Source organism: Emiliania huxleyi, assembly GCF_000372725.1.
Source record: "Emiliania huxleyi CCMP1516 unplaced genomic scaffold EMIHUscaffold_55, whole genome shotgun sequence".
Taxonomy (NCBI): domain Eukaryota; phylum Haptophyta; order Isochrysidales; family Noelaerhabdaceae; genus Emiliania; species Emiliania huxleyi.
In genome coordinates, this window is record NW_005197877.1 from 438,826 (window position 1) to 490,894 (window position 52,069).

The following is a 52,069-nucleotide window of genomic DNA, read 5'->3' on the forward strand; positions in this document are numbered from 1 at the left end:
CCGCCGACCGCAGACAGCGGACAGAGTCACTGGGCACCAGCAGAGAGCCCCCGTCCACTCGGCGGGGTCACAGCTGCCTCTGGAAGGCACCTCCGGTTCCTCGCGGAGGAGTACTCGAGTACGACGAAGGCGACGTCGACGCGCTCGACGCGCTGTTCGACGGGGGCTCGGGGTACGGGTGGGATTCCTCCTCGGGGGGCGGCGCCTTCTTCTAGGCGCCCGCCTTGACCCAACATAGAGGGCGTTGTGGGCCTAGCTTTTGGGTAATATAAAAATCAAGATTGTGTAAGCGGGCTGTCCTACTGTGAAATGGAACTAGCCAAAACAAGAAAAAGAAGAACAAACAATAATTTAACCAGATGCTCGCTCTAGTGTGTGACGTGTGAGTGAGTGAGTATTCTTTATACGAAACCATGTTTAATACAACCGCCATAAAAACGGTATGGCGGTGGAGTACTGTCGGTCGGTGCGAATAATATGCGCCCGGCGGCCGCGCGAGATCCACCGGATGCAGCTGCGCTACTCGCAGCTGCAGCGGCGGCAAGAGATGATGGTGGCCGACATGGAGCGCAATGTGTACATGATGCTGCTGGCGGAGGTTGAGCGGCTAAGTGCAGCAAGGGCCAAGGGCAAGAAGGGCAAGAAGAAGAAGAAATGTGGGCGTGGGCGATACGGGCGCCGCTAGGCTCAACGAGGAGATGCTGTGCACCAGTTAGAGAGCTCGTAGCGAGCTCGATTTTGATGAGAATTTGATGAGAAATATCTCAATTTTGAGCAAAAAACGCCAAAAAAATCGGCGCCTGCGGCGGGCCAGCCTCCGGCGGCGCCTGCGGCGGGCCGCTGGGGCCTCCGCCCCAGACCCTGTTTACCCCGACTATGCCCCACGACCTGAGCCGGAGCCTCTCACTTGAAACACCTCGGAGCTGCTCGCCTACTGCCACGCGGGCTGCTGCGTCGGCCTGACCGGCGACGACGGCAACGAGGCTGTCTGCTGCGACCCCGGCAGACGAGGAGCACGACGACCCGAACGCTCACTTCGCCGGTGAGGGCGAGTGGACCACGAGGGTTCGCGTCCCAGACCGGGCCGCCCTCTTCTGCCTGTCGTACCAGGTCAAAGTACTCCGCCCTCGTCTTGGCGTCCCACTCCTTCCACGTCGCCGTGATCTCGCCGTGCTCCTTCTTGAGCCTGTCATGCGCCGCCCGCAGCTCGTCGAAATCGGAGCCCGGCGCCTTGCTCACGTCAAGGTCGCGGAAAGGAGCATGCAGCTGGCGCATGGGCCCAGCGACGAGCGCCCACGTGCCAATCCACGCCGGCTCGCGAATGTCCACGGCGCTGGTGAGGCCCATGCCGCCCATCTTGACGGGTAGGCGCGCCTGTCTGCGCGCCCGCTGCCAGCGCTTGCCGGCGGCGCCGACCCGCGCCCCGCCGACGAGCTTGTACAGCGCTGTGTACAGTGGGTTGCGGGCATTAAGAAAACAGGATGCCGCGGCACGCCGCCGTTTCTAAGCCTTTCCACAGCCGTCATCCACCCCGCGCCGTGGTTTCTTAGCTCCGGCCGGCACTCAAGCCAGCAGAGCCGGCGGGCCCGAAGGATTTTTAGGTAAGTAAGAGGTAAGCTGTAAGCTGCCGGTCCGCGAGGGCGATCGGATGCCAGAGTCTGCCGCTGAGTCGGCTCTCTGGATGACGGGGGAAGACGCACACACGCCTCCATCCACTCCACTCAGAACACCGCAGACTTGGAAAGTGACAAGTGCGCGCGCCGCAGGCGAAGAGAAATTTTTGAGCTGGGGCTCCCGTTCACACACAGTGAATCACACACTCGTTTCTGGCCTTTTCTCGGGGCCGCGTCTGCGGCGCGCCGTGGTTTCTTAGATTTTTGCGGAAATCGCTCGGCGTGGTTTCTTAATACTACGTTTTCTTAATGCCCGCAACCCACTGTACAGAGATGGGGGAGGTAGAGTACTCGGGCGGCATCGTGGTGAGACCCTGGGCAGTCAGAGAGGCTGGCAGTAAGTGGCGGGCTGAGAATTCGTCGTAAGAATTTTGTTTGAGTGTGAACACGAGATGTTCCCCATGTTCCCCATGTTCCCCATGTTCCCCCTTCACTGACAACCACACAAGGTCCAACCCTCGCCTTTCCCGTTCCGCTCGCGCTGGCCCCGCCGTATCGACGCACATATGGCCGCGGCGAGCTGCACGCCCGAGCGGCGCGACGCCTCTTGCTCACTCTCGTCGCTCTCTCCCTTGTCACTTCCTCCTCTGTCGCGTCGTTCTCTTCTGTCTCGTTCTGCGCCGCCGCCGCCGCCTGCCGTTCCCTTGTTCTCGCGGCTTCTTGCGCCTTTCGGCGCAGCTCCGCCCTCCTCGCTGCATATCCTGGCCCCTCGAGTCTATCAAGCTCTCCTCGCGCAAGGACGACTCTTCTGACTCCCACTGCGATCATTTGCCACCCAGTCATGTCGTTGCTCAGGTCCACTCTCTCTTCGAACACTTGTGCCTTCACGGATGATGCTGGCGCTGGGGTCCCCTTCGGGTGCATCGTGACAGCTGACGACGGGATTTCCACTGGTTCGTCCTCCTCGGAGTCATCTTCCCCGTCCTCCTTCCGCTCGGCTCTTCGCTCGGTACGTTCGGTGTGGCTCACCCTCCATGCCGTGAACAGGCGCTTTTTTATCCACCCTATATTCTTCTCTCGTTCCTCTGCCCGTGCCTTGGTCTTGTCGTTGTTTCGCATCCATGTCTGTATGGCAATCGAGGCTGCCTTCCCCACTACCTGTAGTTCACTCGTCACCTCTCCCGCGAGCTCCCTTCTCTTTCTTTCGGGTATGGAGTCCGTGGAGTGCGGGTAGCGTGCAGGCAATCACGGGCGCTATTTTGTCGTACTCCTCTTCGGCGAGCGCCCCAAATCTAGACCCTTTCGCCTTTAAGGAGGCTGCCCTCGCTCGTCTCAGGAATGTGGCGGTGTCTTTTGAGTCCGGCGCCCCCCCATTCAACTCTTGCTGTCGCCCTCGCTGTGTGTTTATCGAGCTTCCGCATGAAGTGACGCGCCTCTTCCTTATTTCCAGCGCAGCTGCCGCTCAGTATGTGCGCCAACGACGCCTGTGGTGGCTCACTGTCTTCTTGTTTCCAGTCGTGAGAGGGGTGTGATGCGCTAGTGAACCCGCGATTTCTTTATTCATGACGGCCGGCGCAAGTGAGCTAGCTGCCGCCACCGCCTCCGCCGCCACCGCCGGCTCCGCCGCTGCCGCCACCGCCGCACCGGCCGTGGACCTCGCCAAGAAGTGCGCCTCTCACGCCGATTGCTTCGCCCTGGGCCTCACCGGCGATTGCTGCCCGACCATCACCGGCGTTTTCATCTCTTGCTGCGGGAAGCCGCCGCCTGTGCCTCCTCCGCTACCGCCTCCGCTGCCGCCTCCGCTGCTGTCAGCCTCGCCTCCGCCGCAGCTGTCCGCTCTTCCGGTGATCACCGACCTCACCGCGCTGTTGAGCTGTCCGCCTCCGTCGGCTCCCTGTCCGGAGAGCCCACCTCCGCATCCCTCCTGCCCAGGAGCGGAGGCGGGAGGGTGGCCCTTGCTGCTCCTCTTCGCCACCGTGGCGGCGCTCGCGGCAGCCTCCTGGCTCCTCTTCCCTCGGGCGCAGCTGTTCTTGCGCGGCAGCTTTGGGCCCGCGACACCGGTAGATGCGGAGTCCACCGGTAGAGATGCGGAATCCACGGCCCGGAGAAAGGCAGCGCTGCTAGGACTCGGTGTACTCACGAGGTGACGCCAGGGAGCCGCGGGAGGCCCACATCGACCCCATCGGCACACCGCACGACACACCGTCTCCGCACCCCTCACCCTCGCCACTCTCACAGCTTGGTCATCGGACTCTGCGTCTCCGCCTCTGCATCTCCTCTGCGTCTCCGCCTCTGCATCTCCTCTGCGTCTCCGCCTCTGCGTCTCCGACTCCGCGTCTCCTCTCGTCTCCGACTCTGGACCCCGGACTCTAGGCCCGCCACGTACGACAGCGCGATCGCCCCGCCCCTCGAGCTGGTAGCGCTGCTCGCCTCACGCGTGTCCGGCGCGGCGTGGAGCAGCGCAACCCTCGCCTCCAAGATCATACGCAGGCGGCTGTCTCTCGGCTGCCTCTCGGCCGCCTCTCGGCTGTCTCTCGGCCACCTCTCGGCCATCTCTCGGCTGTCTCTCGGCTGTCTCTCGGCCACCTCTCGGCCACCTCTCGGCCATTCTCTCGGCCATCTCTCGGCTCTCTCCAAGAGCATCCGCCGCCCAAGCGAGCCCTGCAGCTATGAACGGCGCCTCTTCACACCTGCAGCTGTGAGCAGGTGGCGAGAGCCGCCCAAGCGGGCCCTCGCCCGCGATGAGGCCGAGGCAGAGCTGCAGGCCGTCAAGGAGGGGACGGCGGGCGGCGGCGAGGCCGCGTCCGCAGGCGGCGAGATGCTAGCCGAGAGGCAGCCGAGAGATGGCCGAGAGGCAGCCGAGAGGAGCCGAGAGGAGCCGAGAGGAGCCGAGAGGCAGCCGAGAGGCAGCCGAGGAGGCAGCCGAGAGGCAGCCGAGAGGCAGCCGAGAGGCAGCCGAGAGGCAGCCGAGAGGCAGCCGAGAGGCAGCCGAGAGGCAGCCGAGAGATGGCCGAGAGGCAGCCGAGAGATGGCCGAGAGGCAGCCGAGAGATGGCCGAGAGGCAGCCGAGAGGCAGCCGAGAGGCAGCCGAGAGGCAGCCGAGAGGCAGCCGAGACAGAGGCAGCCGAGATAGCGAGAGCGCCTCCAACGTGAGTGCGCTGGGCCTTGCAACTTTGAAATGGCGGTTAGGATCATCCCCCTCTCCTTCGCCGGTCTGGGTGTGCAGTCGTCCGCGTGTGGTGGAGACGGGTGTCTCGCCGCTCCCGGCCGCAGGCGCGCATTCGCCTAGCGGCGCGGCCGCGGCGGCGGCGGCGGAGGAGGAGGAGGAGGTGCACTTGGACGAGGCGGAGGTGGAGGTGTGAACAGCGTCTCTTCACACTGACTGCTGTGAACAGGTGCACTTGGACGAGGCGGAGGTGGAGGTGTGAACAGCGTCTCTTCACACTGACTGCTGTGAACAGGTGCACTTGGACGAGGCGGAGGTGGAGGTGTGAACAGCGTCTCTTCACACCGACTGCTGTGAACAGGTGCACTTGGACGAGGCGGAGGTGGAGGTGTGAACAGCGTCTCTTCACACCGACTGCTGTGAACAGGTGCACTTGGACGAGGCGGAGGTGGAGGTGTGAACAGCGTCTCTTCACACCGACTGCTGTGAACAGGTGCACTTGGACGAGGCGGAGGTGGAGGTGTGAACAGCGTCTCTTCACACCGACTGCTGTGAACAGGTGCACTTGGACGAGGCGGAGGTGGAGGTGTGAACAGCGTCTCTTCACACCGACTGCTGTGAACAGGTGCACTTGGACGAGGCGGAGGTGGAGGTGTGAACAGCGTCTCTTCACACCGACTGCTGTGAACAGGTGCACTTGGACGAGGCGGAGGTGGAGGCGGCGGTGCAGGCGGCGCTCCTCTCGGGGAATCTCGGGGAATCTCGGGGAATCTCGGGGAATCTCGGGTGATGTCGGGTGATCTCGGGCGGCGGTGCAGGCGGAGCTCCTCGCGATGCGGGCGGCGGAGGCGGAGGCGGAGGAGGGGAGGCGCGCTGAGCGGGTGCGCCGGAGCGAGGAGCACGCATCCAAATCTCGGCTGTATCTCGGCCATCTCTCGGCGGTCTCTCGGCTGTCTCCCGGCTGTCTCTCGGCCATCTCTCGGCTGTCTCTCGGCTCTCTCCAAGAGCATCCGCCGCCCAAGCGAGCCCTCCAGCTGTAGCTCCGCTGCAGTCGCCCCCCGTGCGTTCGTGCGATGCTGCGAAGACACGACACCGCGCCCCCCGCCCTCAGACGTTGCCCTGACCTGGGTGGTGGTGAGTCGTGGCGTAGGTGCGCCAGTCAGCAGAGGCGGATGCCGAGTTTCGGCGCAAGCGCGCGGCGGCGGAGGAGGAGAAGAGGAGGCGGAAGGAGGCGGCGGACGACGAGGAGCGGCGAAGGGCGGCGGTGGCGCGCCGGAACGCGCCCTCCCTCGGCCAGCTCAAGGCGCAGAAGAGCAACGAGTGGGTTTCCTTCAAGTAGCCTCCAGCCGCGCGTCGCGTGTGCGTGTCCCGCGCGCCACGGGGCGAGAATTTTTATGAGTGGCACGCCCGCCGGGACGCAAGACGCTCGTGGCCTTATTTCTCAACGTCATGTACAATATCACAAACAAGCGGTGCCAGAACGCGTTCCCGATGCCGTGGACGATGTCGATGACGGTGGTCTCGCTCTCTCTTGACACGGCTTTAGGTGATAGGTCCAGCCCAGGGTGAGGCAGATCTGACGTTCTGTGACATCGCGTCAGATCCGTGTTTTTCTCGTTGTTTTGTCGCTCGCTCCGCTCGCCACCTCACGCTCCGCGTAGTCCGGCCATGGCCAGTACCCCGCGTCTCAGTGAGACGCGTGTTACCATCCAACTCCGGTCGACGGGCTCGAATGCGCTCAGCCTCAGGAGGTACCAAACCGCGCGAATTCTGCACGCCTCGCTGCACCGCTGGCTTGACTGAATCAGGCAGCAGCAGGCTGCTGCTGCTGTCACAGCAGCAGTCTGCCGCGGCCCCAATACGCAAGTTAATGACTAGCAGCACTGCCGGGGGCATACGAGCGGCCACAGCCGGAGCGGTGTGCGGCCGTGCACTGCCACCTGCCCGCGGCGTACGCACAATGTGCGCTCGCATTGGATGCCCTGCTGATGGACTTGCGTCGCCGAGCTGCGCAAAGAGCAATGCCGCAGGCGGAGGCCGCGGCGTAGATTGCGAGCACACGCGTTGGAGCTGTGAGGACTATACAGCGAAACGTGCGCTCCTCCGCTTGCCACTCTCGCGGCTTGCAGCGCGTCACTCGCGCATGCTCTCCAGGAGCTATGGCGGGCGCGTGTGTGGGGCTGTAGCCTGTGTTTGGCCGGTTCTCACCCGTTTACTATCAGTATCATGCCCGGGCCACAAAAATCGCACACGGGTAGCGGCTCAGGGGCCCAGTAAGTCGCGGAATCGCCAAATGTCACAACCCGCCTCACCCAGGGCTGGACCTAGTCTCTTCGTCGGCATCCCGTGGGTCCTCTTCCTCTGGGGCACCGGCATCCGCAAGCCTCCCAAGATCGGTGAGGATGGGAGGGAAGACCGGGGCTGCCGCCGTGCCACGTCCATGACCCGGCCCGTGCCTCACAGGCATGGATGGCTGGAAGACGCTCCTCCCCATCGGCGCGGCGCACGCGCCCTCGGCCACGCCGGCGCGGTGATCGCGCTCGGCGCCGGCACCGTCTCCTTCGCCCAGACCGTCAAGGCCGCCGAGCCGCTCTTCACCTGCGTGCTGTCTCCCTCCCCTTCGCCGTCTACTACGAGGGAGCCTCCTTCGCCTCCCAGTGGGCCGCCTCCACGGCAAAGGTCGGCTCCTTCTGGCTCACCCGCCAGATGGCCCTCGACGGACTCTACTACTACGTACTACCTCTAGCCGGGACACAGGAGAGGAGCCGAGGGGAGCCGAGGGGAGCCGAGGGGAGCCGAGGGAAGCCGAGGGAAGCCGAGGGGAGCCGGGACGAGCTTCTACCACAACAGGGCCCTCCCCTCATGCCCCTCCTCAACCTCCCCTCCTCAACCCCCCCCCCCCCCGCCGGCAGGTTGCCTTCATCGCGCTGGACCAGCACCAGGTCTCGCTGATCACGCACTCGATCGCAAGCACGATCAAGCGCGTCTGCATCATCCTCGCCACCGTCCTCGTCTTCGGCAACAAGCTCACCCCCATCGGCGCCGCCGGGTCCGCCATCGCCGTCGCCGGCACCTTCCTCTACTGTATTCGGTCGCAAAGTCGAAGTACAAGTGAGCTCACCTGCGACCGGCGGAGGCGACGCCGGCGAGCTCTCCCTCGCTCTCGCTCTCGTCTCGCCTCCCCTTCCTCCCCTCCTTCCCCCCTCTGTCGCCGCCCTCTTCCCGGTAAGGGCGTAGACGCCCTTACTGCCGGCCCTCCGCTCTCGTCTCAGCGCAGCAGCCACTCTGCTGCGTTGTGACGCTCGGCTCCCGCCGTTGCCCTCCCCCCTCAGCTCCCCTTGCGCCCTCCTCTTGTGCCCGGGCGCTCAGCCGCGGCATGCATGGTCTGTACCCGATGACCAGTACGGCTCTACAGCATGTGTAGGAGAGCAGTTGTGAAAGTGTGCGGTGTGTGTGTGCGCGACTGTGAGGGACACGTGCAAACGTTGCATTCGTAGACGGCGGGTACGGATTCATTGATATCGTCGTAGGGAGCAAGGGGCCGAAGAGGGGGACACGAAGCATCAAACATGATGACATCTGTTCAGCCCTTCCCTCGCACGCACACCCCGGTCCCGGTTCCCCGCTTCTCACTCCCGCGACCACACCTCGATCTTCTTGGGCAGCAGCTGGTTCGACCGGTCCTCTCCGTGGCCCAAGCAGCCGTATTCGCCCAGGCCCCAAGCATAAACAGCGCCGTCGGCCGTGGTGGCGAGGCTGTGGAGTGCTCCAGCCGACACAGCGACCACGCGCCGCCCAGCAAAGGCCTCAACCTTCTTGGGCAGCAGCTGGAGCAGCTGGTGCTCCTCGTCGCCGTGGCCCAGCTTGCCATCCTCGTCATCGCCCCAGCTCCAGACGGCGCCGTCGGCGGTGATGGCGAGGCTGTGGCCATCTCCAGCCGACACAGCGATGACGCGCTGCCCAGTAAAGGCCTCGATCTTCTTCGGCAGCAGCTGCCACTGGGTCTGCCCGTCGCCGTGGCCCAGCTTGCCATCATCGCCATCGCCCCAGCTCCAGACAGCGCCGTCGGCGGTGATGGCGAAGCTGTGATGGGCTCCAGCCGAGACAGCGACGACGCGCCGCCCAGCGAAGGCCTCGATCTTCTTCGGCTGCCACTGGGCCTGCTGGTCGCCGTGGCTCAGCTGGCCCCAGTCTCCATCGCCCCAGCTCCAGACGGCGCCGTCGGCAGTGATTGCCATGTTGTGATACTGCCCTGCTGACACAGCGACGACGCGCCGCCCTGCGAAGGCCTCGATCTTCTTGGGCAGCAGCTGGTCCTGCTGGTCGCCGTGGCCCAGCTTGCCAAAGAGTCCAAAGCCCCAGCTCCAGAGGGCGCCGTCGGCGGTGACGGCGAGGCTGTGGAAGTATCCCGCCGAGACAGCGACGACGCGCCGGCCTGCAAAGGCCTCGACCTTCTTGGGCAGCAGCTGGTGCTGCGCGTCGCCGTGGCCCAAGCAGCCAAAGTTTCCCTCACCCCAGCTCCAGACAGCGCTGTCGGCGGTGATGGCGACGCTGTGGCCAACTCCAGCCGCCACGCTCACGGCGCGCTCTTCACCCAGCGTTGACGGGAGGCGGGTCGGAGTGTAGAGCCGCAGCACGCCCTCACCGTGGCCGAGAAGGCCTGGAAACTCCTCCTCGTCCTCCTCGTCGTCGTCCTCCTCCTCCTCCTCCTCCTCCTCCTCCTCCTCCTCCGTTGCCGCTGACCCGCACGACGAGAGCCGCCCCTCGCCGTCGATGAAGAGGCTGTGCCGAGCGCCTGCACCCGCCCTCGCCGGCCGGTTGGACTCGTGCAGCAACGCAGCGAAGCACAGCCACCGCACGGCGCAGTCCTCGTCCTCGGGCTGCGCCGGCAGCTCGAAGCCGCGCTCTTGCGCCCACAAGCGGATGCCCTGCTCCGCGAGCGAGCGAAAGAGGAGCGAGACGGCCGCGACGCGAGCGATGTCGGCGGGGCTGTCGAAGCGGGAGAGGACGCGCTCGAGGAGCTCCCTGGGAAGGTCGAGCAGGCGGGCGGGCGGCGGCGCGTCTGGCGAGGGAGCGGCGGTGGAGGCGGAGGCGAGGCGGCGCGAGCGGCGGCGCGGCGGGGTGGTCATCGCGAGAAAAGAATGTGAAAAAATAATGTCACGCACGTTTAGGTTAGGTAGAAAGGTGAAGAACAGTCAGGCTCGGACTGGACACCAGCGCGTTATGGGGGACACAAAAAAAGAAACACCGCAGCAAAATCACTTCACGCTTGAGCGATGAGCCTGCACACTGCAGCCGCTGCCTTTGCCTTTGGCTCGTATCACATCACCGCCGAGCCGTCCACGCACTGGGTCTGCGCGGCCCTGTGTGGGCCAAACGCGGCTCTCGCATGCGTGCAAAGCTCGGAGGAAATCGAGCATGCGGGCGCGACAGCGTTCTGGATCGGCAACTTCCAGCCGCCCGCCGGAGCGGAGCCCGGCAAAGGCTGGGACGTGTGTCAAACTCTGGCGACCGCGGCCGGCACCGTCATCACGGGCGGGACGTGGATGGTGATCATCAATTTCAGCTTTGTCGCGTCTACATTTGCCCTCATGATGCTCTCGGGCCGCTTCTGCAAGCTCATTGCGACGGAGCCCCAGTGCCTGTCGCTGGGCAGTGATGGCAGGCCACGCGTAAAGTCAACAGCTCCCTTGCCTGAGCAGCCGACTACGCTGCGCGCGCACGCCACCGCCACTCCCGTGTCGGTCGACCCCGACGCGAGCATCAGCCTCGCACCCGCGCCCGCGCCGTCGGAGAAGCCCGCCGTCACGCGGGTGAAGCCGCCCAAGTCGCCGCCGCAACTCTGGCGGCTGGACTCGCAGTTCTACGACCTGACGGCGTTCATCAAGGCTCACCCGGGCGGCCCGCTGCCGCTGTCGCAGAGCATGGGGACCGACATCTCCGCGCTCTTCCACTCGCACCACATGCGCGGCGTGCCCGAGACGCTCCTGGCAAAGTACCGTGTGGCCGAGCCGAAACCGGATGACGTGGCCGCCATTGAGGCGTGCGACTACACGTTTGAGGAGAACGGCTTCTTCCAGGAGTGCAAGCGGCGCGTGCAGGCGATGGGGATGACCACGGGCGTTGCGGCGGTCACGTGGCCCTATGTCTTCAAGGTGTCTGCCGTGTTTGGCGCCTTCCTCGGCTCCTGGTACGCTGTATGCTTCCTCCCCCTTGGTCCGACCGTCATTGCCCTCGCGTTCATCAACATGTGGACGCGGATGTGCCTCACGGGCATCGGCCACGAGGCCATCCACGGGCGCATGCAGAACTGGCTCACGTGGGAGTTCTTTGACATGACGATGCTCTTCCCATCGGACTCTTGGCATCTCGAGCACGTCATCCAGCACCACCCCCACAGCAAGGCGTGTACACAACCCCCACATCTCCTCACACATCTCCCCACTCCTCCCCTTATCTCCCCACATCTTCCCGCATCTCCCCCATCTCCCCGGATGCCCACCTACACTAACCTTGTCGTCTCCTCCGCCCCCACTGCCAGCGCCACGAGTACGACCCAGATGAGATCTTGGACCCGTTCCGGCTGTGCGAGGACGTTTCGTGGACGCCTTTGCACATCTTCCAGGCCCCCCTCCAGATCGTCCTCGTCTTCGCGTCGGTCGTCTCGTGCATCGACAAGCACATCGTCTGCCGCACGAGCATGCTCAAGGGCACCTTCTACCTCTTTGCCCTCCACCTCCTCCCCTTCTTCACGCGGGATACATACGGCGAGGCATGGCTCCTTTCGGGGCTGTCGGTGGGCATGGCCAACCTCACCATCGTCCTGTGCTTCCACCTCTCCCACGTCAACGAGTCGAACGCGTTGCACGCGCGCTTCCAGGAGGGGGGCGACTGGGGCGCCCACCAGCTGCTCACCTCGTCCAATTTCAACGGTACCCTCGGCGCGCTCTGCTACATCACTGGCATGCTCGAGATGCAGATCGAGCATCACCTCTTCCCTTCGCTCTCGTACGAGAACCAGCTCAAGATCAAGCCCGTCGTCCAGCAGTGCGCGAAGGACTTTGGGCTGCCGTACTACGAGTACTCGAGCGCCATTCACGGCATCGCGGGCCACCTGTACCACATGCATCAACTCGCATGGGCGGACACCCCAGCCCTGCTGGCGGTACCCGCTAAGCAGGGCGTCAACGTGCCATTGAGTGGACCACCCGCGCCGGCGCGTCGGCGGCCGCGCCCTCGCCCGCCGAGGACAAGAAGGCGCAGTGAGGTGCGCAGCGGGGAAGGGTTGGTGTGGGGGCGCGTGGGACAGGGGTCAAAGGGCGAGTCACGTGGGCCCGGAATGGCCACAGGTCACGTAGTGGCCAGCCGCGCCGCAGGAGTCAGACGCGTCTGTGGCCTCGGCGCACCAGCTCCTGATCACACCTCGAGCAACTTCATCGGCACGCTCACCTCGCTCGAAAAGAGAGTTTGGCCCGCCCCCGACGGCGTTGCTGAGCGTGTGTTTGTGTGTGGATTTGGTAACAACTAACATAATTGGTCGTAATTTTTCATCTCAGGGCCATGAATGAGTGGAGTGGCGCGAGTTCGTTCGTTCAGGCTGCGGCTCTTGGCTGAACTGCACGCCGAACGAACGTACTTTTCACGCCGATTTTCTTTTTCCTAAGATTCTTTTTCCCCTAAGTTCGACCGGATTTCACGAACGTTCGTTCGTTTTCGTGCGCTCCCTGATCAGCCGTTCGAAAAAGCATAAAAAGCAAGCGCGCGCATCGGGCCCGTGCCGAAAGCTGACGCAGCGCGCGACGGTCGGGCCAACTACAAGGTCTAAAAATCCGCCCCCACTAGTCCAGATGGTAGTTCGCATGGCGGCTCCCCACAACAACCAAGGGAAGTTCGGCACGTGCTGTGGACACGCGTTCTCGACGGTCGTCGTCAACGGATTGTAGCAAGTATGGCATCGTCATTGTACATTGAGCAAGCGCATCTTTTCGCAAAGGTCGAGACGCTGTGCGACTGCTGGGAGGGCCATGATCCGCTTGCGATGTGTGAGGAATGGAACGGCGTGTCGGGGAAAAAGGAAGCATGGGTCCCGACGCTTGAGAAGAAGGAGGCTTATCAGATCAAAGTCGAGCATGGAGGCAAGATTACCAGCTTCGACAAAGCACACGACACAATGAAAAAGTGGGCCAACGGCTTGTGCATGATTGGCGTGATCACCAAGAGCGTGGGTGGACACGGGTTGCACGCGGTCTGCATCCAGTACGCTGATGACAGTGCTGTGGTGAGAGCATGCAAGCCTCCAACTCATGGGGTGAGACGGATGCTTTGTACAACATCGACTCCCGCAACTTCAAGTGGGCGCTCCTGGTCGACGGTGCAGGGGAAAGGCAAGAATGGCACGAATGTCTGTGTGCAGACCCCATACAAGGACGCCCAGAAGCGGCCGATGGGCGGCTCGCTACGAGAAGGCTGCCAACGATCTCAGTGAGCGGCTCAAGAATCAGGCTATCGAGAACGGTGTGACGACGACTACGACGACGGGGAGCTGGGTGAGTCGTCGAGCAAGTCCTGGCCAGCGATTACTCAAGCAGGGACCCAGTGCAAACGATGCCTGAACTTAGGGCGAGGCAACTTCTGTTATCAGCACGATTGTTGATGACTTCTGGACCAAACTTATCTTCGCCGGTGTCCAGTCCGATTCTCCCCTTGCTTGCGTACTTACTTGTCGCCGACGCCGACCGAGGGGAGTAGCCGTTCCCAGCTCCCCACGTGCGTGCGTGTGATATTCGAGGGCTCGATCGGATCGTGAGCTTTGTGAGGTAAGGTAAGGTTAGGTAAGGTAGATTTCTCCACACACCCAGGAATTTCCGTGCGATTGGTTTTGGGCGATACATTTCGCGCGGCGCAGATGCACGTGGTGCTGAAGTAGCTCGATCCGCCGTGCATCGAGCAGCAGCCATGATCGGAAGGCTGTAGCTGCAAATGAGGTGTGGCGTCGCCGACGGTGGGCGCGCAGATGGCTCCGTGGGCGGCTAAGGGCGGGGCGGGTGCGTCGTCGCGGACACGCATTCGAAGGAGCCGGGTCGCGTCGGCCTCAACTTGAAGAGCGCGCACTTGCACGGGCACTCTAGGCCGAGCGCGGGGCGGGTGCTTGGGCGGCTAAACGGCTCGACATTGAGCGAAATCGGCCAAGACCGGGCGGGTTTCAAGCGAAGCCGTTTCGATAAACTTTTTAAATTACCAAAAGGAGGGCTACACGAGGCCCTCTACGCTGGGGCGCCGGCGCCCTACTGGGCGCCCCCCGCTCCCTTCCCGTTCGTTCGATAAACTTTTATCCGCCGAATGGCCGCGGGGGGGGGGGTGATAACTCGCCCGGGTCCGGCCCGAACAGGTCGAAGCCGGTCCCGCCATCGCCGCCGGCGCCGTCGCCCTCGTCCGCCTCGGAGGCGGAGGTCGTCGAGCGGGGCGTCTCGCCCGTCGCGAACCTGCCGCCGAACACGGCGTCGGCCGGCGCCGAGGCGCCGGCAGCCGTGATCAGGTCGGCGACCTTTCGGTCCCTGCAGGCCGCATCAATTTTGCCGCCCCGGGACGGCTCGTAGAGCTCGTTGGCGAGCCAGTCCCGGGCGACCTTGGTCGCCACGGAGCCCAGAGGGACCGTGGCGTACACCAGGTCGCCGAACCCGCTGCCCCCCTCGGGAGGCAGCGAGTAGGCGACCTGAATATTGGACCCCGCTGGGTTGCGCCTTGCGCGCCGCCTGCGTCGCAGCCTCCAGGCCGTCCATGACGAACTCGACGTTCTCGCGCAGCTGCGCGTGCGGGTAGTCCGCACGCTCAGCCTCGCTCGCAGCCGCCGCCGCAGCCTTCTCCGCCTTGTTCGCCTTCTGCCGGGCCTTTTTGGCCCTGCGAGCCGCGGCCCGAGCATCCTTCTGCTCCTCCGTCAGCTCCTCCTTCCGCGGCGCGGTGCGCTCGACGAACGAGCGCTCCGCCGCCTGCACCGGCTCGCGGTCGCCCGCGGCCTTCTCGTGCTTCAGGTCGAAGGTCGCCGTCCCGTAGCCAGGGACCTCATACCTGAGCTGCGACACACCTGCAAGCCTTGCGGCTTTGTGAGGCCGCAATCTCGTACTTAGCGATAGGCTATGGATAGGCAGGCATATCCATGAGGGTACTCAGGATCACTCCATGGATCACTCGTATGATAATGTCAGCACGTAGCTACGCTCGCGAGGGCGACCTAAGCACCTAAGCACCCTAAGCGCCCCCCCCCCCCCCCCCCGCTTAGGCCGCTTAGGTGCTTAGGCGGTCTCTGGGGTTGGGACCTGGGGCCCGCCGGGGCCTGGGACTGACGGCTCAGCGCCTCAGCCACTGGCTCAGTCTGTCTGGTGGCTCTCTACGGAGCGTTTTTACAACAGCTCGGCACCCTGACCCGCGTGGACTCAGCCAGCGGTGGGGGGCGGAGGCTACACAGTAGAAAGGTGCACCCGATGTGCCGCTTTTCGATTGACTCTTGACATCACCTCTACAGTGATTCGGCGACACAAGCCGCCGCAAGCGCAGCAGACGGCGGAACGACATCGGCGATCCTGCGGTCGACGGACGCCTTGAAGACCTCGAGGCCGATGGCGAGCACCTGTTCACAGCCAGCGTCGTGATCAGACTCGGTTCTCACCACAACACGAGACCGCAAGCTGTGAACAGCGCCTCTGCAGCGAGGCGGTGCGCGCCGTTCGCCTCGAGCTCGCTGGCGCGAGCGATGCCTGTTCACACCGACAAGCTGTGAAGAACGCCGCCCACGCGCAGGATGGCCATGCAGCGCCAGGGCGCGCGCAGTTCTCAACGACACAGCGCGCTCGGCCCGGGGGCCTCAGCTGCTCCTCCTAGCGAGGGGATGCAGGGTGCTCAGGGCGTGTGGGTAAAACAGAGCAGGGCATTCGGTGGACCGCGGGCGTGCAACATCCAGGGAATGCGGCTGCTCGTACCGGTCGATACGCTGCTCGTCCTCGATCCGAGTACGCGGGTCTGCAGCATCTAGGTTGCTCCTGCTGCTGCGAATGCTCCCTCCGCCAGGGCGGCAGCGATGCGGCCAAGCGAACGGCGACCGGCGCGGCAGGGGAGGAGGCGTCTGAGGCGGTCGCCGCCGCCTCCTGATCGCTCTCGGCGAAGCGGCGGCGGCTGAGGCTGCGGCTGCGTGGCGGCGCCGCGAGCTGGCTCGACTGCGGTGCTTGGGGTGTGGGCGGCAAGCGCAGCGGCGGCGGCGAGGGGCACGCGTCTGGCGGCGGCGAGAGAACCAGGTCGAGCGGCGGCGTTGGCGAGGGGCGGCCAGCGGGCGTGGAGGCGAGGCTGGATGCCGATGGCGGCGTCGGCGACGCTGCTGGCGGCGGCGATGACGAGACTGGCGGCGGCGGCGAGAGTGATAGCTGTGAGTGCGACGATGGCGAAAGCGGCGCGTTGAGCGAGAGACGTGGCGGGCGCAGGAGGTGCGACGAGGGCGAGGGGGGCGAGGGAGGCGAGGGAGGCAAGGGGGGCGAGGGCTGCTGCGACGGCGGCGACGGCGGCGGGGGTGGCGAGGGCGGCCGCGGCGATCCGATCCCGCTCGAAACAACTGCCGCCATCGAGAGAGCGGGAGAGAGGGCGGGAGAGAGGGCGGGGGAGAGGGCGGAAGAGAGGGCAAGCGGTGGCCCATAGCGCGACATAGCGCCGTCGACGGCGGCAGCGACGCGGCTGCTCAGAGGCGTGAGCGCTTGCTGGGCCGCGCCGAGCTTTCCCGAGCCCTCCTCGGAACCTTCCTGTAACCCTCCCGGAGGCTCCACGGAACCTTCCTGCAGCGGCGCCGTGGGCCGTGCTGCAGATGGCAGCGTGGACGGGGTGGTGGTTGCGGCGGCGGCGGCGGCGGCGGCAGCGGCGGTGGCGGCGGCGGCGGTGGCGGCGGGCGCGTTGCGGCCTAGCTGCGTGGAGGGAGCTTGAGGCAGGTCTCTGCTCCGACGCAGCGCGGACGTCGCATCCCAAAGCAGCGGCGAGGAGGGAGGCAGCGACAGTGGCGGCGACGGCGCGTGCAGTGGCACAGAGGGCGGCGGTGATGAGGGCAGTGGCACAAGCGGCGGCGACGAGGGCGGCGGCGAGGAGGGCTGCGGCGAGGAGGGAGGCAGCGACGAAGGCAGCGACGGCCACCGCCGGGGCAAGGGAAGCGACCGCGCGCTTCCGCAAGAAGAAGACACTTGTGGTGACGAGACTGGCAGCGAGAGCTGTGGCGACGTTGCGGTTGGCCGCGGCGGCGGCAGGGAGGAGGAGGTGGCAGGGGCGGTGGTGGCGCCGCATTGCCTTTGGTGGGAGAGGAGAGGCGACGAGAGGCGGAAGCCGGTGCCAAGCGCCCATCCGTCGCGCAGCAGGTGGGCGCCGTCTTGCTCCGGCGAGCTCACAACCTCCTGCATTGTCCCGCAACCCGCCGCGATCTCCTGCACGGGGTCGCCATCCGCCACTTGCGAGACGTCCGCCTCCGGCGGCTGCACATACACATGTCGGAGTCGGCGGGAGGAGTCGGGCGAGTCGCTCGTGAAGACCGCCTCGAGCGCCGCCTCGAAGGCGGCCGCGCCTTGCCGCCGGCAGGGACTGCCGGCAGAGTGGGGCGTGTGCAGGCTGCTGCTGCGCGTGGACGCCCGCCCGCCTCCCGCCTCGAAGGGCAGGTAGGGCGACGCCTCCTCGCTTGCGAGCCGGGCGGCGCACGCAAGCGCGCTCGCCCACTCATGCGCCTCATCCGCCGACGCCGCGCGCAGGGGCAGCGTCACGGACGCCTGGAGGGGCAGCAGGGGCAGCAGACTCGGCTCAGTGGCAGGCGGGCGGTCGGGGGGCAGGCGAGCGTGAGCAGGGCAGAGGCTGTCGCGGCCAATCGGCACGCGGGTCGCAGCGGCGGCGTGGCGGTGCGACGCTGCTCAAACCTGGCAGTCTGTGAGGCTAAAGAGGAGCGGATCGCCGTCGGAGCCGGACGGCCACAGCAGGAGCTCGACGGCAATCTCGCCGTCGAGCGTCGCGCGGAGCGAGGCGCACGGCGCGTGGACCGACGCCTGCGCCAGCGGGAGCGAGCCCTTTCCCTCCTGCCCAGGGCCGGTCCGCCAAATCAGCTGCGATGGCGTGAGGTCGAACCAGCGCCGCCGCCAGCCCGAGAGCGGGAGCGAGCGGCGGAGCGCGTCGGACGGCCGCTTCTCCAGCCATCCCGATTTGAGCGTTGGCTCGAGTGGCTCGTAGACCTGCGGCGAGTCCATATGCACAGCCTTCACCGGAAAGAGGAGGGGGCGGGCGCGTTTCCCGCGTCCCCAGCGTCAAAAAAGAATTTTACAAGGAAACCCCCTCGCACGACACTGGGCACAGGACTGGGCACGGGACTGGCTCGCACTGGCACTAACACAGGTACACCACGGGAGCCGCCTAAGCGACTCCTGCGAGGGTGGCGAGGCACTTAGCTCCGTGCACCCGCCCACCCCCGCCACAGGCAAGCTCATTCACGACCTGCTCTGCGATTGCCGTGTGAAGAACGACCGAGATACGCTGCTTCTGCAGCCCCAGCCAATTCTTAGTGGTCCAAGTCACCTCATCGAGGTACTGGGCGAAAGAAAACACCGAGCCCGGCACGAGCGCGGACGTCTTCGGCCTCGAGCAGCGCGGCGCTGTCGGGGACGGCGACTTCAGGCCGAGCGACGGCGGCGGCTATGTGGCGTACAAGAAGGCGGACTACGCGCACGCCCTCTCGCGCTCGGACACCGACGTGCAGATGTACCTGTTTGAAACCTTCGGCGGGTGGTGCAACGCGGTCAAACGGCTGTTCTACCAGATGAAGGACAAGGTGCGCAACAAGCTCTCGAAGCGGCAGCACGAGGACGAGGCGAGCTGGTCGACGCGGTCGTGGCTTTCGCTGCAGGCCCAGCGCATGTCAGTCGCGCTGCAGCTCGCGGCGGCGGAAGAGATTGCGACCGAGCTCAGGCTCGCCGCGGCGTCGGAGGACGCCGCCGTCGCCTAGACTCCCCTGCGTCACTACGTGCCTCCCCGTCTTTGTAGCCTGGCGTTTGTGCCCCGTTTGTGCCGCGTCCCGTGCCCCCGAGTTCATTTAAAAAAAAAACAAGTTGTTTCATAACACGAAGGCTAAGCTCAAAACAAGAGTGGTTGGCGGTGGCGCGAAGAGTCCCATATCTGGGGCCTCCGGCGCCAGTGCGAAGTCTAGTCGCCTACGGGCACGCCCTCCGGGCATACTCCGAACTCCCACACGACAACACACGCGCGGCCGGCGCCTCTCATGCCCTTCTCCACGCACACCGCGTGAAAACTGCGCGTACGTCCCCGCGCGCACGCAATCACGCGTAGCGCCCAGAAGCCTGTGTCTCATGTGCGTCTGCCCTGTGCTGGCGCCCCATGGCCGTCCCGCGCCGCCCGCACCAGCCACGCGCCCCTCGCACCACCAGAGCAAGCCGCATATCCACTCACGCCGCGACGCGCGCCGCAGCACACCTCACCAGCACACCTGCGCCTTTTTTGCGCCCTGTGCAGGCTCTGCAGACTGCTTCTGGCATCCCACAAGCGACTGTACTAGGACGCGCCGCGAGTCCGAGTGCGACGGCACCGCGCAGGCTCAGGCGCGCACGCACGCCCGCACGCGCGCTCGCTCATCCGCCCAGTCTGCTGTGCACAGCCTGTCAGCCTGCTTGCACACACAGCATACAGCACCATGTGCACGCATACGCTTAGACGCAGCCCGCACCCCACTACAATAGCCTGCCTCACGCCTCACCACGCCGTCTCGCGCACACCGCCAGCGGCCCGATCAGAGAAACTGCAGCGCGCGCCTCTGCACGCCTGCAGCTTCTCTGCATTCTGAGACCTTCTCAATCCACCCCGCCGCCGCGCCTCCCCGGGCACACACCGCAGCAGTGAAGATGTGAGTCGAAGTATGGGATATCGACCGAGCCCGCGCCTGCCGCACACGTTTCCGTTTCTTTTTACTGCCATAAGCATAAAAAGAAAAAACACCATGGCGAAATTCGTTTAACAAACAGCGACGACCAGCAGCAACGACCTTGAGCAGCGTCCTGCCGAGTGTGTGTAGCACCGACGCAGACGCACCCCAGGCACTACACTACGACGGCTAGGCAGACCTCACCAGTCCGATAAGGATCAACTGGAAGGTTGAACCTCGAGCTTAGACAGAACGGGCGCGACAGACTCCAGGGGAGATCGCGCTCTACTCGGGGCACCAAGGAGGAAAACCGAAACCGTTTGGGTGCCCCACAACAACCCAAACGCCACAACCTAAGCGCCACACCTCCCCCCCACGTCCCCCCCCCCTTGGGGACGTAGCGCACGCCCTTGCTCGGAGAGAGTGGGGGGGGAGGGGGGGTGGGGGAATAGGAGGAGCCAACGAGCTCGGAGTAAGGTCCACAGTAGAGAGGCCGGCATTTAAGGCGTAACTTCACCCTCGCTCACCTCGAGTATATCTAGGCGCCCTGGTGCAGTCGGTCTTCGGATCAGCGGCCAGCTTCCCATCTAGGGCAGGGAACCCCCAGCGACGCTAGTGTGGCCTACGGTAGCCATAGCTTGTACGCGATCCCGGGGCAGGGGGGTGTGGACTCTGGAGCTCCAAGAGAGGATAGAGAGAGGAAGGGAGATTGGTGTGCCGGTTTTTTGAGCTAGCAATTTTTTTTTTGAGTCCCATCGAGCACAAGCAGGCAATATCCTGCTCAGCGAGCAGAGCTCGCGCACCATGCGACTCACCAGAGCCGCCGTCGCAGCAACCTCGCTCGGTGCGGCCGCCGCACTCCCTCGCGTCCTGTGCTGCCACGGCGGCGGGACGAACGAGGCGATCATGCGCGTGCAGACCGCCAAGCTGAGGCGCACGCTAAAGTCGGAGGCCGAGTTTGTCTTTGTCGAGGGCAGAGGACGAGTTCTTCGACTCTGAAGGACAGGAAGGTACCGTCTGAAAGGTATTTTCATGCTCTATTGACTGGCGAAAAAATCCACCGCCAACTATTTTCACAGCGGGCGAGGGGCGTGATTCACACCGAAGCATGAGCAAAGCATGGGCTGGGTCCTGGGAAGAGGCTCTAAGCGCGAGGTATTTCTCTTGGTCGCTCTTCAGTGCCAAACGCCCAATGTGTTCCTCGGGCGGGCTGGCGGCGTGGCGCTGCGAGTCGCGCTCGAGCGCGCCTGGGGCAGCGGCGTGCTCCAGCCCGGCGGCGGCCGTATGGGCTCGCTTCGCACCTCGCCTCGCGTCGCGTAAGCGGTAAGGCGTATCAAGTATCATTCACATTCTGGACAGATCTTGTTGTGTACAGTACACACTCTAACGATGACTTATCCCCACAGCGCCAATCCAATGCCAAAAACCGGCGCCGCGCCCGCCGCCGGGTCGACTGATGGCATCTGCGGCGGCCTCTGCACCCCCTCCGCCCGGCCGCACCCCTTAGCCTTCCACGTCCCTCGCCGCCGGTGGAATGCCCAAGTGGATCCCCATGCCGCCCCATGGTTGCCTGCGGTGATTACGAACGCCCATCCCTTTGCGCCTGCGCCTCGGGGGGCGTGGAGGCTAAGGCACTTAGCGTCCAGGTGCCAGCGCTGCGCCTCCTCGATTATGAGGTCGACGGGCCGTCCGAGCTCTCCACGCGAGTTCGGGTTGACGACCCGCTGCACCGCCCGCAACGCCACAAACGCCGTCGCCACGTACAAGACGCCGAGATCGCCCAAAATCGAGCCTCCCCAGTACCCTTGCAGGTCGCGGTTACCGAGCATGACCCTATCACATGCAAATTAGATAAGAGAGGGGGCACGTGTGGGGATGCTCGTGCTCTCGGGCCGTTGTCTGCCTCCGCAACCCCTCCCCCCAAAGGCGCCCGTTGACCTCGCCGCCGCGGCGGAATGCCTCAAAGTGGTGAGCAGCAGCGAGCAGGTGCGCATAGCCAGACGTTACTTGCACTTCCCCCAGGTCGCAGCTCACCAAGTGCTCGGTAACGGAGGCCATCACAAAGGACCGCAACGGGGCGAAGGTCGGTTGCATCCAGTGAAGTTTGGGGGCATTGCGGGCGGGGAAGTCCGGCGGCAGCTGGGGCCCGTTGGCCGTCATCCCCGACGCGTCGGCGTGGTAGCCCACGATTGCTACCACACTCTCGCTTCCCATTCCCAGCGTCTTGAATATAGACGCGTAGGAGGTTGCGAATTCTCGCAGATCAAGCTTGTCACGGGTCGAAATTCCACCGTCTACTGCATCGCTTTGGACCCACAGGCCACCGTTCTTGCGAAATGAGCTCCATCGAGGCCCGAGCGTGACAGCCTCAGTTGGCACGACAATCATAACGACGTCGACTGGAACGCCGGGCGAGCCATCCGCGGCCCAAACGTTCATCGCCGGGAGGTTTTGCGCGATTCGCTTGATGGTCTTTTCCTCTTCCGTGCTGCTCGGAAGGTCGGCCGGCGACTTCAGGGTCCAAAACGGTGGAGGCGGCCGGAACTCGCGATTCGCGAGCTGCTCCATTGCACGCCCTTTCAAAAAAGAATTTTTCTGCCGGGTCAAAAGAATTTCCCAATGTCATGTCAATGGCATACCCCGCATGACAAACTCGACATGTGAAACGCCGCATAATTTACACGGTAGCTCTACTGCCACATGTCGATCTCTGAGGACTTCAAGTGGGCCGGGAAATCCCCGGTCGCCTGCTTGACGAACGATACCAGCGTTCGTCCGTACTGCGATTGCAGGGAGAAACGGTCGCCCACCCCCAACGGGTCTACCTTCTCCCACAGCTCCGCCGCCGTGAGCCCGCCGCCTCCCACCAAACGCTGGTGGATGTCGGGATCGCGGGGGACCAAGACCCCCAGGATTTCTTCTTGGGGGGGGGGGGGGGGGGCATGTACATGTGTGTGTGTGCATGAGTGTGTGCATGAGTGTGTGTGTGTGTGTGTGTGTGTGTGTGTGTGTGTGTGTGTGTGTGTGTGTGTGTGTGTGTGTGTGTGTGTGTGTGTGTGTGTGTGTGTGTGTGTGTGTGTGCATGTGTGTGTGAGTGTGAAAGGGGGGGGGGCACCCGCTCGCTGAAAGTTGGCGCCTTGCTCGTCATGGCAATGAAAAGTGGCGGTGGCTCTGCCCCCTCTGCTGTCTCGATGTCGAAGCCTGCGACCTGCACGCAGTGCTCAATGACCTCCACCCGCGAGAAGCCTTCTTCTGCCGGTGCTGCGATGATGCCGCCCAGCGCGGACCCCTCCAGCCTCGTCCTCATCCCGTTCTCCATCCCCGGCGGTGCGCGCAACAGGCGTTGCATCGGTGAGTTGTAGGTCTTCTGAGACGTGGGCAGCGCGGGCGGGCCTCCCGGCGCGCCCAAACTCCAGAGCGCGAGCGGCGGCTCCGCCAACGAAGCGCTGCTGCCGCTGTAGCCCGCCTATGGGTTCAACACATCTGCACGTCCCCCCCAAGTGCGTCCATCTTCTCCGGTGCCTGCGGCCGTGGAGGAGGGAGAGGGGTGGGAGTAGAGGGGCGGCACGCGGTAGTCGGCCGGCATGACGCACCTTCTCAACGAGACGCTGGGCCTGGTGCGGCCGCTCCTCTACGGCCGCTGGCTCCTGCCATACCAACTCGATCCGCCCCTCAAGCTCGCGCACCGCGTCGCCCGCGCGCGCGCACCGGTCGCGCTCTGCTGCGGGGACGTAGAAGATGTCGCCACGCTCCGCGAGGAAGGTGTTGTCCTTCCTTTTGATGACGCCCACGTTCTCCAGCACCTCGACGTGCGAATCGTCCAAGCCAAGCTGGAAGGGCGCGAACGATAGGCGCTCCGCTCGATCCATGCCGCCCAGCATCTGCTCGGCCACAAACTTCACGAAGTGCTCTGCGAGCTTGCGCGAGCCGTCGTCCTCGCGTTCGTACCTGACGAAATGCGATGCTGGAGCACTAGAGGAGCTGGCGGACGCGGCCGGTTGGGCCCGTTTTGACATCGCAGGGGCAGCTCGAACAAAACCCAAGAATTGAGCAGATGCGCATGGCACCTTCAGCACCGGCCGCCTCCTCCAAGATGTTTTCTTTTCACCTGCCGCTGCCGGTCAATTGACAACTTGCTGCGCCCGGTCGGTGACTGCGGGGGCGCTGGTGGGAGGTGTAGAGCAACTGGGTGCGCGCGCGCTTTTGGTTGTGCGGGCGCTCCGCTTCCTGACGCCTGCGCGCTACCCCAAGCTCGCGCGCGCCGCGCAAGGACACTGGGTGCCGACTGTCGAAGGCATCCATCCCGTGATCGAAGGCATCCATCCGCATCCTGTGGCCGTGGCCTCGCCGAAGGCCTCCATCCCATGGCATGGCATCACGATCACTGTGCCTGCGCACACTCCAGCACCCGCGAATCACAAAGGCTGGGCCGGCTGGAAAGATGCACGTAAGTAGCCGAACGTTGGTCGCTACCTGTCGGCATGTCGCGCCGAGTAAGCAGTAAGGTGGCGCCAGCATCGTGCGTCGTGCGACGTGCTGGTGTCAGTATCCGTTGTGGTCGGGCGCAACCTCGACAACCTAAACCTCGACATGTGCATGGAGCTTTTGGAGCAGACCCCGCGCGGCCAGGTCCCTACATGCCCGCCACTCGCTACACACTGCTCACCTCGCTGCCCGCCCACGGCGTCCATGGAGTGGGCTCTCCCCAATGGAGGGGGCGACGAGATCCCGTGGGTTCCGACCCTCGGCACTTGGTATCTTTATTGGACGCCACGGGCAGCGGCTCTAGGCGAATGCTAACCCCCAACCCCCCCCCTACCCCCTACCCCCCCCCCCCCCACCACACACACACACACCGCGCCGCGCACTCCGGCTCGCAGGCGACGCACGCCAAGGAGGGGCCACAGGCCTACAGAACTACGACTACTCGCAGTCGCCGGATCACGACTACTCGCAGTCGCCGGAGCACGGCGCCCGCCGCCGCCCTCCCCTCCCCCTCCCAACCACCAACACTGCTCTCCACCACCGCCTCACCAATCTCTCACATTCTCACGCCTTCTCGTCCGCTCACGTGAGCAGGCTCCGCCTCCCCGCCCTCCGCCCTCGGCCCAGCGCCGCTGCCCGAGGGACGGACGGAGGCGCGGCTGACAGAAGGCGGCAGTGACCGTCTCGGCTGGGAGCCGCGCCTCTTCACGGCGGTTGGCTGTGAACAGGTGGTGGAGGGCGGGAAGCCGTCGAGGTTCTCTTTTTGCAACACGCCGAGCCGCCCTCTCCGCGCGGCGCGCCGGACGGGCACGACGAGCGGCGGCGCCCCGCAGCCGGTGAGCGCGCCCTTCCCAGCCATCCTCGCGCCCCGTCCTGGCCGTAGCCTCGCCCCGCCCCGGCGAGGCGCTCCACCTCACCGCTCCATCCACCGCTCCGTTGAGTGTTCTACCGGGGAATCTCCGCAAAAAAGAAAATAAACGCCAAAAGGGAGGACCACGGGACACGGAGGGATTTTAACAGGGGTTGTTGCTTGTCGCAACTTGACTCTTGAGCTAAAAGAAAGAAAACAGCAAGTGAGAGCTAAAAGAAAGAAAGAAAACAGACACCCCAACGGAGGGATGGCTCTCGGGACCTGGCCGAATTCCCAGAACAAGCTGACGCGGGCCCAGTACCTCGATGAGGTGACTTGGACCACCAAGAGCTGGCTGGGGCTGCAGAAGCAGCGCATCTCAGTCGTTCTTCACACGGCCATCGCAGAGCAGGTCGTGAATGTGAATGAGCTTGCCTGGCGGGGGTGGGCGGGTGCACGGAGCTAAGTGCCTCGCCACCCTCGCAGGAGTCGCTTAGGCGGCTCCCGTGGTGTACCTGTGTTAGTGCCAGTGCGCGCCAGTCCCGTGCCCAGTGTTGTGGGAGGGAGTTGTTGTAAGATTCTTCCTTTTGAGAGGGCATGGATCTCCTCGTCGTCGGGGCAAACCCCGACCTCGGCGAGGTTGTGTCGCGCGACGAGGATATTCTGAACTTGCTCGACTTTCCGCCGCATCAGGGAAGCGTCGAGCCCGCCTCGTGGATCGCCCTTTACTTCATCACTCGGGCCGACCTGCAGGCCACCCACCGTGTGGGCGCCAAGGTCATCAATTTCTGCACTTCGGCGTGCAATGCAGGAAGCCACGCGGTTGTTCGGCCGAATGAGCTCGTGGACGCGGAGCGCAGCGCGATTGATATGCCAATCAGGCACTACACCGCGTGGATGTGGGCGATGCACCGCAAGGGATTTCGTCACGATCAGCTGATCGCAATCTCGCCGCGAGCATGCGGCTTCGTCGGAGGGCCGGCGCTTCCACACGGAGTCCAGTTCCCTCCGGCGGCCGGTTCGCGGGCGATGACGTGCCTGGTGACGGACCCAGGCTACGCGGGATTTCGCGATGAGTGCGTGGCCCTAACCAAGGAGCAGGTCTATGCCGCTCGGCAAGACCGCGACTACTTCTTTGGACATCTCGAATCCGACAAGTACTTCGCCAAAGCCCACCAGGCGCAACCCCCTGAGATCCACCCGCTGCCTCCAACCCACCGCTTCACTCCCCCTCTCCCCTCGCGTTAGGTGTTCAACTCCGCCGAGACTCCGCGCGACCATGCGGTAGGATCGTCAGACACAGCACCTGCACAAACTTCCGCCACCGGCACCAGTCAGCAGTGAGCTACCTTATAGGCATTGGCCTGCTCTTCCAAGCAATAGCTCTCCTGCAGGGAGGCGAGACGCGGAGCTTTAGGGGAGGTGGCTTGCCCGTCAAGAACTCCAAGGCGTCCATGCAGCCTGCCACAAAGGCCACGCCAGCGCGAAAAATCGGCGAGCTGCTGGCGCTTGAGACGTGACTGCACTCGCAAGCTTGCGGCCCCTAGCCATATCTTCCTCTTACGCCACCCCCGACATTGTGCAGGCTGAGGCTAAAGTTCCCAACGTCGAACGTCTGTATCTACCCGGCGAACGCGCTTGCTGACTGGCAACTCTTCATGGACATCTTTGTCACCATGAGCAACGGTGACAGCGTCAAGACGGTAGACGCCAAATTCTTGGGCGTTCGCTACTGTAAGGCCAATACCCAAGTGGGTCTGCACTACGGGAAGCGAATGCAGGAGGAGTTGGACGCAGTCGCGCTGGGTGGGGAGCCGGGTCCGCTGGAAGAACACGAGATCATGCTGCTCGCGTGGGCGGCGGGAGACCGACCTGAAACGCGGATGTAGAGACTTCTTAAATAAATAAATATATAAAACAGCCAAACTCTGAGACGAGATGGGATTTAGGGACAAATAAATAAATGTAGAGGTGTGTTCATTTAAAAAAAAAAAAGGAACAGGTCCCCGCCCTTGGCCTTGCGATCTTGGCACCAGAGTGGCCAGAGAGAAGGAGCGGGGAGTAGCCGTCGGAGTCGGCGAGGTTGATGGCTGCGCCCGCGCCGAGGGCGCCCTTGTGGTTGTCGACGCCAATCGTCTCCCACGTGTCTCCCAGCGTCTGCGCCAGGAAGACGGCGTCGCGGCCGCTGCCGCAGCCCACGTCTACCGCCGCTCCCGCCTCGGGAAGGTCGACTTGGCGCAGCGCGGACGCCAAGAAGGCGTTCGGGCGAAGCAGCGGCGCCGAGTCCGGCCCGCGCGCTGGAGCAGACATACATCGACCCTGCGGTCGCCGCGCGCTTCGATGGCCCGTTCCTCAGCTGGTACGATGTCGAGCACGACGCCTACGAGGGGACGCGCGAGCCGGCTGCCTACTTGCGGGCGCTGATGGACGAGAGCGTCACGTTCCGCTACCCTCACGCCGAGGAGGCGATGACGCGGCTCGAGGAGGCAGTCGAGCGGCACCGCCCAGACACGCTGCTTGGCTTCTCGCAGGGCGCAATCCTCATCACGCTGCTGACCGCCGCGCACCTCGCCGCCGGCCGACCGCCGTCGTGGAGCCACAACGTCCTCGTCTGCGGGATGCCGGTCCGCGCGAACGCCTTTGCGCCCCTCTTCTCCGCGCCGCTCGACTTCCCGGCGACGGTGGCGCAGGGCCGCGACGATCCGTTTTACGAGTGGTGCCGCCAGCTTGCGGGGCAGTACGCGTCGGCGGAGTACCTCGAGTTTCCCGACGGGCACCGCTTCCCGCACGGGCAGGCCGACACCGACGCGCTCGCCGACAGCGTGAGGAGAGGGCTCCCGCACGGCGCCTTAGTGTTGACGACTTAGGATTGTCTGCTCGAATTGTCGTTCGTCATCGACCCTTGCGCTTTGGGTCGTGAATCGAGTCGTGTACATGTTTTCTTTCTGATAGAAATCGGTCAGTTGCCGGTTCCCACATCCCGCCCAGACAGAGGCAGAGACAGCCAGACTAGACGGTGGGTGGGCGTTTCTCACACATCACCTACACCTAGTGTTTGCGCCGGTGCCGGTAGAGTGCACTGCTCACGGCACCCACCGGCCCCTCAGCACACGCGCCCCGCGAGCCCCTCGCCCTGCCTCCGCCGGAGTACTAGAGTACCGCCCCGGTGGCAGCGCACAGGTTCAGGGCCGCCGGGAGGCTGCGGCGGCGGCGGCGGCTGCGGCGGCGGCTGGTGCTGGGGAGGAGGCGGCTGCCACTGCAGCCGGGGCGGCTGCTGCTGCAGCGGTGGAGGAGGCTGCTGCTGCAGCGGTATCGTAACCATCGTCGGCGGGGGAGGCTGCTGATGCAGCGGCGGGGGAGGCTGCTGCTGCAGCGGCTGCGCGGCAACTACAGGCTCCTGCTGCTGCAGCGGCGGGGGTGGCTGCTGCTGCAGCGGCGGAGGCTCCTGCATGGGCTGCGGCAGCAAGGGCGGCGGGTCGGGAAGAAGGGGTGGGGGCTGCTGGAGAGTCTGGTGGTGGGGTGGCGGACGAGCCGGCGACTGCGGCCGCGGCTCCACATCAGCGATGAAGGACGCCGCAAGGGCCGGCGACTGCGGCCGCGGCTCCGCAGCACCGGTGACGGGCGCTGCTAGCGCAGCGGAGGCCGCGCTCTGCTGCGGCGGCTGGTGCAGCGGCTGGTGCGGCGGGTCGAGTGGTGGCGGCTGGTGCGGCGGATCGGGCGGTGGCGGCTGCGCGGGTGTGCACTGCGGGTCGCTGCTCGACATCCTCCTCGTCCGGCCCCGCTATCAACAACGGTTGTAGCGCGCCGTGCACGGTGGGTGTGCAGCTGCAGCGCGTACGGAGCGGATTGTTTTTCTTTTTACTTCCATTTCGCCGGGTTGTTTTGTTTCCTCTCCGAATACTTCCTTCTGTGAGACAATGCGCACTTCGTTTTCTCCTTCTGCGGCTCTCCTCGAGTAGTAAGCCGAGAGCAAGCCGAGAGGTCACGTCCCACCAACGGCAAAGATACATGCGAGTCCTCGCTCTCCTCTCTGGCGGCAAGGACAGCACCTACGCGATGATGAAGTGCGTCGAGCACGGCCACGAGCTCGTCGCGCTTGGCAACCTCCACCCTCCCGCCGACGACGGCCGCGAGATGGACTCGTTCATGTACCAGACTGTCGGATCGGAGCTGGTGCCGGCGCTGGCTGAATGCCTCGAGCTTCCCCTCTTCCGTGCGCCGATCACCGGCGACGCGGTCGACCAGCGCCTCATCTACGAGCGGACGGACGGCGACGAGGTTGAGGACCTGTTGCGACTGCTCGAGGCGGCGCGAGCCGAGGTCGAGTTTGAGGCTGTGTGCTGCGGCGCGATCCTGTCCAACTACCAGCGCACCCGAGTGGAGGACGTGTGCGAGCGGCTCGGCCTTGTCTCGCTCGCATACCTGTGGCAGCGCAACCAGGCTGAGCTGCTCGCAGAGATGGCAGAGGCGGGCGTCGAGGCGGTGCTGGTCAAGGTGGCCGCTCTCGGGCTGGGCGCCTCGCACCTGCACAGGTCGATCCGCGAGCTCGCGCCGCTGTTTGGGCGCCTCGAGGGTCGGTTTGGGTTCCACGTCTGCGGCGAAGGCGGCGAGTACGAGACGCTCACCCTGGACTGCCCCCTCTTCCGCCGCCGGCTCGTGCTGCGTGGCGCCAGGCCTCTGGTCCACTCGGAGGACCCGTCGGGCATGGCGCCCGTCGTACTGCTCGCGGCCGACGGCGTCGACATCTGCGGCAAGGGGGAGGGCGAGTCCGCGCCGCCAACCGGCGCGGGCGCGCCGCGCGCGCCGTGGGCTGAGGCGCGGAGGGCGGCGGCGACAGAGGCGGAAGAGGAGCGGAACCGGGAGGAGGAGGGGGAGGAGGCGGCCTCCCTCGCCTCGCTCGCCGCCGCAGGCGCGGTCGCCTCCGCCCCCGCCGCCTCCGCCGCCGCCGCCGCGGTGCCGAGGGAGTGGCTGCCGCTGCGTGCACCGCCCGCCGATCCGTACCTCAGCGGTGGCGGCGGTGGCGGTGGCGGCGGTGGCGGTGGCGGCGGTGGCGGGTGGGCGCACGCCGCTTCGGCGGGCATCTGCAGGCTCGTCTTTCCCCCGAGCAGCGCCGCCGCCGCCGCGTCGGGACCTTTCGCCGCAGAGGCTGGCGGCACGGCGGAGGGGAGGGCGGAGGCGGAGGCGAGGGCGGAGGCGGAGGCTGCGGTGGCGCAGCTGCGCGCAGCCGTCGCCGCACTTCCCGCGGCCTTGTCTGCGGCGGGGCGATCCCTCTCAGAGGTGCTCTCCGCCTGTACGTGTCGGACCTGTGAACAGCGTCTCTTCACACCTCTAGCTGTGAACAGGTGCTCTACGTCCGCCTGTACGTGTCGGACTTGGCACACTACCGAGCCCTCAACGTCGCGTACGCGAGCCTGATGCGTTCGACGCCCGCAGCGCGCGCGTGCGTCCAGCTGCCGCTGCACGAGGCGGCCGCTGGCGCGCGCGTCGCCCTCGAGGTGCTTGCAGCGGCCCCGCCGAAGCGGCTGCTCCGGGTCTGCTCGCTCTCCGAGTGGGCACCGCGCATGATCGGGCCGTATTGCCAGCTGACGGCCGCTGCCGGCGTCGGCAACGTCGCGGGCCAGCTCGGCCTCGTCCCTACCACGATGGCGCTGGTCGAGGGGGGGGCGCTCGCGCAGGCACGGCTCGCGCTGCGCCACTCCGAGGCCGTCCTTTCAGGACTCGGCCTCGGCACTCGCCGCCCGCTCTCGCTCATTGCGTATGTGGTGCGCGAGAGCGACGTGGTGCAGGTGCACGCGGCGTGCCACGCGTGGCTGTGGCGGCGGTGCGGCGGCGGCGGGGCGCCGCTGCCGCCGCTGCTCGTGCTGCGCGTCGGCGCGCTGCCGATGGGAGCACTGGTCGAGGTGCAGCTGGAGGCGGGCGAGGAGGGCGCGGGGGGGGAGGCGGTGCCGGCGCGGGCGGCGGAGTGGGAGGAGGAGGCGCAGAGCCTTACTTTCCGCTGCACCGCCGTCTCGGACCCGCTCCCCCCACGCCGAGAGCCGGACAGTGGAGAACCGGAGCTCAGCGGCGGCGGCCGCCGGATCCTTCTGCAGTGCGTCGCGGAGCCGAAGGGTGTGTGTGTCACCCACTGAGTGGGTGGGTGGCCTCGCCGCCCCGCCCGCCGCGCCGCTCACCGCCCTCTTCGGCCCTCCCTCCAGGCGACGCGCCTGCAGACCTCCGCCACCTCCCCGCGGCGGTCTCCTCCGCGATGGCGGCGGCGTGCGCCCGGACCGCCGCCGCTGGGCCGGCGGCGCCGGGCTGCGGCGCGCCTGCCGACGCGTCGCCGCGGCTCGCCGGCGGCGCCTTCACGCGCTGCTTCTACGACGCGGACCTGCCCCTCTCCGCGCCCGCGCTCGAGCGCAGCTTGCTCGATGGCAGCGGGAGCGCGGGCGCGGCCATCGCCGTGCCGGTGGCGCGGGTGGGACACCGCGGCTCGCGGCTCGCGCTGCAGGTGCAGTTCGACGTGGAGGGGTGAGGGGGCGTCGCGTTGATGTGGCGCGAGGCGCGAGCTTTAGCCCGCTTAGAAAAGCAAAGCGGTTTGTACAGGTGGAAAGAAAAAACGCGCGCGATAACTCGCGACATGGGGAGCTCCATGATGACCATGTGCATGTCGCGGCTAGCTCATGCCAGTTGTGACCTGCGCTGCGCGGTCCCGGTCGCAGGGCCATAACACGGTTCTCCGAGGGAGGAAAGTTCTGCGCTGCCGGGACTTGGGTTGTCCCCTTAGCTGAGGAACGCACCGCGCTCATTTTTCTTCTTTTGCTCCTTTGGTCGCGTCCTAGCCCGTCCAAGCATGCTTGCTGCTCGCACACACCTCAAAAAGGTGACCGTCTACAAGAACGCGCTCGCCTTCGTCGAGCGCGCCGGCTCGCTCGGCGGCGAGACGGCCTCGTTTGGGCTCAGCGTGCCGAACGAAGTGCGCGATCTCACAATGGAGACGCTCGACGTCAGCGCCGGCTCAGCGAGCGTGATCGTGAGCTACCCAGATTCTGCACCGCGGGTGGGTACAGGAGGAGAGCCTCTCCACGAGTTTGCTCTCGGCAGCTCGCTCGGCGACTTCCTCGCCTCGGTGGTCGGGGCCGACTGCTCCCTCACCACGGGCGATGAGGCGGCGTCGGCCATTTCCGGGCGGCTCCTGCTGCTGGAAAAGGAGAAGCGGGCGGTGCCCGGGACGGAGGAGGCTGAGCTCGTTTGGTCCGAGCTCGTCGTGCTCGACCACGGCGGATCGATGGTTCGAGTGCGTTTCGACGTGCTGCGGTCAATCTGCATGCTCGACGACAGCTTGCAGCAGGACCTGCGCAAGGCGCTCGGCGCGAGGCTGAGTGCGCGCAAGCCGGCCGCACCCAAGAGGCACACGGACTTGACGCTCGTCGCGCGGGCGGCAGCAAGCGGGTCGGGTGGCGAGGCGGCGGGCTCGTTCGACGAGCTGCTCGTGTCGTACGCGCAGCCCGCAAAGGAGTGGCTCTGCCAGTACCGGCTCGAAGTGCCGCCGGAGCCGCTCGGCGCGGCGATGGCCGAGGCCCGGCTTCGGCTGTTTGCCACCGTCTCCAACATCGGGGAGGAGGATTGGGAGGGCGTCGCGCTGTCGCTCGTGGCCAACGAGCTGCAGCTGCTGAAGAAGGAGAGCGGCGCGCGCAAGAGCGCCGCCGGCACTTTGTCCAAGGGCAAGCACAAGGCGTGGGGGCAGATCTCAGACTCGGGCAACCTCTTCGTCAAGACGCTCACGGGCAAGACAATCACGCTCGACGTCGAGTTCTCCGACTCGATCGACAACATCAAGGCCAAGATCCAGGACAAGGAGGGCATCCCGCCCGACCAGCAGCGCCTCATCTTCGCGGGCAAGCAGCTCGAGGACGGCCGCACCCTCTCGGACTACAACATCCAGAAGGAGTCGACGCTCCACCTGGTGCTGCGGCTGCGCGGCGGGCCGGCCTCTGGTGACCCTGTCAGCGACGGCTTCGAGAGCCTCGACGCGGTCGCTCTGAGCGGCCTCTCGGAGCACGTCATCTACGAGGTGCCGCACGCTGTCACGGTGCGCGCCGGGGAGACGGCGTCGGTCGAGCTGGGCAGCCACGCGGTGCGCGGCGACCGCGTGCTCGTGTACGACCCGAAGGCGTCCGAGGTCTGCGCCACGCGCTGCATCCATCTGACCAACGACACCACTCGCGTCCTTGCCCCCGGCACCTGCTCGGTCTCGGAGGGCGGCCGGCTCGTCGCGCAGTGCCCGTTCACGCCGATGCTGCCGGGCGACGAGCAGCTCATCCCGTGGGGCGAAGACTCGACCGTCTCGGTGGAGCGCCGCGTCGACAAGGAGGCGGCGGTCGAGAAGGTGGAGCTGCACTGGCTGCGCGCCGAGCAGCAGCGCGCCGCAGAGAGCAGCGGCCGCCGCCGCCGCCTCGCGGGCTGCCGGCTCACGCACCGCGAGCACCTCACCACGAGCTACACGCTGCGCAATAACGCACCGAGCGGGGCGCCCGTGACGCTATACCTCGACCACTCGGCTGCTCCGGGCTGCGGCGGCTTCTCCGTGCTCACCGAGGGCGCCATCAAGAAGACGACGGCATTCTCTCGCTTCAAGTTCGTGCTGGCCCCGGGCGAGCAGCGCGAGTTCACCGTGCGCGAGACGGCAGCGCACTCGTCGTGCCGTACGACCGCGCGCCAGCTGCGCATGCTGCTCGACTCGCAGCTCCGCGCGGCAGATAGCGGCGTGATGGCGGCCTCGACGCGCGCCTTGCTCGAGACGTTCATCGCGCGAGAGGAGCGCGCGGCACTCCTCGACAAGGTCGAGCGCGACAGCGTCACGCCGCAAGAGCTCAAGCAGTGGCGCAAGGGCGCGCTCCTGCCGGCCGAGATGCTGCAGCAGCTCGAGGAGCTGCTCGACCACAACCACTCGCGAGAGGAGGCGGGCCGCAAGGCTGCAGCGCACAACGCGCACATCAACGACTGCTTCAAGAACCAGGATCGGCTCCGCGAGAACATCAAGTCACTCGAGAAGGTGGCGTCGTCCAAGCTGACGGATCGCTACTTGAAGGACCTGGACAAGGAGGAGGATGAGCTGATCCAGGCGCGCCGCGCAATTGCGAGCCTCGAGGAGAAGAGCCGGAGCCTGCAGTCCGCTATCGCTGCGCTGCAGCTGGAGCTGAGCGCAGCTACGCGCAAGCTTCGGCTCGAGAGCCTCCCCGGAGAGAGTGAGGACGGCACGGAGACGGGGGCTGGCACGGACAGCGACGCCGCCGGATGAGAGTGTGAGATATGAGAGATTGAGTTTTTGAGACCATCAAAGACATAGGTGAGACTGTTGTGTCTGACTGTAGGAGACTGAGAGATCAGAGAGAATTTAAGCGCGCGCACGCCGCACGGGGCGCGGCTCTCTCGACTCCCTGTCACAAACCCTGGCGCGAAGCTGCCTCGCTGTGCTCATGTGCTCCCTTGAGCCTGACCGCGCTGTGCGCTCTGACGCCTGAGCTCTCTCAGCGTACAGGAGCGGTACAGCGAGAGTCGCGAACCGGCGGGGAGTAACTCTCACTTTGAATGTTCGCGCAATATTAGCCCACTATTTCGTACATGTATCAGATAATTTACATGATAAAACTCAGTCCGCCGCCATCGCGCACCGGGACTCCACACCCTCCGCTAGCTACTAGTAGGGTCGATGCACAACCTCCCCTGGGTGGACCTCCCCCTGCGCGGCCTCTCCCCTCGCGCTCCCTACTAGCGCGGCGTCGCCGCGGCGCCCTCCCTCCCCATGCGCCTGCTCCTCCCCAATCCGCTACGCCTCCCCGCCTCGCCTCCCCGCCATGACCGCCTCGAGAGGCGCGAGGCCCTGCAGAGGGCCGACGCCGCACCACCCCACAACCGCCGCACTCCTCACCGCCGCACGAGCTACTCGCGCCGCACAAAGCTCGCGCCGCGCCAGACATTGGCTGCGCGCGCAACCTACTCGACTCTCCGGCCCCGCTCGCCTCGGTCGGCCGCTCGTGCCCGCCGCGGCGCGTCTTACCACCGCCAGCGCCCCTTGATGCCCGGAGGCTGTGGGCCTGAGAGAGAAGGGGCGAGGGGGGGGGGGGGTCTGCGCGGCGCCCGAGCCGGGGGCGGCGGGGCGGGTCACGGGCGTCTCGGGTCTCGGTTGCGGAGGCGCGCCGTCGTCGAAGGGCAGCGGCTCAAACCCAAAGATAGGCGGCTGCAGCCCGTGGCTAGCCCCGTGGGCAGGGGGGCTAGCCCCGTGGGCAGGGGGGCCGCCCCACTGGTGCGGCGGAGGGGCGTCAGGCATCATCGGGCCGCCGTACCGGGGGCGCATGGGCATCCCCATCGGAGGCCCGCGCATCCCCATCGGGGGCCCGCGCGGCATCCCCATCGGGGGCCCGCCGCCGCCGCCGTACCGGCCGCCGGGCCGACCGCCGTCGCGGCTCGGCGCCGCGCGGCCGAGGGGCCGGAGCCGGCCGCCTTGCGGCGGGTGCTGGTGGCCGCTCCAGTGCCGGCCGGCGTGGTGCCCGCCCGGTGGGCCAAAGTCGGGCTGCATTGGCGACCCACCGCGCCCGCCCTTGCGGAGGTGCGAGTGCATCGCCGCCGCCTCGCGCGAGATGCCGTTGGCCATGCAGTCGCCTGAGCGAGGCGACGGGGCGAGGGTCCTCTCTGCGGCGCGCCCTCGGCGCGCACTCTCCCCTCGGCGCAGGGCTGGCGTGGGCGGCGGCTCGTGCGGCGCGCCCTCAACCGCCTCCTTCTCTGCTAGGCGGGCGCGCCGATTTGCTCGATGCCGCACTCGTCCTCCCACGTCCACGACTCGTCGGGCATCTGCATGGCGGCGGGCGCGGCGCGCGGCCTGGCGGTCGAGGCGGCGGGCGGCACGGCCGTCCGTGCGGCCACCGCCGAGGCGCCGAGAGAGGCTAAGGCCAGCATGGACGACTGTAATCAAGACGACAACCAGCCGAAGATCTCAGAACGCGGGTCATCAGAAGGGGTCCCCCTCTTGTGGGTGGTGTGTGCGCGCATGCGTAACGACGCTGCTAGAGATGGCTTTCGGGGCCCAGAGATAAAACTTCTGATGCCATGCGGTGTTTCGTGTTTGACGTCTGTATAAAGATCTCAAACACCGGACATCTATAAACTCAAACCGCGTCTCCGTCTCCCCGCCCCCCACCTAATCGCTAATGTCTCCCCACCCCCCTCCTAAAAGCCGTACAATGCGCGAGGCGACCTGGGCCTCCGGCCGCCACATTGGCGCGCCGGCCGCCACTGTCTTGAAGGCGCCGTCGCAGCCCTATGCCGGCCTTGCGAGCAGACATCCATGATTCGTCTCATGTCCCGCACATACACACCCACGCACCACACACCCTCCGTCACAATCGAATTGCGCCAGCATGGTGGCACGCCAGCGCGAGCGCGAGGGTACCGTAGCACCCACGTTTGGGTTCTCATTTGATGCTGGGGCAAGCCACACTTGTGAGCCCCGTCTTTGTCTTTAGCCAAAGCGAGGTGCGCAACAACCATTGCAGTGCGCGTCGTCGAGAGCACAGTGTCCAGAAGTGCTGCAGCACTGCGCTGCGTTGGGACAAATCCCGTTCCCGACGTTCCCGCCACCGCAGGTGCCGAAGGCAACTACCCCGTCAAGTCCGTGAATCTCTCCATCATCCGCGGGGCAATGGCCGCGCATGACGTAGGACTGTTGGCGCCCTTCGCACCCACGTTTGGCCATGCAGTCATTCGTGCACTGTGCGTGTGCAAAGCAGTTGTTTCGGCAGTAAATGAGCTGTTGGTGGCAGCACTCCCGTTGCGACTCTTCCTGGATGTACCAATAGTTGCTTCGGCCTCGGTTGCACATTGGGTTAGCAGGTTCGCCAAAATCAGGGACAGCAAAGTGATAGCTGGCCACCGCCGGTGTGCGAGGGGAAGAGCACGTGTTGCAGCAGGTGGTGCATGGGGGTATGGTAAAAGGCGGGCAGGCACTGGCAGCGCAGTTTGAATTTGTCCAACATTTTTCCGATCGTGCGCTACGAGAGTTCTCGTCCACAGGGAAGCCTGTGCACGTGGCGCAGCACGCCTCGTGGGCGAAGGGGTGGGTGCAATAGCCTGCGTTGAGGACATCAGCACATGTGGTGATGTTTCCAAGCCCAAGATTTTCCGCTGCAGCCTCGAGGGCGTGCGCTTCTCCATCGATGCAGGTTGGGGTCTCCCTTGTGTGTGTAGCACCTCCCTGACAATACCCGACTTAGGTTCTGCTCGGGCACGTGATCGCATCGGAGGTCACGTCGGACGACCTCTCGTTTGGCGACACCGCCATCACCACTCTCTCCGGCCGGTCGCTCATTGCTCGCAAGGAGCATGCGGGTGCGTGCGTGAGCGACGGCGAATGGTACAACCCGTGGCAGGGCAGCCACTTCTTTTGCTCCGCTTTCACGACGCAGCACCACTGCGATTCGTTCGGCAGCATGGAGGGGCACGAAGGAAGGACCGCTTCGCAGGCTTGCTGCACTTGCGGCGGAGGCAGCTACGCGGGCGCGGCGGTGACTGTGCGGGACAGCGCAGGGGGATTGCTCGCGACGGTGACCACGGCCGACGTGCGCGCTAGCAACGGAGTCATCCACGTCATCGACACCGTGCTCGAGCCCCCGCCGGGAAGCCCACCTCCGCCGCCCTCGCCCCTCCCCGCCCCTCCTCCGCCATCGGCGCCGCCCTCGCCGCCGCCGCCCTCCCCAACACCGTCGCCGCCGCCGCCCTCCACATCGCCCTCACCTCCGCCTCCGCCGCCGAGCCCGCCGCCACCCAGCGCCCCGCCTCGCGTGCCTTCCGGGGAGCCTCAGACTCCGCCGCCGCCGCCGTCCCCGCCGCCACCGCCGCCGCCGCTGCCGTCGCCGCCTCCCTCATGCAAGAGCATCGCCCAGCTCGCTTCGGAGACTTCCTCACTCTCGACGCTCCTCGCGGCAGTGGAGGCTCGCCTCTCGCCCCCTCATCGCGCCGCTGTGAACAGCGTCTCTTCACACCTCTAGCTGTGAACAGGCCGCCGACCCGGCGCTCCTCGCGCAGCTGTCGGACCCCGACTCCACGCTGACGCTTTTCGCGCCGACTGACGCCGCCTTTGCGGCCCTTGGCGATCTCACCGGCGTCCTCTCCGACCGCCCCCTTCTCACCTCTCTCCTCCGGAAGCACCTTCTTGGCTCCGTGGTGCCAGCGCAGACCGCTCTCTCGCTCTCCTCCGCCTCTGTGCTAGCCGTCCCGCCGCAGAGGTCGCCACACCCCGCGTGGACAGCGGCTCTTCACGCCCCTCCGCTGTGACCAGGTGGCGACCCTGGCCGCCGAGGACGTCCTGGTCGACGGCTCGACCAGCTCCGTCCTCGTCTCGCCCACCGTTGTCGGTGGCGCCTCGACTGTGGTCACCGCAGACGTCCAGGCCTGCAACGGCGTGGTCCACGTCGTTGACGAAGTGCTCGCCCTCGCGGCCCTGGTGCCGCCCCCGTCCCCGCCGCCGCCGCCGCCCGCCTCTCCTCCGCTGCCCTCTCCGCTGCCAGTCGAGGCTCCCGCCTCTTCCTTCCCCGCCTCCTCCTTCTCGCTGTCGGTCGGCGGCGACGCTCGCCGGCAGCGCGCCCTGGACAGCCTCGACATCGACGCCGTCGAGGAGGCAGTGCGCTCGTCCTTCGCCAATATCTTCGGCGGGTCGGCTCCCCCCTCCACTTGGCGGATGCGCCTCGAGGACCGCGGTGGGCGCGAGGTGCGGGTGGCCGTCCTGCAGGCCGGCGGAAGGAAGGGGCGACGGCGGAGGAGATGCGGTGTGAGCGGCGTCTCTTCACGCGCACTGCTGTGAACAGGCCGAGGGAGGGCCGACCGCGGAGGAGGTGACGGCCGCCGCGAGGGATCCAGCCTTCCTCGCAGGCGTGGAGGCCGAGCTGGGCGTCGAGGCGCAGACCGTAGCTAGCAATCCGCCATTTGAGCGGCAGTGGCTTTCTTCACACCGCGTTCGCTGTGAACAGGTCAGTTTCAACGAGCCACCTGTCACAACCATGGTGGCGTGGGCCGCTCTGCCGCAGCCACCGCTGCCGCCGCCGCCGCCGCCGCCGCCCACCGACGCAGCAGCTTCCCCCGGCGGCGGGAGCAGCACCGACGCCGCCCTCGTCGCTGGCGCCGCCGGTGGCGCTTCTGCCACGTGGCGTGTGGGGCGGAGGTGTGAACGGGGCCTCTTCACGCGCCACGCTGTGAACAGGCGGCGCGGCTGGCGCGCTGCTCGTCGTGCTCGGTGCGGCCCTCTGGGGGAGGCGCCGCCGGCGGGGCCGCTTCGGCGTGCGCGGAAAGGGCGGCGCCGGCACGCGGGCGGGGGCGGCGGCGGACGACCCCATCCCAGTCATGGTGACGTTCGCGGCGGTAAAGGTGTGACGTCTTTTCTTTCTCGGTTTTGTGTGCTCTCTTAGTGCTCTCGATGGGTTGTCTGTGGATTCTGGAGCTTGCACAGTGCGAGAGAAACAGACCCAGAGACACTGTGCCTCTGTGCACGATAATTACTGTAGACGACTGTCTGTACGCATTCGCCATAGTTCAAGTTGAAGACAAGCGAGACAATAGTCCGGTCAATACAATAGATAGGGGAGATAGTGGTCGGGGGTGGGATCGCGAGAAGCGAGGTCGAGGGGTCTCGCAAACGCAATAGAGAGCCCTGCCGACTGCAGTCGCGCAATCGGTGGCATACTCCGGGCGTCGGCGATCTCCTGCAACGGTCGACTCGCGATCACACCAAGCGGTACACGTAGGACGTAGCCGCCGTAGACTCGGCCGCCGCCGCCTGCCGCCGTCTACTCCGCGGGGGTGCGCTCTGCCTGCGCGACGCGCTCCAGCAAACTGTTGACGCTCCTAGAAACAAGAAAAAAAAGCCATAGGAGAAGAAATGCGGCAGCACCTCAGCAACCTGCTGACGCTCCAGATGTTGCTGAACTCGATGTTGGACGCGTCGCCGGCGATGGCGACGAACGCGGGCGGCGGCGCGCTCGGCGCTGGCGGGCGGCGGGCGACGTACTGCTTGAGACCGGCCACCGAGACGGCGCCGGCGGGCTCGAGCACGGCGCGCCTAGGAGCAAAAGGAGTGGTGCGCGCCAACAAGGAAATAGAGCGGCGGGCTCGAGGACGGCTCGCGTGTCGAGGAAGACGTCGCGGACAGCGGCGGCGATCTCGCGCTCGTCGACGAGCATCACCTACCAGACCTCCATACTATCGAGCCCAGTGTGGGTTCAGTCCAGTGGGTGGTGCGGTATCTCTCGCGAGCATCACCTACCAGACCTCCATACTACCGAGCCCAGTGTGGGTTCAGTCCAGTGGGTGGTGCGGTATCTCTCGCGAGCATCACCTACCAGACCTCCATACTATCGAGCCCAGTGTGGGTTCAGTCCAGTGGGTGGTGCGGTATCTCTGCGCGAGCATCACCTACCAGACCTCCATGCTATCGAGCCCAGTGTGGGTTCAGTCCAGTGGGTGGTGCGGTATCTCTGCGCGAGCATCACCTACCAGACCTCCATGCTATCGAGCCCAGTGTGGGTTCAGTCCAGTGGGTGGTGCGGTATCTCTGCGCGAGCATCACCTACCAGACCTCCATGCTATCGAGCCCAGTGTGGGTTCAGTCCAGTGGGTGGTGCGGTATCTCTCGCGAGCATCACCTACCATACCTCCATACTATCGAGCCCAGTGTGGGTTCAGTCCAGTGGGTGGTGCGGTATCTCTGCGCGAGCATCACCTACCATACCTCCATACTATCGAGCCCAGTGTGGGTTCAGTCCAGTGGGTGGTGCGGTATCTCTCGCGAGCATCACCTACCATACCTCCATACTATCGAGCCCAGTGTGGGTTCAGTCCAGTGGGTGGTGCGGTATCTCTCAGCGAGCATCACCTACCAGACCTCCATACTATCGAGCCCAGTGTGGGTTCAGTCCAGTGGGTGGTGCGGTATCTCTGCGCGAGCATCACCTACCAGACCTCCATACTATCGAGCCCAGTGTGGGTTCAGTCCAGTGGGTGGTGCGGTATCTCTCGCGAGCATCACCTACCATACCTCCATACTATCGAGCCCAGTGTGGGTTCAGTCCAGTGGGTGGTGCGGTATCTCTGCGCGAGCATCACCTACCAGACCTCCATACTATCGAGCCCAGTGTGGGTTCAGTCCAGTGGGTGGTGCGGTATCTCTGCGCGAGCATCACCTACCACACCTCCATACTATCGAGCCCAGTGTGGGTTCAGTCCAGTGGGTGGTGCGGTATCTCTCGCGAGCATCACCTACCAGACCTCCATACTATCGAGCCCAGTGTGGGTTCAGTCCAGTGGGTGGTGCGGTATCTCTGCGCGAGCATCACCTACCATACCTCCATAACTATCGAGCCCAGTGTGGGTTCAGTCCAGTGGGTGGTGCGGTATCTCTGCGCGAGCATCACCTACCAGACCTCCATACTACCGAGCCCAGTGTGGGTTCAGTCCAGTGGGTGGTGCGGTATCTCTCGCGAGCATCACCTACCATACCTCCATACTATCGAGCCCAGTGTGGGTTCAGTCCAGTGGGTGGTGCGGTATCTCTGCGCGAGCATCACCTACCAGACCTCCATACTACCGAGCCCAGTGTGGGTTCAGTCCAGTGGGTGGTGCGGTATCTCTCGCGAGCATCACCTACCATACCTCCATACTATCGAGCCCAGTGTGGGTTCAGTCCAGTGGGTGGTGCGGTATCTCGCCGACGAGCATCACCTACCATACCTCCATACTATCGAGCCCAGTGTGGGTTCAGTCCAGTGGGTGGTGCGGTATCTCTCGCGAGCATCACCTACCATACCTCCATACTATCGAGCCCAGTGTGGGTTCAGTCCAGTGGGTGGTGCGGTATCTCTGCGCGAGCATCACCTACCATACCTCCATACTATCGAGCCCAGTGTGGGTTCAGTCCAGTGGGTGGTGCGGTACCTCGTCGACGAGTGCGTCGCAGATGCGGAACACCTATAACGCAGGAAGTATGGGGAGATATGGGGGAGATGTGGGGGAGTGCGTCGCAGATGCGGAACACCTCGGGTCCGATCTGGCCGACGGCGACGCCCTCCGCAGCCTTCTCACCCGCGGGCCTGCGTGCTGAAGACGGCCTCGGGGGCGGGAAGACAGGGGTGTGCAGTGTACTCAGAGCACCGCGTGAGGACGGGGGGAATGCGATTACGACCGAGTACAGTCGAGTCCGTGTCCTCTCGAGCGTTGGCTGGAGTACAAGAATCCGTGTGTTCGGTTTCTAGGCTCGGCGGGCCCTCCGTCGGTGATGCGCGTGCCAACCATCAGCGAGCGCGAGAGAAGGTCCGCCGAGCGAGGCTCGACGGCGATCACCTAGGGTAGGGGTGCTAGGGTAGGGGTGCTAGGGTAGGGGTGCTAGGGTAGGGGTGCTAGGGTAGGGGTGCTAGGGTCGGGGGGAAGGTCGACTTCTCGCCAGACACACAAGTACCCCTCGCGACCCCCCATACCTCCCCAGATCTCCCCATACCCCCCCCACCTCCCCCCACCGCCCCATATCTCCCCGCATCTCCCCCCATCTCCCCGCATCTCGCCTTGGTCGCCGGCCACGTGCTCTTCAGCACACTCGCCACCCCAGCCAGCAGCGAGCCGCCGCCGACGCTCACGAAGACGCCGTCGGGCCGGCCGCTCTCCTACGTGCTGTGAATACGCCAACATCAGGGCGGGAACACAACGGAGGGGGAAGACAGCGGAATGCAGCGGAAGGCGGCGGAAGACTGTGGAATCCGTGTCCTGTCGAGCGCTGGTTGGGAGGCAAGAATGCGTGTTCGGCTTCTAGTGACGCTCTCCGCCACGCCAGGCCGCGCCAGAGGCGTGCCCTACTACCATACGTCCATAGTACCGAACCCGCCGTGGGCTCAGTCCGGTGGGTTCAGCCCCGTGGGTGGTGCGGTATCACGCGCCGGAGACTGGGCGCGCTGTGCGTCTGCCGTCCCTCCCAGGGGAGACTCCGCGGCGCGCGACAGCGCCGCCGCCGCGGCGCCGTGCTGCCGCAGCAGCTCGAGCCCGACGGTGCCTAATTCAGTAATGACTCAGCGGTGGAATGCTTAATTCGTGCCGCCGCAGCAGCTCGAGCCCGACCGCGCCGGTGGCGGCGAGCACCGGCGGCGCGTCGTGTGAGCCGACCGCAACGAGCCCCTCCTCGGCGGCCAGCCTTGCCGCCTCGCCCTGCGAGTCGACGAGCGTCTCGCCGTGAGTGAGCACCTAGAGAGAGAAAAGAAATCGCTGAGCGAAAAGTAAGCGACGAGCGTCTCGCCGTTGGAGATGAGGACCGAGGCGCCGAGCCGCGAGACCGCGTCGCGGCGCGACGACGGCGTCGGCGAAGGCATCACCACGGTGAGGTCGAGGCCTGCGGAAGGCGTGAATAGAAGGTGTGAACAGAAGGCACCCCCACGGTGAGGTCGAGGCCTGCGGACGCGTCGTGGGCGTGTGCGGAGGTCTATGTCCGCGGGAGTGGGGACGGCGGCAGCGGTGCGGGCAGGTGGAGGCAGAGGTGGCGTTCGCAGGCGAGTGGAGACGGCGGCGAGGGCAGGAAGGGCCTCGGACGGGTCTCGGACGGGTCTCGGACGGGTCTCGGACGGGTCTCGGAAGGGTCTCGGAAGGGTCTCGGAAGGGTCTCGGAAGGGTCTCGGAAGGGTCTCGGAAGGAAGGGTCTCGGAAGGGTCTCGGAAGGGTCTACCGAGCCGATCTGCCGCCCATGCGAGGGCGTGGCCGCGCGAGCCGATCGACGCCGTCACGAGCCGCGGAGGCGCCGCCCCGGAGGAGGCGCGGAGCGTGGCCAGCTCGTTGACGGCGCATCGCGCATAGAAGGTGAAGCCCGGAAGCACGTCCTCGCGCTTGATGTGGACGGAGGCGCCGAGAGCCTCGCTCAGAGCAGGCGCGTGCTGGAGCGGTGTCTCGCCAAGGTGGTCGTACACGCGCGAGCGGAGCGCGAGTGCCAGGTAGTCGGGCGCCGCCGTCGCCGAGGTCAGCGCCTCGCCATCACCGAGCGCCGGCGCGCGAAAGGCCTCGGCAGCGGGTGCCTTGCGCTCTATGAGGCGCGCGAGCGGCGCACGGATCCGAAAGGGCAGCGTGCCGAGCCGACGGGCAGTGGCTCTCGGCACGCGCCGTCGGCACCAGCGCGGTAGCATTGAGCGCGAGCACGCTGGGTTGGGCTCCAACCGGCGCGAATAGCCAGCGCAACAAAAGAATCTAAACAAGCAACTCTCTCTCACAGCACACAGGCTCGACACAGGTGCGAACTGGCGCGTGCTAGTACTATCACCGGCACACCACCGGAGCCGCCTAAGCGACTCCGTTAAGAACGGCAATGCACTTAGCTCCGTGCACAATGCCGCTGTCCCCGCACGCTAGCTCGTTCACCGTCTGCCACGCCACGGCGGTGTGGAGAACGACAGACAAGCGCTGCATCTGCAGCCCGTGCCAGTTCTTGGTGGTCCATGTGACCTCATCGAGGTGCTGAGCGTGCGAAAGTTTGTTACTCAGCTGGTCCGCCGCCTGCCGAAGAATTCTGCGGACGCCGTCCCCGAAGCCGCCGAACGTCTCGAAGTCGAGCAAACGCAGGTCGCAATTCTTCTCCCGCGCGAACCGGTAGTCGCCCTTCTTGTAGGGGGCCGTCACAGGTGCCCCTGCCTCCGCCTCCGCCTCCCCCTCCCTCTCCCCCTCCTCCTCTTCCGCCGCCGCCGCCTCCGCCTCTGCATCCTCCGCCTCCCTCCCCCCCTCCCCCCCCCCCCTCCGGCCGCGGCCATGCAGCATGCCCAAACACTAAGTCGAGCAGCGCCCGCTCGGTGTTGCCGAAGGCGACAAAAGCCCCCTTCCAGCCGAGCCGATCGCCACCCTTGCACGTAAGCGAGCTCGTGAGTTTCAAGTCGCCAACCAGGCGCACATGCCCTTTGCCGATGTTCGCCGCCGCCACGTCAGGTTGTTTTGGGTTACTGTAACTGAGGTGTGCAGTCGGCTCCATCTCGATGAGCATGCCCCACGCCGAGCGAAGGGTCTTGACGAGTCGTTTGAGCAGGTATTTGTGTCGTGTCGCGTGCTTCGCACGCGGGTTGACCATTGCGGCATCGCCGAGTTCTTCGTGCGGCTTGCCGTTTGGCGCCTTCTTGCCCGCCTCCACCGCCTGGCAGGCAACATCGAGCGGGAGGCCGAGGCGGCGCTGAACTGTAATGCGCATCGCCCACGTCTCCATCTTCATATCATCCCGCATGGGGATCGCATTCAGGAAGGCGCCAGCCCCCTCCTGGCTGACTGCGACGAACCGAATCGCCTCGCGCCAGCACTTGTGGTTCTTGAACAAAAAGAATTTACACATTTAAAAGAACACTGGCACGGGAGTGGCGCGCGGGGACCCTGTCCTCGTCCCATCCCTCGTTTGGCGTGTCTGTTTTCTTTCTTTTTTTACTGGCGCGCGCACTGGCACTAACACAGGTACGCGTCCAAACTGTGACAGTCTGGGGCGCGCGCGGGGGCGGCGGGTGTGCGGCGAGTGTGCGGGCTAGATAGCGATATGCCATGTCCGCCTTGCGTTGTTTCATAACATCGAAGGCTAAGCTCAAAAGAATTCAAGAAAAAGGCTCTCTAGGTCTAGCACAGCAAAAAGAATTTACGCGCAACCTCGCACAGCACACGATCCCTCCACTCTGCGCGGAAACTCGATGCGTCACTTATTCCCGCACGACGCCTCCACCTTCTTGGGCAGCAGCTGGTTCGACAGGTCATCTCCGTGGCCAAGGCAGCCGCGATCCCCCTCGCCCCAGGTAAAGACGTCGCCGCTGACGGTGTTGGCGAGGCTGTGTCGATCTCCTGCCGAAACAGCGACGACGCGCTGGCCAGCCAAGGCCTCGACCTTCCTCGGCAGCAGCTGGCGCTGCTGGTCGCCGTGGCCCAACCGGCCCTCGCTTCCCCCGCCCCAGCTCCAGACACAGCCGTCGCTGGTGGTGGCGAGGCTGTGGATTGCTCCAGCCGAAACAGCGACGACACGCTGGCCAGTAAAGGCCTCGATCTTCTTCGGCAGCAGCTGGTCCTGCCCGTCGCCGTGGCCCAACTGGCCAAAGAGTCCAACGCCCCAGCTCCATGGAGATCCGTCGGCGGTGAGGGCTAAGCTGTGGTTCTTTCCCGCCGACACAGCGACGACACGCTGGCCCGCCAAGGCCTCGACCTTCTTGGGCTGGTCCTGCTGGTCCTGCTGGTCGCCGTGGCCCAGCTTGCCTCGCAAACCATCGCCCCAGCTCCAGACGGCGCCGTCGGCGGTGAGGGCGAGGCTGTGGCGCTCTCCAGCCGAGACTGCGATGGCGCGCTGCCCCGCAAAGGCCTCGACCCTCTTCGGCAGCAGCTGGCTCTGCTGGTCGCCGTGGCCCAGCTTGCCAAAGGCTCCATAGCCCCAGCTGCAGACAGCGCCGTCGGCGGAGAGGGCGAGGCTGTGGCTGCCTCCAGCCGACACAGCGACAATTTTCTGCCCAGCAGAGGCCTCAACTTTCTTGGGCTGCCACTGCTCCTCCTCGTCGCCGTGGCCCAAGAGTCCCCCGCCTCCATAGCCCCAGCTCCAGACAGCTCCGTCGGCGGTGAGGGTCAGACTGTGCGCATCTCCAGCCACCACGCTCACGGCGCGCTGACCCATCGACGACGGCAGACGCGTCGGCGCGTTGAGCCGCATCATGCCCTCGCCGTGCCCGAGCAGCCCTGGCATCCAGTTCTCAGCCCTTCCGCACGACGATAGCCGCCCCTCGCCGTCGATGAAGACGCTGTGGAAGGCGCCTGCCGCCGCCCTCGCCGGCGGGTTGGACGCGCGCAGCAACGCCGAATAGCACAGCCACCGCACTGCGCAGAGCTCGCCCTCCGGCAGCGCCGGCAGCTCGATGCCGCGCTCTTGCGCCCACAAGCGGATGGCCTCCAGCGCAAGCGAGGCGTGGAAGAGCAGCGAGACGGCCGCGACGCGAGCGATGTCGACGGGGTCGCAGCGAGAGAGGGCGCGTACGAGGAGCTCCGTCGGGAGGTCGAGCAGGCGGGCGGGCGGCGACGTGTCCGGCGAGGGAGCGGCGGTGGTGGCGGCGGCGAGGCGGCGCGAGCGGCGGCGCGGCGATTTGGACATCGCGATAAAAAGAATTCAATAAATTCGTTTTACTTTTTCAAAGTATTCAAAAATCCCTTCGACAAGGAGATGAAGAAACGCCGGAAACCCGCGCTTGCCGTAAACATCCGCACATTCCAATATAAGTTACCTCTCACTCATCGGATTGGATCCGAACTTCCTCTGGCTAATTTGCGCAATCCGCGCGCCGGTGTGCAGTGCATGCCGGACTGACAGTGTAAGTGTCAGAGACGCGGCACTAATAGGAGTGATCAAGCAGAAGCTCACCAGCTATAGTGCATAGCGAGTCTATTGGGGTAGAGCAGGTCCTCACACAGAAGAGGTCCTCACTCTCCAAGGCTGGGTCCAGGTGAGGACCTCAGAGAACATCGTCTTCTGTTGAGTCTAGAGTTGCTCTTGCATGCGACTCTCTGACGGATTGTGGAGTGGGTGGGGTGGCGACGAATAACATCGAGTGAAAAGGCCAGGGCGGTCTCTGTCCGCGTCGCGAGCCTCAGTCTGGGTCCTCGTGAGGACCTCTCTTGGAGGACCTCTTGGCGACCGTGAGGACCTCTTGGCTGGTGTGAGTTTCTCGCGATTCAGTGGGCGGCTGTCCAGGCTGGCCGTGCGCGGCACACGACAGGATACCGGGAGACGGAGTCTCGTCCCTGAACGTGCCTCTCGGTCAGACAGGACCGACCCGGCGGGACCCTCGCGATTGGGCACGGACGCACGGTCAGCTTATGGTCTACTCGAGTAATGATCGGTGATGATTGTGATGGTGTGCAAAATGGCATGTTGGCAGCAATGGCTTTATAGTTGAGTCATGATTTGTATCCAGCCCCTGCCTAGACGAGTACAGCTAAAGAGTACCAGGGTGCGTTGGTGCTCATCTTTGCACCCAGGGGGCTCCCTTTGCAAGAAAATCCCCTTCGACATGTGAAGCGTCACTAATAGCAGTTCACCAAGAAGTTCCCGCACATTCATATTCACGCACATTCACCACCACTTATCCTCTATCTTACTTTCTACTCTACCGCAGAGGTTTGTGCTTGAGCTGGGCTATGGCTAATTCGAACGAAGTGCTGCCTCGCTGCCGCGGGACTGACGGGGGGAAGGGGGAAGGGCGTGCCGGCCGTTGACGCGCGCGGCGGGCCGGCGTAGGGGCACGCAACCATGCTGCGACGGATAATCCGCTGCGCCGTGAGGACCTCTTGGCGTGAGGACCTCTCTAACTCTTGTGAGGACCTCTTGGCGTGAGGACCTCTTGGCGTGAGGACCTCTTGGCTGGTGTGAGTCTCTCGCAATTCAGGGAGCAGTCCAGCGGGCGGCTGTCCTGTGCTGGCTGGCCGTGCGCGGCACACCGACGACGACACGATACCGGGAGACGGAACTCGTCCTAATGTGCCTCTCTCAGAGTTCGGACAGACCCGGCGGATCGAGAACGGGCTTGGTTGTGTAATGGTTAGTCGAGGCATGATTGTGCTTGGCTTGCTCCCCAACGATGCATGTAGGTCGCGAACGGGTTTTGGCTCCCGTGTGTACCTGTGTGTAGTGCCAGTGCGCGCCAGTCCCGTGCGTGCCCAGTGTCGTGCGAGGGAGTTTTGTTGTAAAATTCTTTTCTCAGGAACTGTGTTAGTGCCAGTGCGCGCCAGTGCCTGTGATAGTTCTTTTTTCTACACACAGGAGTTAATTTGGTGTATGGTAGAATTCTTTTGAGCTTAGCCTTCGGTTAGATTTGTTTGGTATTGCTAAAAATCTCTCTCTTCGGTTATGAAACAACGCAAGGCGGACATGGCATATCGCTCTCGGGCCCACAGACATCCCGCACACTCGCCGCACACCCGCCGCCCCCGCGCGCGCCCCACCCCGGCCGGGAGAAAGGGGAGTGACAGTTGTTTGGGCTCACTCACTCAGTTGTTTGGGATGGGGGAGGGAAATTCTTTTTCTGACTAGCGTCCGGCGCGCGCTCACCCCGTTTGCCGCGCCCCAAGCGCGGCAGGCTCGCTTCGCATGAGCGGCGCTTGGGTGCTCCTGCTGAGCCATCAGGCGTGGTGCCCGCCCCTTCGTCCCCAGACGCCCGCCTCTCGCGCCGAGGCGCAGCCGCGAGCGATGGAGCTCGACGTCGCGGCGGGAGAGCGAGGCCCAAGCCGGATCCTGCCCATCGTCGAGACGCTGCTGCGGGCAAAGCCGTTCCCCGCCACGTGTCCGTACGACGAGGCCACCGACGCCGCCTTTGCCCAGCGGCAGACGCCGTGGGTGCTCGCGCCGCCGCCGGCTGCCGAGGTGAGCGTCCTCAGCCGTTGCTACGCCGCTCGGCTCGCCGAGGCGGGGGCGAGCGCTGTGCTGGAGGTGACGGGCGACGGCGAGGGGACGCGGCTGCCCGCGCCGCCGATCGGCCGCCCCCGCCTGAAGCGCTCGTGGCTCCACGCCTTTGCCGGCTCGTATGAGGCCGGCCGGGGCGGCCGAGGCGGCGGTGGCCGTGGTGGCGACGCGCCGCAGCACGCGCTCTTTTCCGGGGCGGATCCGCTGCCGTACGCGGACGCCTCCTTCGACGCCGTCCTCTGCCACGGCTGCCTCCCCTACGTCTCCCACCCAGTCGCCCTCCTCGCGGAGCTGTTTCGAGTGCTCAAGCCGTCGGGTGCCGCTTCCTAGACGCTTCCTAGACGCTTCCTAGACGCTTCCTAGACACTCAAGCCGTCGGGTGCACCGCCGCTCTCCTCTCCGCCGGCGGCCCGAAAGAAGAATTGCACGCGGCCGCGCACTTCCCGTCCGTTAGGCGTGGCGCTGCTCTCCTTTGCCGGAGACCCGCCTGTCGACCGAGCCAGCGACTTCGACCGAAGACACGCGACGCAGGTCTGACCCGGGCTTGCACATCCTGTGCAGACCCGTGTGTGCACATCCGTATATTGGCACACCCGTAGTGGCACATCCGTATGCGCACATCCGTATGTGCACATCCGTAGTGGCACATCCGTAGTGGCACATCCGACTTGCACACGGGACCGCACCCCGCTGAAGCTCCTGCTGCCAGTCTTGCGCCGCGTCGCTTGCCTCGCGTCGGGCCCCACACGTGGCTTGTGCGACGCAGGCGTGGCTGCAGCTACCGGACGCCGCCGAGGCGCTCTACATGTCTGGCTCCTTCTTCCACTACTCAGCGGGGTGGGGCTCGCTCCGGCTCGAGGAGCTGCATGTCGAGGCGCGGACACGTCCTAGACACGTCCTAGACACGTCCTAGCCACTTGCGGCTGCGGCTATGGCAGACAGCGGAATAGCCCGACTAGCGCGTCGAGAGGCCTCGAGACCTCGAGACGACGCGCAGAGGCTCCGGTGTGTTCGCTCGTGGCAGGCTCGCCGCAGCGGTGTGTCTTGACGCGATGCTCCCAGTACGCACGCCACGTGCCCACGTGCCCACTTCCTAGACACTTCCTAGACACTTCCTAGACACTTCCTAGACACTTCCTAGACACTTCCTCGACACTTCCTAGACACTTCCTAGACACTTCCTAGACACTTCCTAGACACTTTCTAGACACTTCCTAGACACTTTCTAGACACTTTCTAGACACTTCCTAGACACTTCCTAGACACTTCCTAGACACTTCCTAGACACTCCCTAGACACGCACGCCACGTGCCCACACCCTCACGCCGCGAGACTGGGGCCACAGGCCCGCTCCCTCTTCCTCCTCACCGCCTTCAAGCCCAAGGGCAGCGAGCTGCTGCGCAAGCGCGCCCTACAGGCAGTGGAGCGGTCCCGCGGCAGCGGCGGGCGGCGAGGCGCCGACCGGAGAGACGCGGCGCCTCGCCCTCCGCTTGTGCGCGCCGCCGCCGCCACACCCGCCGCCGCGTCGGCAGCCACCGCTCTTGCCCCCTCTTCCGCCGCCTCCGCTCCCGCCTCCGCCGCCTCCGCCGCCTCCGCCGCCTCCGCCGCCTCCGCTCCCGCCTCCGCCTCCTCCGCCGCAGGCGGGGGGTTCAAGGCCGCCGCCGTCAGCCCCGCCGCCGCCAGACCAGCCGCCGCCAGACCAGCCGCCGCCAGACCAGCCGCCGCAAAGTCCGCCGCCGCCAAGCCGCTGTACGAGCTCGCCCGCGAAGCTCGCAACAACCCCGCTGCCGCCCCCGCCCCCGCCCCCGCTGCCGCCCCCGCACCCGCACCCGCACCGTCGGCCGCCTCCCCGCCCCCGCCCGCCCCCGCGCCCTCCGGCTTCTCCGCGCCGGCCACGCCGAGGTCAGTGGCGGGGGCGGCGCCCGGGGTGGCGAGGGCGGCGGCGGACGGGTCTGCGAGCGAGCGGGTGCGGGCGACGATTCTCGAGACCATGAAGCGGGGCATCAGCCAGGCAGAACTCTGGGGAGATCTGGGGAGATCCGGGGAGATCTGGGGAGATGTGAAGCGTCGCATCAGCCTGGGGAGATCTAGGGAGATCTGAGGAGATCAGGGGAGATCTGGGGTGATCTGAAGCGTGGCGTCAGCCAGGCAGCCTCCGAGACGACACACACACACACACACACACACACACACACACACACACACACACACACACACACACACACACACACACACACCTCCTCCTCCTCCCCAAGCCCCTTGCCCCATCCACCGCACCAAACAACCGCCTTGCTAGCACCCTCTCGGCCGCTCGCGCGCGTTGGCCGAGCAGCGCCGAGATGCGCCGAGATGCGCCGAGAGGGCCCGGGGTCTCCCCCGCCACCCCCGCCCCGCCACCCCCGCCCCGCCACCCCCCCCCGTCGCCCCGCCAACCCCCCGTCGCAGGCACGCAGCCGCACGGATTTGGCGCCCGGCGAGAGCAAGATGCTCGAGCACATGAAGATGTACGTGATGGAGACGAAGCTTGCCGAGGGCAACCTCTCCCCGGAGGAGCGGCTCATCTGGTCCGCGAGATCAGCCGAGATGA

At 65.5% G+C, this 52,069-nt stretch overlaps 12 protein-coding genes across 12 annotated transcripts in view; 7 read left to right on the top strand and 5 right to left on the bottom strand.

Annotated features, from left to right (window-relative positions):
• Window positions 1-7,072: 7,072 nt before the first annotated feature.
• Window positions 7,073-8,217, top strand: EMIHUDRAFT_212920 (hypothetical protein; the record flags this gene model as incomplete). Its single annotated transcript, XM_005765537.1, has 4 exons — window positions 7,073-7,175; window positions 7,358-7,512; window positions 7,722-7,890; window positions 8,204-8,217. The coding sequence occupies 4 exons, from the start codon at window positions 7,073-7,075 to the stop codon at window positions 8,215-8,217; spliced, it is 441 nt and encodes a 146-aa protein (XP_005765594.1).
• Window positions 8,218-10,055: 1,838 nt separating this feature from the next.
• On the top strand, window positions 10,056-11,978 carry EMIHUDRAFT_212921 (hypothetical protein; the record flags this gene model as incomplete). The annotated part of the gene is made up of 3 exons (XM_005765538.1): window positions 10,056-11,156; window positions 11,321-11,895; window positions 11,960-11,978. The coding sequence occupies 3 exons, from the start codon at window positions 10,056-10,058 to the stop codon at window positions 11,976-11,978; spliced, it is 1,695 nt and encodes a 564-aa protein (XP_005765595.1).
• A 3,314-nt stretch (window positions 11,979-15,292) lies between these two features.
• Window positions 15,293-17,979, bottom strand: EMIHUDRAFT_212925 (hypothetical protein; the record flags this gene model as incomplete). Its single annotated transcript, XM_005765539.1, has 5 exons — window positions 15,293-15,403; window positions 16,556-16,592; window positions 17,116-17,561; window positions 17,706-17,831; window positions 17,911-17,979. 5 exons carry the CDS (start codon window positions 17,977-17,979, stop codon window positions 15,293-15,295), a joined length of 789 nt encoding a protein of 262 aa, XP_005765596.1.
• Window positions 17,980-18,029: 50 nt separating this feature from the next.
• On the top strand, window positions 18,030-18,781 carry EMIHUDRAFT_212926 (hypothetical protein; the record flags this gene model as incomplete). Its single annotated transcript, XM_005765540.1, has 2 exons — window positions 18,030-18,174; window positions 18,342-18,781. 2 exons carry the CDS (start codon window positions 18,030-18,032, stop codon window positions 18,779-18,781), a joined length of 585 nt encoding a protein of 194 aa, XP_005765597.1.
• A 1,734-nt stretch (window positions 18,782-20,515) lies between these two features.
• On the top strand, window positions 20,516-21,031 carry EMIHUDRAFT_212927 (hypothetical protein; the record flags this gene model as incomplete). Its single annotated transcript, XM_005765541.1, has 2 exons — window positions 20,516-20,677; window positions 20,891-21,031. The coding sequence occupies 2 exons, from the start codon at window positions 20,516-20,518 to the stop codon at window positions 21,029-21,031; spliced, it is 303 nt and encodes a 100-aa protein (XP_005765598.1).
• Window positions 21,032-21,214: 183 nt separating this feature from the next.
• Window positions 21,215-22,279, bottom strand: EMIHUDRAFT_212928 (hypothetical protein; the record flags this gene model as incomplete). Its single annotated transcript, XM_005765542.1, has 3 exons — window positions 21,215-21,281; window positions 21,347-21,544; window positions 21,624-22,279. 3 exons carry the CDS (start codon window positions 22,277-22,279, stop codon window positions 21,215-21,217), a joined length of 921 nt encoding a protein of 306 aa, XP_005765599.1.
• A 3,364-nt stretch (window positions 22,280-25,643) lies between these two features.
• Window positions 25,644-34,430, top strand: EMIHUDRAFT_464740 (hypothetical protein; the record flags this gene model as incomplete). The annotated part of the gene is made up of 8 exons (XM_005765543.1): window positions 25,644-26,147; window positions 26,295-26,386; window positions 26,632-26,864; window positions 27,273-27,868; window positions 29,088-30,323; window positions 30,389-31,154; window positions 31,241-31,533; window positions 31,906-34,430. The coding sequence occupies 8 exons, from the start codon at window positions 25,644-25,646 to the stop codon at window positions 34,321-34,323; spliced, it is 6,138 nt and encodes a 2,045-aa protein (XP_005765600.1). The 3' UTR covers window positions 34,324-34,430.
• A 211-nt stretch (window positions 34,431-34,641) lies between these two features.
• Window positions 34,642-35,996, bottom strand: EMIHUDRAFT_437195 (hypothetical protein). The gene is made up of 3 exons (XM_005765544.1): window positions 35,822-35,996; window positions 35,191-35,710; window positions 34,642-35,119 (listed from the first exon to the last, which is right to left on the bottom strand). The coding sequence occupies exons 2-3, from the start codon at window positions 35,674-35,676 to the stop codon at window positions 34,661-34,663; spliced, it is 945 nt and encodes a 314-aa protein (XP_005765601.1). The 5' UTR covers window positions 35,677-35,710; window positions 35,822-35,996; the 3' UTR covers window positions 34,642-34,660.
• Window positions 35,997-36,439: 443 nt separating this feature from the next.
• EMIHUDRAFT_212934 (hypothetical protein) lies at window positions 36,440-39,443 on the top strand (the record flags this gene model as incomplete). The annotated part of the gene is made up of 12 exons (XM_005765545.1): window positions 36,440-36,521; window positions 36,674-36,791; window positions 36,912-36,956; window positions 37,092-37,218; window positions 37,292-37,675; window positions 38,076-38,279; window positions 38,356-38,499; window positions 38,590-38,784; window positions 38,882-39,009; window positions 39,169-39,200; window positions 39,274-39,306; window positions 39,412-39,443. 12 exons carry the CDS (start codon window positions 36,440-36,442, stop codon window positions 39,441-39,443), a joined length of 1,524 nt encoding a protein of 507 aa, XP_005765602.1.
• Window positions 39,444-39,572: 129 nt separating this feature from the next.
• Window positions 39,573-44,241, bottom strand: EMIHUDRAFT_437196 (putative threonine/serine dehydratase). The gene is made up of 10 exons (XM_005765546.1): window positions 43,768-44,241; window positions 43,361-43,437; window positions 43,175-43,292; window positions 42,623-43,104; window positions 42,328-42,404; window positions 42,100-42,154; window positions 42,000-42,032; window positions 40,194-40,252; window positions 39,982-40,128; window positions 39,573-39,914 (listed from the first exon to the last, which is right to left on the bottom strand). Exons 1-4 carry the CDS (start codon window positions 44,216-44,218, stop codon window positions 42,947-42,949), a joined length of 804 nt encoding a protein of 267 aa, XP_005765603.1. The 5' UTR covers window positions 44,219-44,241; the 3' UTR covers window positions 39,573-39,914; window positions 39,982-40,128; window positions 40,194-40,252; window positions 42,000-42,032; window positions 42,100-42,154; window positions 42,328-42,404; window positions 42,623-42,946.
• Window positions 44,242-49,170: 4,929 nt separating this feature from the next.
• On the top strand, window positions 49,171-50,019 carry EMIHUDRAFT_212937 (hypothetical protein; the record flags this gene model as incomplete). The annotated part of the gene is made up of 2 exons (XM_005765547.1): window positions 49,171-49,798; window positions 49,937-50,019. The coding sequence occupies 2 exons, from the start codon at window positions 49,171-49,173 to the stop codon at window positions 50,017-50,019; spliced, it is 711 nt and encodes a 236-aa protein (XP_005765604.1).
• A 1,908-nt stretch (window positions 50,020-51,927) lies between these two features.
• EMIHUDRAFT_437197 (hypothetical protein) overlaps window positions 51,928-52,069 on the bottom strand; it is a gene marked incomplete at its 5' end in the record, with an annotated part of 1,817 nt that continues 1,675 nt past the window's right edge. The window contains one exon of the mRNA XM_005765548.1: window positions 51,928-52,047. The remainder of the gene's footprint in view (window positions 52,048-52,069) is intronic.

Coding starts and splice junctions, on each gene's coding strand:
- EMIHUDRAFT_437195 (XM_005765544.1), bottom strand. CDS start 35,676: ATGGCCAACGGCATCTCGCGCGAGGCGGCGGCGATGCACTCGCACCTC. Junction 35,120..35,190: donor AACCGAGACCCGAGACGCCC/GTGACCCGCCCC, acceptor CTTCTCTCTCAG/GCCCACAGCCTCCGGGCATC.
- EMIHUDRAFT_437196 (XM_005765546.1), bottom strand. CDS start 44,218: ATGCTACCGCGCTGGTGCCGACGGCGCGTGCCGAGAGCCACTGCCCGT. Junction 43,438..43,767: donor ATGGGCGGCAGATCGGCTCG/GTAGACCCTTCC, acceptor CGCCTTCCGCAG/GCCTCGACCTCACCGTGGTG. Junction 43,293..43,360: donor TCTCGCGGCTCGGCGCCTCG/GTCCTCATCTCC, acceptor TTCTCTCTCTAG/GTGCTCACTCACGGCGAGAC.